The sequence below is a fragment of the Erpetoichthys calabaricus genome, chromosome 12 (assembly GCF_900747795.2).
Source record: "Erpetoichthys calabaricus chromosome 12, fErpCal1.3, whole genome shotgun sequence".
NCBI lineage: Eukaryota > Metazoa > Chordata > Cladistia > Polypteriformes > Polypteridae > Erpetoichthys > Erpetoichthys calabaricus.
This window is the reverse complement of record NC_041405.2, coordinates 31,648,260-31,720,348: the sequence shown is the minus strand read 5'-3', so window position 1 is coordinate 31,720,348 and position 72,089 is coordinate 31,648,260. Positions and strand designations below refer to the sequence as shown.

Genomic DNA, 72,089 nt, shown 5'->3' with positions numbered 1-72,089 from the left:
GGACTCTTTACTCCACACACTCTCTGGATTACATAATACTACTTAATACTGTATACGTTTTTTAGTTTTATATATATATATATATATATATATATATATATATATATATATAGTGTACTGCACCTTTTGACTCTGGAGGACGATATTTCGTCCCACTGTGTACTGTAAGTATATTGTTAGGATGACAATAAAGCTCTGCTTGACTTGACTGATTGATTTTCCCACAATTCTTACATTGGAACAGGAGTTTGAAGTTGTGATGCTTTATTTGAAATGATTATTCATTTTGAGAAGCGATGAGGTAAAATTTTTGCAGTGTTGACACTCGTAAATGTCTTGTGGGATGAGGATTGTAGTATGTTGCTTGCAAAGTTTATTTGGAGAATCCATTTTGTTCTGTACAGACGGCTTCATGTCACCCATAGCCGGTCCGATTTAATTTAGTGAACGTGCATGTGATTAGAGACAACTACTTCAAATTCTAAATGACAATTCAAGTACCTCCAAAAGAGACTTTCCTTATCTTGCAATGCAAGTATAAGAACGAAAATGTAATTTCATAATTTATATTTCCTACATTACCTCTAAAATGTACAATCAACAGCTGCAGCAGCAGCAGAAGGAGGTACTCAGCCATTGAAAAAACCCGCCCACGTGTTCCGATGACGACTTCCTCTTCCGGCTCAAACAACTGCGCAAAATGGCGGCCCCCGGCAAGAAACATGCGATTGGTCTGCAGGAGATTCCTGGAGGGTTTACAGGTATCAAGCGAGTCCTTGTGTAACTATATGGCAGGAATTATTTCTGTGTTATCTAGCCAGGGCTGGGTTTTGGTGGTCCCGTCCTTGTGTTGTCAGCCCCAGCTCGGTAGTGCGACCTCCGTTTAAGTTAAAGGAAGAGGGTGACGGCGTGCGGCGCATTAAAGTAATTAAACGATGTATGCGGTTGTCTGTAATCGCGAATACCACCCTTAACACATTTGAAAGTTTCCGTTATCCCCGGGATTTCGACTGTTGCTTTTGTCCTGTTTTGAAACGAACACGGCTGTTAGCTTTGCTTTTGAACTCTTAACGCAAGTTAGTGCCTTTCTGTAGTTCTTGTTTTAACTCGAGACGGTTTTGGTGTGATGGTCAAGGCTTTGAAACTTAAACCACCCGGTTACGTGTTCAGCCCCAACCTCCGACTCAGTGTGTGACCCTCAGTAAGTTACTTAGCCTGTGTGTGTGTGTGTGAATGCTGATGTTGTATATGGCATTCGATGAAGACAACAGTCAACTATTTAATAGTAATAATAATAATGGCTCCGCAGGGCGGTCTAGCAGATTGAATAACAGAGACATAGGGTCACAGCTGAATGTCTGTTTAATGGGCAGATTTTTTTTTTTTACTATTGATTTTTATTAAAATGCAATAACATTCCATACAAATAACTCAAGTTTTACAAAAAATGGGTTCGAAACAAATCAGATTGTTTCTAAAGTGTAACACAAATGTTGCATTGGATTGTGGAATGCAAAGCTCGGCGCACCAGTGTGACGTTTCCCTGTCAATCACCGATTCCGCCCCGCCTTACTTTTGCGGTAACACATTGGCTACCACAGTACCGTCCGCATGCGCGACCACCTGTGTGTTGATATTGTAATGTTGCTTGTGATTCACGTATGCATACTTCTCAGCACTTAGTGCACTGGTCTTTATGTATCTGTCGTCAATCACACCAGCTACTCCACAAAAACCAGTGATTTGTATCAATACCGTTTAACATAAACTCCTGTGGAGTCCTGGCGTGGGCCAATGTATTAATCCGCATATTACCTCACGTGTTGTAAGGGTGTTCAAAGTTTGGTGCTAAATTTGAGAAATGACTGATTGTGACCTACCAAATCAATGCTATTGTAAAGCTGCATTTTTCCTGTGGCCAAAAATCATAACGTTACCAGAACTTTCATTATGGCTGACAGCACTGGGCTTCTCTGCATAGATGGATCAATCGCATGATGTTCAAAAGTTGCTGTGAATATTATTCCGTCTATCAAGTAGATATCTTTTTACAAGTTCATTGTTTGTCCATCATTACCAAAATGTTCTGCCTTTCCCAGAATGCCTAATTTAGTTACTTGAAATTTATTTCATCCTAGAAAATGTATAGGTTTATGGTGTGCATGTTGCCACGTGTATGGAGTACAATGAAATTCTCATTTTTGCTAATCAACACGCAGCATGCCAGCATTCTCTTGTGCCATGATTAGTAAGTAGAATTAGTGTTTACCTCATAATTTCTGTTTTCCTTACCTTAAATAGCTCCTCTTGCCTTGAGAGATCAGTATGGTGGGTTAGTGGTCTTTTATGACCAGTAACATATTTAAGTTCATCTAGGGACCCAAATGCATTAGATAGATACTTTACTAATCCCAAGGGGAAATTCACATACTCCAGCAGCAGCATATTGATAAAAAAAACAATATTAAAGAGTGATAAAAATGCAGATATAACAGACAATAACGTTTACCCCCCGGGGTGGAATTGAAGAGTCGCATAGTGTGGTGGAGGAACGATCTCCTCAGTCTGTCAGTGGAGCAGGACGGTGACAGCAGTCTGTCGCTGAAGCTGTTTAGTGGATGCAGTGGATTCTCCATGATTGACAGGAGTCTGCTCAGCGCCCGTCGCTCTGCCACGGATGTCAAACTGTCCAGCTCCATGCCTACAACAGAGCTTGCCTTCCTCACCAGTTTGTCCAGGCGTGAGGCGTCCCTCTTCTTTATGCTGCCTCCCCAGCACGCCACCGTGTAGAAGAGGGCGCTTGCCACAACCGTCTGATAGAACATTCACTTGCTTCTAAGGATTTACTTTCTTGTCTTGTTGAAATTATTTTTTCCACCTAGTTGGAAGGTTCTGTTGTAGGGTTTGCAATATTTTGCACCACACAAGCTTCTCAAACCTCAAAGCAGTCATAAAGTAGCACCTTCAGAGTATAACATGGAAAATGGTGCCTGTTGCTTTGAATCAGTGTAATATTAGAGTGCCATGAAATTTATAGCCCCCGTCTGTTCTTCTGCTTATTTTCACAATGAGTGTAATCAAGATCAACAAGGAGGCACCACAGACGTTTTGAGCATGTCGGTATGTTGCTGCCGGACACTGACAGTTGGGTAGTAAGTGCGTTGGTGAAAGCAGACTTGGCAAATACCAGAGGGATTGTGTCTCTCTGGATACTCTCGGGGATAACTGCTGTACGGTGCTTTATTTATTGATCAGGTGAAGTCTGAATTGACAGAAATCTGCTTGTTTTAAATAACATTATTTGGTTGCTGATTTGATTTGTATTGCAAGTTCTAAGTACTGCAATTTTTTTTATGATTTTTTGGGCAATTTTTTTTTTTTTAGTTCTTCCTGGAAAAAAAGAGAAACTTGCTTAAAACTTAAAGATGCAGTGCATCTCCAGAGTTTTTTGACATGTTTTCTGCCGAGTAATGCAACAGTGATACAGACAAACATGTACTGTAAGTCCAAGATTCCATGTCTAAAAAGTTAAGTGCTTCATTAAATTTTCTTTAAGAAGAGAACTCTGCAGCACAAACCTTTTTGGGGTTAAAATACTAGAGGTTTATAGCATTTCTGCAAGTATTCCAGTTACTGTATAAACATGTAAAGTGTATGCTGTTAAGAGCCAGCACAGCATTTAAACATCTGAATTCACTTTAAACATGCTTTAGCACAAATGCATAACTTTGTAGTTAACATTGGCTGAATAACTTCTATTCTAAACACACTGCATGTGAGACTGGTACTTGAGAATGTTTACTGTAGGTTCTTCTGCACAAATAATAGTTGGCCAACATGGTCTGAAGCGAGTCTGCTTCTTTGGTCAGTTAAGTGCCCCCCATAGTGGAGAGCACATGCTCTGCAGACGCTTGTTGCTGGTACACACAAATATTTTTTTTTTTACCATTCTTTGGTTAAATGATGTGATGCCTCTACAACATAAGGCTGCATGAACCTTAAAGTCCACGCTTTGCATTTCAGAGAAGCTCTGTCAGTAGTGCTGAGTGACTGCCTTTTTTCTTACTCCTGCTTAATTGTAGACTTCAGGGACCACTGTATCAAAGACAAAATGGTGTAATGTACCTCATTTTCAATATACAGTATTTGTCTTGTTGCAGAAAACATCATTTTCTACAATACCGTGCAGACAAAGGTCCTTGCAAATACAACCGAAATATGCGGTGGTCTTCATTATCTGGTTTATCTTGTCACTATTGCCAAGATGTTTAGTGTTTTTTGGCTAGTCCGCTTTGCCAGAGCTTAACTCCAGGTTATGTCCAGTAAGATGTTTGTGTATATCTGTGGTGTTTCCACAGTAGCTTATGTTTCTGTGACCGATTTTTACATAGCCGTGTTCATGTCGTTATCTGTTGTCTTTATAAAATCTAAAGTGAGGCCATGCTTTAGATTTGAATCTAGAAGAGACTGCAACATAATTCCTTTGTCACTGTGACACAGGTAGCACCTTTATGGCACCCAGTAGCCAAAGCCAGCTAAGTGCACTGCGTCAGTAAAATCAAACCTTGTACAACAGAACATCAGTTATTCGTTAGAATAGCAGTGTAAGTGATAAATTGTGCAACTGTGTATTAATTTTTGCTGGTGTGGTAATAAATTAATAATGAAATTCATTACAACAATCAATCCATCCATCCATCCATCCATCCATTTTCCAACCCGCTGAATCCAAACACAGGGTCACGGGGGTCTGCTGGAGCCAATCCCAGCCAACACAGGGCACAAGGCAGGAACCAATCCCGGGCAGGGTGCCAACCCACCACAGGACACACACAAACACACACACCAAGCACACACTAGAGCCAGTGTAGAACCGCCAATCCACCTAACCTGCATGTCTTTGGACTGTGGGAGGAAACCGGAGCGCCCGGAGGAAACCCACGCGCAGACACGGGGAGAACATGCAAACTCCACGCAGGGAGGACCCGGGAAGCGAACCCAGGTCCCCAGGTCTCCCAACTGCGAGGCAGAAGCGCTACCCACTGCGCCACCGTGCCGCCCATTACAACAATATAATAAGTAATTCAGTTGGATCAATTGCATATGCTGCTCAATTAATACATGCTTTATCTGAATCAAATTCCATACTTAATTTGCAGAAAGTGTGGCGGACGGAGGGAGCCCTTACCCAACCGACAGAGGGCAGCCCCCTTGGTTTCCAGCGAGGACACAGGTCATGAGCATAAAAGATCATCCCTGTTGGGGCCCGTGGCCAGTGCCAGGGGGTGCCTGGACTTTTACAGGGCAGCACTTCTGCCACACTCGGAAATGCTGCAGGAAGAAGCTCGCTGGGAACCTGGAGTCCTTCCGGGTGCCCTATAAAAGGTGCCAGTTACCACCACTCAATGGCCAGAGTCGGGAGGAAGAGGACAAAGCCACACAACCCCAAAGCCGTCTGGATGATTGTATGATATGGCTTTAGAGTGAGTGTGTAGAAGAATGTTGTGGAAGTCAGATTTGTAGTCTTTGGTTTATACAGGAATTTTGTGGCAACATGTGTGTCTTTGGCTTTAGCACATTTGCATTGAGAGTAAATATTCTGGGTGTATATTTGTTGAGATGTTTTGTTACCTGCTGATTGCTTTACTTCTCTGTTTAACAATTTCTGTTACTGATTTTTCTTGGTGTTTGATGTTGTTCAACTCATGTGTTTTCCTTTGTAGCAATTCCTGTTTGCTTCCAGAAAACCAGTAGATCCCACCATTACTTGTATGTGAAGGAGCATAAGGTTAGAACAGAAGCTCACGCCACCAGACCACTCGACAGAACTCTATTTGTTCTCAATGTTCCTCCATATTGTGATGAGGTAATTAATAACTTTTGGGAAATTTGTTATACCAATAAAAAGGGGATAGCCTATCATACCAAAAGAATTTCATTAAATCATCTACTGAAGAATACACACAGGACAATATCGTTTACATTAGTGTCCTCATAAATTAGAAATAGTTGATCTTTTATGCTTGACATTCTACGGAAGCTCTGAACTGCACAGTGAAAAAAATTTATGGGATAGCCCTTATCTCGTACGTACGTGAAAATATCTCGTATGTACAAGATGTATTCACATACATGCAGGATAAAGTTAGATTAAAAAATTACAAAAGTGCACTTTGGTGCTACCTAATTACGCCTTTACCAAGTCTAAGGCGCTTCCATTTGACGTCACTTACATTTTTTGTCTGAACACGGTGGGAATTAAAGTGGCCCGATTTGAATTTAATTCTTTAGATGCATGTTAAATCCCACTCTCAGTATAGATAAACGGTGCCAGGTTTATTAGAGAATTAAATTAGTGTACCTGCATTGGACTGGGTAAACATGCATTCAATACGTGAAATATGAATTCCTTTCATAACTTGTGTGAATAAAAAGCTGCAGGCTAGTAAGTAGATGGCTAACTAATGTCATTTCCTTTAACTATTAATTAGTGCAGTGATCAGCGCTGCTGCTTTGTGGATCCAACGATCTGGACTTGAATGCATAGCCTGCTTTTATACACTTTCTGTGGAATGTAACTGTGTGAGGAAAACATCAGACTGTTTATTGATATCTCGTTTCCTGAAAATTGTGTATAGTAGCACGTGATGGAATTTGGTGCTCATCTGAAATGTATTTGGTACACACGCAGTATTAGCTGGTGTGACCTTAAAAGTACCTGGTGCGCAGGCTATGGTAAGTGGTGGGCACGAGATAGTAAGTTGTACGCACAAATTGTTTCCCAGGAAGAAAAAAATACACCCTATCCCCTCGGGGGCTCAGTACAAGTGTGCAGACGGATCCCTGTAAACATAAAGCACGTACCTAAACCCTTTGCGTCGGATAACTCTACTACAACCCTAATGTTAACCGTAGCGTAACGGGGCATGCCATGGGCATTACCTGACATACGTCATACGGTAGGCTGTAGTTAGACCCATCTCCCACCATCCCACACTTCTTTAATAAATAAAAACCCACCTGTCTGCTTTTTATATCGCCGCACTACAAGAGCTGGAAGTGATGTCAAACTGAAGCATCGTAAACTTGGTAAAGGCATATTTAGGTGGCCACGAAGAGCACTTTTGTAATTTTTTCATCTAACTATCTCTTACATACATAAAAGTATCCTGTATGTACAAGATAAGGGCTATCCCATCATTTTTTCCATTGTGCAGTTCAGTGCTTCCGTAAAATCCTATATGAGCAAAATGCTAATTTTTAGTACCTGGTAAAAGTTTAGGCAACTTTATTTAAGTAATCTAACATTTGTTTTTCGCAGACTATTTGCATATAAACCCTTTTCTGTGAATTACTTTGCACTCAGGCTTGCCTGAAGAGGATACTGTCTCCTTGTGGACATATTTGCTCAATAGAAATGAGGGATAAACCTGGACCCGAGGAGAAGGATGACAATGGACAGTCCAAATTCTTCAAAGCCCCACAGCCCCAGGTGTGTAGTTTTATATGCTTCTACTTATTAGGCACTGTGTCCTTGTGTCCAGTAACCATGTAATAAGCTACATATGGGGTATGAAATGTAAGATTGTTATCTTTCCAGTGGTTCCTGTATGGAGTTTAATCTTATACATATAGGAGTAGTCTTAGAGGAAATCCTGAACCTGGGCAGTTTGTCTGTGTGGCAGTTCTGGAACTTATCCCATCTATAAATTACCTAGTGACCTTGGTATAAGACCAAAAATGTCATTTCCTCAGAACACCATGCAGTATTTTTTCCTCCGTGCACAGTTACTGTATCCTTAGGCTATTTGGTATCCAATATCTATCTTCCTAGTTACGTATAACTGAATTAAGAGAAACTGTTTTCTTTTTTGCTTTCTCTGCAGGGTTTCAGTGTGGCCTATGTAGTGTTCAGAAAGGCATCTGGTGTAGCAGCAGCCAAAAAGCTGCGCCCTAAAAACCCCATAGTACTGTCAACCGATGATCATCCAATAAAAACTGGAATCAAGAGTGAGTACTTGCGAGATGGCTTTTTTCTTGCATGGTATCAGTTATGAGATTCCAGATCTTCATGACAACAACTGATGGCAAAAGTACCAATCCAGTAGTTCAGCTAATAACCACTTTGTGCTTGCATAACCATATGGAGGGTAGATTAATAAATAGAAAATATTCAAGCACTTAAAACACAAGTAAAAGTGACCAAATACTACATAAAACGCACCTTGTTCCATCCTGTATTTGTTTTTTAAAATCGCTTTTTTTTCCTTGAACATGCAAAGGACTAAATTCCTCCATTTTCAGCACATACCTTAAATTTGAATACTTTTGCGAGGCAGCATGTGCACATTCACACAAGTGTTTTGGAAACGCTGTGTGTTACTTCACAAAGAGAAAGGTTAGCTGACTCAGAATATTTGCTGAACAGTCAAGAATATGAAAAAGTCAGTGGATTTGTTTGAGATTCTCTATGCACATGGATGATACTGCAATTTAAGAGCTGTGGTGGCCTGACTGTCATTTAACACTTTACTGGTTTTTTTTTTTTTTTTAGAGTGGATTTCTGAATACAGAGACTCCCTGATTAACCCAGAAGAGCTGCAAGCTGAAGTTAATGCCTTCATGCAGGAGTACGATAAGAAAGAAGCTGAGGTAGAAATACACTTGTCTAAGAGTGAAAGCTTAGTTTTGGGAGTTTTAAGGTTAGAGAAGACACTTGCCTCCCTGGAGTGTCAAGATTGACCCATCAAGGCGAATACAATTTATTTTGATTGTTCAGAACGGGAAAGCCACAAGCAACCATTTCAGTTATAAATCCTATCTTGCATTTGAACCCTCCAATCAGCACATGCAATATTAGTCGTATAATTCTCGTTTTAAAATAAACCATTATGTGGAATATTTTACAGTACTAAAAGTTCTCAGATGATGCATGGGAAACTGCTAAAAGGTCATTGCCCATGAGATGAAGAGCAATGGTAATCAACAGAGCCCGTGAATTGAGTAAACTGGTTTTTTGTATTAGTGATTCCAAAGACTATACAGTGGAACCTCGGTTTGCGAGCATAATTCGTTCCAGAAACGTGCTCGTAGTGCAAAGCACTCGTATATCAAAGTGAATTTCCCCATAAGAAATAATGGAAACTCGGATGATTTGTTCCACAGCCCAAAACTATTCATATAAAAATGATTAATACAAAATATAAAGTAAAAATACATAAAACAAATTAACCTGCACTTTACCTTTGAAAAGAATCATGGCTGGTGTGAGTGAGTTTCTAAACTCTTGTGGGATTCCACCCAACGGGACGACACGCGGAAGAGCGTCCCAAAGCAATCGCAGTCTCCCAGCGCTGTAGAAGTTCGCTGTAAAAGCGAATCTGAAAAGATCGCGGACATGCTATAAGTGCCTGCCGTCGATGGGTCATACAAGGAACATTATAAATATGCAGGGCACTGCCTGACTGCTGTGTCTGTTTCAAGCTGAATAAAGCTGGTGTTGACTCAGTTTTGTGTCTTAGTGTGCAAGACGGGGACTCGCACGTCACAGCACACATGAGCGAATGAGCACACACACACATACATACACACACACATGCGCGCGCACACACAGTCACAATGCTAATGCTGTTGTAAACAGTATACGCTCGTATACTGATGTTTGTTATGAGTGAGGCACGTCGACTCAGACAGAGAATAGGAGATGATTGCCCACAATCCCGCAGCGAGAGAGAGAAGAACCATCAGTTCTGTTGTGTTCACATGACGCTCAGCAGACAAAGAGTATACATACTACTCGTACTGCAAGACCTTGCTCGTTTATCAAGTCAAAATTTATTACAAATTTTTGCTCGTCTTGCAAAACACTCGTAAACCAAGTTACTCGCAAACCGAGGTTCCACTGTATTGGATTATGATGTAGTCTTTAGTGATGCTTCTTACCAGATGTTCACTCTGTAATGTTCCCAGTATTACTGATGGGATTTTAATAGCAGGTTTTCACTACTCTGGTTTGATTGGAAAAAAAATACAACTCTTCACTGCACACTGCCTTCAACTCACTCAGATACTTCTATTCTTCTTTCTTGAAGACATTTTACATTCACTCACCAATAAAATTCATTCAAGTCTTGCATATCATGTTAAGAAATCACTTTAAAGGGTTAAGCTGTCTTATTCAGTGCTGATAGCCTAGACGTCTACATACAGAGATGTTACCTTTTAAGATGGAATTACACGGGGATTGGCGACATAGTAATGATGTACTGTTACACCCTGTCATGGTAGCTGATTATACCTTTTAATTACTTGGACCAATAATTTCACTTCTGTTTAGCAACACTAGGTATTTATTTGACCAACTACAGTCATGTGAAAAAGTAAATACACCGAAGAAATGTTTCTTCTTTTTTCCATCCATCCATTTTCCAACCCGCTGAATCCGAACACAGGGTCACGGGGGTCTGCTGGAGCCAATCCCAGCCAACACAGGGCACAAGGCAGGAACCAATCCCGGGCAGGGTGCCAACCCACCGCAGTTTCTTCTTTTTTAACATGCATATATTAAGATTTGATCTTCGTTTTAAACTGTATCTATAGATAAAGGTGATACAATAACATACATTATGCCACATTTGTATTTTGTAGTCCGTTCTATAAATTTAAATAAACATAAATGCAAATTTCACACGTGGAAAAAGCAAGTCCACCTCTACAATTATCACTACCCCAAACACCTAAAATTAGAATGCAGTGGAAATGATTAGAATGTTATTAGAGAGGAACTCCGTCTGAACCGGTCTTATTTGAAAAAGAAAGAAATGGAGGCTTCTGGAATGGCCAAGTCAAAGCCTAGTTCTGAATCCCATCGAGATGCTGTGGGGACGGGCTGTGTACGCCAGACACCCTATGGACATCACACAGCTGAATAAATTCAGTACGGAGGAGCTGATGTCGGGGACTGGTAGACAATTGGAGAAAATGCCTACTTAAGGTGGTCTCTATGTCTGCTAAAGGGGACATCCAGCTATTAAGAGTCAAGGGTGTACTTCCTTTCCCCACTGACTGAAATGGCATTTCTGTACATTTGTTGGTTCAATAAAATATAGCAAAGCCAATTTTTTTCATTTCAGTTACATAACCTTTATCTAATCCTGCTTTTTAAATGAAGAACAAATCTTGATATGTCCACTTTTTTTATTTTGTTAAACATATTTCATGGGGTAGGTGTACTTTTTCACATAACTAAAGTGTGTTGTGTACTGCATTGGCAATAGTACTTGAACTGTGGTCAGAGGCTTTCATGTCCTAGTCTGTCTGTTTTATAACTAAATGTTAACGAAGACTTGTGACTCTTAATTCAAGGAGAAACAGCGTGCAGAGGCTGAAGATGGTGTACCTGATGAAGAAGGCTGGATCAAAGTGACCAGGCATGGAAAGCGGCCAGTCATGCCACGAACACAGGCAGCAAGCCAGAAAATTTTGGCACGTGAGAAAAAGAAAAGAGCAAAGAAAGAGCTGCTGAACTTCTATGCCTGGCAGCACAGAGAGAGCAAGCGAGAACGTGAGTTTATTACTCTCTATGCTTTTTTGACTGAACTCCAGATATTTTTGACCTGCCAGTTGTGCTCTGAAACCTTTTTTTTTTGTTTCTGCTTAGATATTGCTGAGCTGCGGAAGAAATTTGAGGAAGACAAGCAGCGGATTGCATTAATGCGTGCCCAGAGGAAGTTTCGGCCATATTAGCAGCACTGATCACGTTAACATGTCAACACTCTTCAGCTGGTACTGAAGAACCCTTTCTGAGGATCATTTCCTTACTGCCTAAATAAGATTTTCAGTCCTTAAAGGCAAACTTCAGATGTCATTTTGAACCGTAAAAGCCATTTTTTTATTGACGTTGACAAGCTGCAAGGCTCTGAAAATCTTAAAAGCAGAAGTCTGTAGTTGGAGTCTGCTTAAGGCACAGTGAGCACATATGAACTGCTATGCCACAATTTTTATGTGGTTTTTAAAACATTGTAGTAGTTTAAAGCAGAACACATAACCTTACCTTTGCAATCGTTTTTTTTTTTTCTTTAACCGAATAAAAACAGAAAATCTTTTATAACAGTACTGATTTTTGTAAGTTTGCATTGAAATGAATGTGCTATGGATGGAAAACCATTGCTATTTTGAGCTTGTGATGAAGATGAGTTTTATAAATGAGAGAACGTTCCTTCATGGAGCTGGTTTGTTTATTTGATAGTTTAAGCTGACCGACGTGACATCTCATCCAGGTACTTTTTTGAAAGCTTTCTGCTTCATCTCCATGTCTGTCCTTGATATAAATAAGCACTGTGTGCTTCTTTATTAATTGGAAGAATTCAGCTGTGTCAATTCATGGATACCTTTCAAAATTTTGAAAACTGGATTGGGTCTCTTGTGCAGCTTCTGAGTTTCTCAGAGTAGGACACGATCATCTGTTAAGGTAACTTGGTTTCTTTTGTGTACAGCATTTAGTGTTGCTGGGTCCTTTGTAGAGATGTCAGTAAGACTACAGGAGCAATTCCAGATACAGTCTGAGCCAAACATCAATTCCTTTCCATTCAAAAATGTTTACAAAATAAACTACAGTAAAAATGCACACTGTACCCCCAAATTAATTTTAGAGGTTGCTTTCTCTTGGTCTCTCTTCAGTTGATGATTAGCATTCCCGTTCTTGGAGTGTAACACTTTGCACATGTCTACACTTGGGATTAGTAAAGTATCTAGCTATCTATCTACACTAAACTGCAGTTTCCAAGTGTCCACTCAGTTTTGAAGACTGACCAAGTATTCTTGTATTATTTTTGCTGTCTGATCAGTACTTAGTACCCCCTAATATAAATTAGAAAATTATTTTATTAATCCCAAGGGGAAATTCACATACTCCAGCAGCAGTAAGAAAGACTGAGTCCTAGCACAGACCAACGAGGCACTCAACTGATAATTTCAGAACCATGTGTAGCATTTTCTACTTACCTATAGTCTTTATCCTGGGCTTGTACACCAACTTGAAATCCATTTATTTAAGTTACCTTTGATGTCCGAGCCTCCTTATTGAAGGATTACTTATCAGTTTGGAACTATCAAAGGGTTTTCAGAAGTCAAAGTAAAGTTTGTAATTTGATATACTTGTTATTCCAGTTGCCTGTCTAACCCATGTCGTCAATAATCATATGTTCACGTCAGTAGGCTTCATAAGTTATTTCTCCTGCTAATTTTGATAATTCTGCATGGGACAGATGTAAGGCTTATTGGGCTGTAATTAACTGCTATATTTGGCCTCCCATCTTGTGGATTAGAGTCACACTGGAAACGTTCCAGTTATCTGGTACTTCTCACATCAGAAGTGATTGCCAGAATATGCCTCATAAAGTTTTAGGCATACATTGTTATATTATAATCACAGACGTTAAAGTGAGATTCTTCAGTTTTCCTTGTTGATAACCCTGCATATCATTTTCAGCAACCAACCTGTGGAGTCCCTTTTAAATGAGATTTTTCAGATTCTTTAAATTAAGAGAAATGATGCCCACTTGGATCAAGTTTTATTTGATCAAAATGTTCTGAGAGTTGGCAGCACAGTGCCTCAGTGTACTCTTCAACCAAATTCAAAAAGGTTTTCCATGAGTAGGTTCTTTGATTAGATGAACACGTAGTTCAACACTGACACATCCTAACAGAGGGTCTCCTTATGTCAAACGGCTGAGTTATACTGCAGTACTGGAAACCATTTTATTCTTTCACAATTACATCAAACCCAAGTCATTCTGTTGTTTGATTTACTGTCTTAAGTCCTTTTTTTGGTTTTATTGCACTTGTCTGGTAGAAGAAGAAGCAGGAATTCAATCTCACTGAAAGGACTTTCAGTGCTTAATTATAAATAGGTGTAATCAGCCTTGGGGACATTCTCTTAAATTCGAAATTCTACGAAACCCAACAATTGATTTTGAATGTTATTTAGCTTAGTTGTAGTGACAAGCAATATCGGTGATGCCAGACCATGCACAGCCAAGCGTAGTGCTGTGCATGATAAGAGTGGCACAGTCAAACTATGTTTATAAGGCAAACTGGTGTGGGTGAGTTTTGGATGGGGATGTTGTGGATAGCTGCAGACTCCTTCCTGAAAATTTGGATTAATTTTAATTAAGTTTGCACTAGTTAATATTACAGATTTTTACTTTAATGTTTGGATAACAGAACAGTAGTTATGTGCATTTTGAGTGCCACCTCTTAAGGCTCCCACAAAATGTAGGTGGAATATGTAGTCTGCACACCTTGAAGAAGCCGCTACACAGTTGGACATGCGTGTTTGGAGTGCTTCCACTAAAGCATGAGTGTTTGTCGGAGTGTGGGCACAGATGTGAGTGTGCTCAGCTGGATTGATGTAAAAATAATTTAGTTCTCTGTGTCAGGTGTGAGAAAAGCGTGCTCCATCCCTGTATGTATTTTGTGTGGTTTGTGCACCACATGCAATTTGGGACCACAGCAGAATGCATATGCTGATTTAAGCAGCACTTGAGACCGTTTCTTGTGGATACAATCTATATTACTAAACCCGCAGTTTAATTTATGCACGGTGGACGCACCGAAAACACATGCGCACTGCGCCCCAGAGTCAAACGCGCACCGGCTTCCCAGAGTCAGTAGGTGGCGCCCACACAACACCCACCTGTAAACTAAACTTATAACGGTCATTCAGTAACAGAGAAACAAAAACGAGACTGCATAGATAAAAACAATAAACGGAGGCTCCTAAACAAAACCGAGACCGCATGGATAAAAACATACACGGAGGCTCCTACAACCGCGCTTCACAAACACCAGAAGCAAAGAAGTCACGGCTTCAGCAACGAAACACCTCAAATAACGGAAATACAACCACGAGCCCGTATGGATAAACACAATGAACGAAGGCACTACAACTTTCGCCTCTGAAACAAGCAGACGCAAAGGAGTCACGGCTCCAAAAACACAGAGCTCAACGATTACAAATGCAAAACCGAGCCCGTAGGGATGTAAACAATAAACGAAGGTGCCTACAACGCGTTTCTGAAACACTACTACGCATGGATAAAAACAATACACCAGAGGCTCCTACAAGAAGCCCGTATGGAGAACAACACCACAAAACGAAACCACCTTCGTACAGATATGTTTATTTAATTTAAATGACATTTCCCCGGACGCTCCCACCCTCCAAGATATTCATCCCTCCACATATCGGAGGTAACAGACGGTGATTGCCATTCGTGGATTTGCGATTCTTTCGAGAATCGTGGGCTTACTGTTTAAGGAAGAAAAGCCTCATATATGTATGCTTTAAGATGTGGCCCATAATCCCTTATTGGAACTGTGCCAGACTCTCAAATTTTGAAACCCATCAGTTGATGGACTTGGGTGGAATCTCCATGGCAGCTGTTTATTTCTGATAGGGAATACTGCTCAACTCTTTTAGGGGCTGATGTTGACTTTTGCCGAAATTCAGTGGTAGAGGACGGGTAATCAGCTGTAAACCTCAAAAAAACTCGCCCTAATGTTTAGTTAGACTCTCTTTGCTTGAAGGAAAGTTACGTAGCTTTGATGAATTTGACCTTGATTCCCTGCACATGCATGAGTAGTGAAGAGGCAAACAGTGAGACTAAAGCAAATGTGCAAAGCAAAATACAACATGGACGTTTTATGTATTATCGCTGAATTCGGACTCTGAGTTTGATGGAAGTGATCTGGAGATGGATATCGAAAATGAAAATGTTCAGGATACCAGCATCAGCCTATCGTCCCAGATGATCATTTTTGCTGAACACATTGTGTGCTGATTACGCCTACAGCAGCGGTTCACTCTAGGAGGACCACCACTTATGATGACAAGAGGGTACAAACCATATTGTGTCACACTGCGACTGCCACCATCGGCCCACCCGCCATGCATTCCTGCTGGCCATTGAGATGCCCCTGTGCAGCCACTGCTGCCAGAGATGCCGAATTGGTGCCAACAGGCACGTAGCAACAGACATTTTATGTTGATTTATGTGTGAAACCAGTGCATTGTGTGCTTTACAGAAAAAATATTCAGCCCTTAAAGCTGTCAGCTTAAGCATCATACAGTTAATTAAAATAAATTGCACAACCGACCCCGGCTTATACTGGAAGACATTGGTTTTAACCTCAGTAAGGATAGGCTCTTACATCAATATAAAAATCGATAATCACAGAAAGTGTAACATTTTGAATGTTACTCTCTTTTATGTTTTAGAAATTAAAATTGGCCACTCATTTGCTATTTTTAAACAGAATATATACACACGCACGTCGCACACAGAGTTCCATGTCTTGTCTGGATTTAGGCAATTTAAAGAGAGACAGGATTTGAGATGACACTTTTCCTTGAAGGCCAACTTACAACTTGGCGGGCGTGGGGGTGTTGAGAAACAGGAGATGATTTTCTGCTACATTCTCTGGGCTGTTCAGATGGACGTGGTGATTTCCAGGGACCATTTTGAAATTAAACTGTGAATAAAGAATATTCAGCTATAAGGCTTTTACTCAAGAAGATGCCTTACTGTTCATGCATCTCAGTCCAACTTCTCCTCACATTTAATCCACTTTAAAGTTTTTTTTTTTTTTAATTCACGTACTTTGTTACTTTGAGTCCTTAACAACCTGATATGAGAAATATCTTTTTTTGGAAAAATTGAGGATTCTAGTGTGTCTTGTTTATTTTCAAGACTGCGTCTGTACTCGACTACACATTCATGCCCTTTCTGTCTGCTTCACTGAGTCACAAATCGTGTCAACAGAATGCATCACTTCCAATGTCAATCCCAAAATTAGATCAGTAGACATCAATGGATATTTACTATTTCCCTTCTTTGTTCATTCACATATTCAAAAATATCTAAGGCTGTCATGATAGCATCATAGCTCTAGCATCCTGGAGCCCTGCTTGTGTGGAGCGTGTATGTTCTCCCAGTGTCTGCCTTGTGCTGGGGACAGGGCAATGGTTCTTGTAGCCCCTAAAAATGGATAAACAGATGAGAAGCCAAATGGATGGATACAACATTTATCTCCTAAACTTAAGGTCTTCTGCAACAAATATGTGCAAACTACCTACATTTATATATTTTTGGCAATACAGTGCATCCGGAAAGTATTCACAGCGCATCACTTTTTCCACATTTTGTTATGTTTACAGCCTTATTCCAAAATGGATTAAATTCATTTTTTTCCTCAGAATTCTACACACAACACCCCATAATGACGATGTGAAAAAAGTTTACTTGAGATTTTTGCAAATTTTATTAAAAATAAAAAAATTGAGAAAGCACATGTACATAAGTATTCACAGCCTTTGCTCAATACTTTTTTCACGTTGTCATTATGGGGGTGTTGTGTGCAGAATTCTGAGGTAAAAATGAATTTAATCCATTTTGGAATAAGGCTGTAACATAACAAAAGGTGGAAAAAGTGATGCGCTGTGAATACTTTCCGGATGCACTGTAAATATAAAATGTGTACAAATTTACTGAATGTAGAATTAATACCTAATAAGGTGAGAGGGTTTGTTTATCATGTCAAATTGCAGTTATCATTTATTAGTACTCCCGCATCATATTGCAAACTCTGAGCAAGTGAACACAACTAGCACAAATCCAGGAAGATGACATCATAACTTCCACAGTTCGCTTTATGGTTCCATCATTTTAGGGCTGTGTCTTTGACCGCCAGTGGATTCCCATATATCAACTACTGCTTTCCAGTCCCCATCCTCCCTCTGATGGTAGTTTTTGTTACCACCATTTTTTACATGAGGGAAGTTGTTTTACCTGAAGGTGATTTCTTGTTTAGGGAAGATTTTTGTTGTGAGACAATGTGTATTTTTTCATCAGTGTTTGGGGAATAATTGCCCTTAGGGGCAAACAGAGTCAACAGAGTTGAAGAAATGCATTTGTGGAACTGGGCCTACAAAGATAAGAGAATGGGGCACTTGTGTACTAAACGGAAGGCATGACAAAGGAAAACAGAAGTGTTTTGACGAATTCATAACATTTATTGGGATAAAAAAAATATAGAAATTTACAGAATTTGGAATATTACAGAAATACATACGTACAATTGGAAATCATTATTACGTTTCAATTTTAAGGCAATGTGTAACTATTGCGTTGAACACCCTTTCAAAGATATTTTACTGCCATCCATTTAATTTAGTACACAAGTACCGAGAATGGGTAGAGTAATTAATGACAAATTATAAGTTTCTGTACAAAAGAACAGCAAACCATACTTTATTGTTGGAGAATGGGCTGCACACCTCCAAATTTGGGTTCAATATCTTCTCTGTATAAGATACAACGTGGTAGTTTCACAGGCAGCTTTCATAGCATATGAGGACAATCGGCACACTCCACTGCTTTAGTGACGTTTGAAGCTTTGGACACCATCAGTCATGTGTTGTAAAGCTCCAATAAACTGACACAAAGCTTTTAAACCTCAGTGTCAAATGTAGTAGTGTAAGATTATAGATTCATAAGAAATTCAGAATTACTCTCTCTCCTAGAGCTTTAAGTTCTTAACTTCTCATTTTCCTATTAATTCCACATCTTTTTGTGGAGTTTACTGCTTTAATTGGAAGCTAAGTGTGAAAGAAGTAGACACTGGATCAAACAATGCTGAATGATGAAAGGTTTGACACCAGCAATGTCTACGCTGGGTATGCTAAATTTTATTTGAACATTAGCAAGCATTTGTGTAGACCTACATGGAGGTCATTTAATGGTTTATTTATGTCGTCCTGTTAAATTTTCATTCCAGTGTTTTAGTTATTCAGTTTTTCTAGTGATCAAACTAGTAGATTTGACACTGACAGAACTGCATAATTCTGTGTCGTTTGCCTGAGTGTCTGCTGTGCTTGTCTTGGGTCATTATGAGGATACAAATACGTAAGTCAGTTAACCTCCACGTACAGGTAGATGAATAGGACATTGGAAAAAAGTTATTTAAAGCCACGGCAAAAATACTTTCATTATGACTGTAAATCTCACAGTACTGCTCTTCTCTAAAAGCAGACTTAAGTGAAGAAAATCAGACCAGCTAATTAAAGCATGAGGTCAATCGAGGCACAGTGAATCACTGAAAGAAAATCTGGTTGGAATAAAACACTGTGGGGGTCCCCGAGACTGAACAAGGAAACCACTGACCTTAGGAGGACTTTCAAAAATTATACTTTATGGTTAAATAAAGAAACAGAATCTGGGACAAAGAGGACAGCTGTACCCATGCATGCAATTGTAGTAAATACAGTACCTTGAAAAAGTATGTCAGCCTCAAAACTCTTTTCACTTTTTTAATCAGATTCTAAATTTACTTTAATGTAATGTAAGAATTTTTTTCTGGTTGATCTTCAAAAGAGTGTTCATCATGCTAAATCATACGAAAACAAACTGAAAAGTAATTTTCTATATGATGACGCGATCGAAAGAATCGTTGAGACAAACTGTTATGGTGACCAGTGTTGGGTAACATGACCGTACAACCTCAAGCTCGGGGTTTCCAGACGTCCCTATATACGGGACATGTCCCAAAATTTGGATCATTTGATGAAAATAACCCAAATGTAACGAGTGTTTGCTGCCTGTTTGAAACTTTGTACAGTTGCTGTGGTTGGCGGAGGCAGCAACACTTACTATTTTGCTCTCCAGCCGCGCTGCTGTGCAGTTCTGGATCAGCATTGCAACATACAGTGACTGTCAACAAAGTGTGTTGTTACTACTTGACATGGCCCACTTTTGGTCTAACTGCCTGTGTTAAATAATAATATTTCTCTGTTGTCTGTATTAAATAAACATTTTCAAATGATTTCACTTTACAGAATTGTTTTAGCTAATTTTCAAATGATTTTTACTTTTGTTTTTCTCATAACCCATTAAAATCCTTGCTTTATGTTTTTAACTTATGTCTCTACTTTTATACAATATATTGGTCTGGGTGTGTAGGAGCATGTATTAATTTATATATATATATATTAGTAATATAGAGACAAAATTTTAAGAGTGTCCCGTATTTCTAATTTTCTAATCTGGCAACCCTAGCCTAAGCAGTTTTCCCTGTTCAAATATACAGTGTACAACACAAAAGACATATTTTGACAGTACATATGGAATTCACATTCTTCTTCTTTCGTCTGTTCCCGTTAGGGATCACCACAGCGGATCATCTTCTTCCATATCTTTCAGTCCTCTCCATCTTGGTTCTGTTACCCCCATCACCTGCATGTCCTCTTCTCACCACATCCATAAACCTTCGCTTAGGCCTTCCTCTTTTCCTCTTACCTGGCAGCTCTATCCTTAGCATCCTTCTCCCAATATACTCAGGATAATAATTAATTATTTTCATATAATTATTTGTATCATTATTATACTTTTTACACTTCTGAAATTATACTTTTGGTGTTTTACACATTTTACATTAGAAAAATGAGATTTAATAAAAATGTCATTTCTCAAGCCAAGAAATGTCATGCTTTTTACATTTATTTGAGAAAAAACCATGCTAAGGAGGTTAAAAATCTAAGCTGTGCATGTGTATTTTGATATTTATGAATTGCCAATACTTAGTTTGCTTTAATGCTAGTAGGGGTAAGTTCTTGATGGATATACAACTGTGTCAAGGCTTTTGTTACTGTTAGCATTTATTTTTATATTCTATTACAGAAAAAGGCACACATATTGTTCACTGAGAAAACAAGGTAAGTTAAATAAAGCTTGAATGGGATGTTGAATGGATTTCCATTTTGCAATTGTATCGAGTATAATCTGACTGCTATTGGTATCAAAAACAGTACAAAAATTCTGCTATCATGACTTCCCTACCTGGCACAACTTAAGTAAATTCTGCATAGAGGAATGGGTAACTTTGTGCTCCATTACATCCTCAACAAAAGTACAGAATGGGGGGTGAGTACCTATAAATTATGAAATGTCACTTGTTAGAATATAATTTTTTAATGGCTTATAATTTATTTGTGCAAGCAACCACCCACCAAAAAATAAGATTGAAAAGAGTGATTACAAAAAAGAAAATTACCATCAAATCAATCAAAATTTCAGATTGTAACAATCATTTATGTGATGAAAAAGTTGGGGGCGGAATACTTTTTCAAGGCACCACATTAGTCCAGCCGTATCAACTGGCACATGCTGTAGCTGCCATTTTTTGTTCAATTCTATTCTAGTGACATGCACGGCCCTTTACATCTCAAATGTGGAAATTTGCTGAAAATGTGTAAGAGTGGATGATGGTGCTTCTGTTTCCAAAAAGGCCAAGACCTGGACTAGGTTTGGACATTAACACTGACATTTTTTTTTTTTTTGCAGTCACAAGCATTATTTTCTTTATGTATCAACTGTTCTTTGTTGTAAATGTTTTAACATTACTTACAGTACACTTGGTAGCTTTTATTTTCTTGTCATCTTCTCAAACTTACCTCTTTGACACTTCTCTGTAGCCCTTAAGCATCTTGTCCATATCTGATTTATCAAGCTGTTGAAACTCCTTCCTTTTGACTATCCCGTCATTGGCTCTGTAATAAACATGAGATGAATTAAAAGATAATCTGAGCTGTTTAATGCCAGCATGTGTTAATGGATGTTAACAAGCTTTAAAGCACTGGTGACATTTCTGTTCAATTTGCTGGTGTGAATACATGGGTGGGTAGAGCTTGGCGTCACCGCTCTTTAACTTATGGTTTATACACTTGTGAGGTGTTGACGTGGGCACAGACTTCAAAGTCGTGAATTCTTACTATTTCATTTGGGCTTCCAAATATCGCAGTCCTTGGATATTTGAGCCCTTCTAGTCTGCAACACCCCCCCCCCCCCCCCCCCCCCCCCCATCATCCTATTAGTATCAACAATTAAATATGATTTGTGAAAACAGAACTGTTACATTTTGCTGCTAAAACACTTTTAATATTGTGCAGCTACTGATTTACATGGCATACTTTCAATGTGAAAAACTGTTCAAATATTCAAAATGTTTAAGTTGGAGTAAAGCTCCTATGTTTTATAGTAAAATGTTTGCTTGTAGCTGTGTGGTGGCACATTGGGTTAACACCACTGCCCCTTTGCTCCGGAAGCTTTAGCTTGGAGTTCTGGCCTGGCACAATCTTTTAAGAATTTGCACTTCCTCCTTTTGTCTTAGCGGGCAACAGAGTTGAGCTGCAGACCTTCACACCTCTGTTGCGCCCATTTGATAATTACACGTCAGTCACGTTACGAGACGCACACAACTGAAGGCTTACCATGCACGCCACTCTCCTAAAGCACTATGCCTAAAGTTATGCTTGTGGGATGGCTGCCTTACTCAGGAGTAATGTTAACTATCGAACAGGTGTCATGTGGTAGGCTGTTTAGCAGACCTAAATTGCAGAATGTCAGAGGTCTGCAGCTAGACCTCTTCTCCTTAGGGGTCTCCTCACACATTCCAAATGTCCACTCTATATGGGCCTGATGCAGTGACTGGTTAGACAATGCTGGGATCCCCCATAATCCTACAATGGAGTTAGCAGAAAACGCAGGAGTAGATGGAAGATCTTTTTGCTCTCCATGCACTTCCACCTTTGGCAATTGTGTTCTGTTGTCCTTGGAACACTCAGCAATAAAGCAACTGGCAAGTGATTACTTTTTCCTTTTTAACTAGGATTTAATGTTGAAACCTCTTGCCATATTTTTGTTAAATTAGCTGAAGATGGTCAATTGTGCAATGCTGTAAAATTTGTATTTGGGTGCTTCATCAAATTCCATTCAATTACAGTAGTTAATAATTTGCTTAAAAATGTCAAAATTGTTTCTATCACAAGTAATGCTTCTGAAAATAAATGTTTCATATTCTAAATTAAAAGGAATATATTGGAAATGGTTAAATACCAATGAGTGAGGAAGGCCTAACCACTTAAGTAACAAGTTCAGTGTGACAGTTGTCTGTTTGTCTGAGGATTTGCCCTTCAGCTTCCTGAGTACATGAACGAAAAGGAAAAATCGTGCAGATATGTGGAGAATGTGCAAAAACCTCCCAGACAGTGACTGGGCCAGAATCCAAACCCAGTGATCTTATCAACTAAAATCTGCAACCTTGAAATAACAAACATTTGAAAATAAATATATAAAACATTTCAAACTAAAATGATTTTTTACAAGGCCAGTCCAGCGGTTAGTGCTAGCACTTCTAAGCTCCATGATCCCCAGTTTAATTTCCTACAAGGTCATATGCATATTGGGTTAACTGGGGGAACATAAGTTGGGCCAGTATGAGTAAGTGTTGGTATTACTGTAAACCCCCCCATCTCACAGCACCCTTCTGCCTCCACTGCACAATTGGGGTTCAGGAGGCGACTACGACAACACTGGTCTACGAAAAAATATTTTTTGTTTGCTACTGGGAACTTCAGAGCAGCTCTCTATTAAAAGTTTTTTACACTGGTTTCATATATGAAATTGGAATTAAGATAACACTTTGTGATACACATCACTGCCATTTTGACACTTTTGAATATCAATATATCAACACAATATCTAGAGTTTGAACTCTGTCCCACCAAAGTTGTTTTGATGTGTTTATTCTGAAACAAACCAGAAGATGATACCAGAAACACTTTAAAACAAGTTTATGTCAATTTATCTCAATATAAAAGTGAGGTCAGTGTGCTCAAAAAGTTTTGAGGCAATTGCTTTTGTGCTTGTACTGCACTGTCTCCTTGCAAGAACCAACAGCAGTCACCCATCATGCTCGGAGTAAATTTTCTCCGATATCAGTTTTCCATCACCTTTGTATCTTGATAAAATCTTTCCCCATGCTCATCTCTGACATCGCTTAGATTTGGTGGAAAAAAGTTGAGATGAGAATGTAAAAAATGCGTCTTCAGTGACATTCTGGCTCCCGTAAGTGAATATACTTCCAGCATATTCTCCACAAGCTCAGTATAATTCCCTGCTCTGTAACTGTCAAAAAAAGTCTGGACAACCAGCACGAATGAGGGTGCTGATTCAGTTGGCTTCAGTTTCCTTTTGAACTCATCGTCAAGCATCAGTTCTCGGATTTCAGGGCCAACAAAAACACCTTCCTTAATTTTGGCTTCAATTTTCTCAAGACCAAACTTATTTCTTAAATGCTGAAACGCATCGCCTCTACTGTCCAAGACCTGGAACATCATAACTGAAAAAACGAGACGTGCTGGACGAAAAGTGAAGCAAGTGAAATTTGTTAAAGTACAGGTGAAAGAATCCCAGTAGCAAAATGCTTGTTGACCAGTGTAATAAATGACCGAGGTCCTTGAAAACTACCGGGGTAGACCCTGTTTTCTGTGTAACTTGAAATAGTTTATGACTAGAATACTTGAAAGTATATAAAAAGCAGAGTAAATTAGAGTTTTCTAGGAAGTCTTTAAGAATGACTTTTTTATTTTTAGTAATTTATTCCAGAATTGACTATAACTCAGTGCTTTTACTACCATCATCATCCATCATAATTTGTTATCATTATCTAAATTCAAGAAACTTGCCATCAGTCAGATATAAAAGAGTGTGTATGTGCTTCTGCTTCTTTGCTTGTTTAATAACCTTCCAGGTTTGGCATCTTTGAGAGCTTCAAAGACACCAAAACCTCAGGGGAAAAAAACATGGGCTGTAGCTAGACTGGGAAGAACAGCCCAAACAAGTTTTGTGACTGCTTCCTTTGTTTTAAACTTGTGTGTGATTGGGTTCAATGATTTCAGCAACAATGTGGTCCAACTCTTTTTAAAGGCTCTTGCAACTTTTTAAAGAGTTTGAATTCACAGATCTGATGTAATAGTCTGTCTACATGACAATATCCACCAAAAAAAAAAAAACAGAAGTCATTTTGCAGCCTAAAAAAATGAGTTACTCTGCTGAAGAGAGCTCCTTGTGTTTTCTCTTCAAGAAGTGGAATGATGCCTTGCCATTAATTGGCTGTTGTTCTCCAGTTCAGAGGGTGAACAATAGGCTCATACAGGCTAATCACCCATTGGAGCCTTTGCAGTGTCCAGCGACAGTCCATACCACAATAGAGCCAAAAACCACTATCCACATACATGCAGGAGGGGTGCCGGAACCGGAAAAGGGACCAAGGATGGATTACAGGCCCATTCAGAATGCATTCACTTTTCATTCCAAGTGATGATCCACGGTAACAAGCCTTCTCCTTCAACCTCATAACTGGACAGCAAATCTGAACATACAGAACTCTTTTTATACAGTTTTGTTACCAATGGTTAAGCTTTGTAGATATTGTGATTATCCTATTCTAACACTCTTGTACCTTTGGATACTGACAGTTTCTGACAGTTCTATATGAATGCTTTTTTGGGAAAATGAGCTCAAATATTAGCCTTTCATTTTTTCGATTCTGTCATTGTATATTAACCATGAGACATCAGGCAGACAAACCTTTGTGCTCTGTTCGTGAGGTCTAAAACACTCGTATTCCTTAATCCTAGTAGCTGCAGGGTGACCGCACATAAGTTGTTGGCTCTCTCATACACACAAGCATTCCCCTAAGACATGTCTGATTTTGCCAGGGCGAGTCTCAGACAAGTTGGACTGAGTTGTCACAGATGTCAGACTATACAATTGGAGGTCACAGGACTGTGCAACAACTGCTCCCTACATGCTTACATTATGAAAATCAAATATGAGACTGAAAAATCACAGAAAAAATCATGTAGACAGAATTCATCAGTCATTTCAGATGAGTTCCTAAACAACTTTAAAGTAACTGCTGTTACTGAACAGCCAGAGTGAGGCGCATCAATGAGCTTGGCCTGGCTCTTTACAGAATCTACAATTCATGAAGCCCAACTACTAACAAGCACTTTTATCAACAGCACTGCCTCTGTATAGATTTTGTTTTAACCACCTGTGAAATTTCACTATTGACATCTTCTCTGGCAAAATAAACCAAACTGGAGCCTGCACATCAACATCATCATATTGTTGTCCAACTAAGTATGTGCTAGGGTTGTTTCACACTGCCACAGTAGCAAGCAGGACATTTCCACCCCAGAATAAATTGCAGACCCAATTCTTGAACAGTGTTCAGAGGGCAATACTGATGCTACCACATTATGGGCTGGTTTTTGCAAAATGATGCCGGGTTGTCTCCAGTGTCCTCCACCCTGCAATTTTAAACTCAAATATGTAGGTTCAGAAAATGGATGGTGTGAAAATGTGAGACTAATGTTGATGTTTTTCACAAGACACCATAAATGTTGCAGTAATCACAGCTATCAGATGTTATACTTCACTCTTCAGTTAATAAATGACCACCTCCATCATTATCGTCATCTGTAGACTTAACTATATTTCACATAAATAGAATAACTAGGCTACGAGGCAGTTGCTGCTTAATGCAGAGTTAGCAAATAATTTTAAATGTAAAGTCCTCACAAGATAATCAGTAGTTTGGCTGTTATTCTCTTCTGTAATTCCAGGGCCTGTTCCATAGTCATGCGTATAATTCCAGGCTGCAAAAAAAAAAAAAAAAAATGCATACACTGAACCTGGGTTGAAGATTTGTACATGCACATACACAGTCAGTTTACAATCAAATAATCAAACACATTTTTTTGGGATTTGCTAGTAAAACCAGAGTACCTGGGGACAAACCTATGTAGACACACTCCACAATTAAGGCATCGCCCAGGTACAAAATTCAAAAACAGGATGTTGGATCTGTGAAGGCACTGCATTATCATGCCACCTACAATGCCTATAAAAAGTAATTGCCCCCTTTGTAGTTTTCACATTTCATTGTTAAACAATATCGAATCATATTGGATTTAATTTTTTGTGTGTGTTTTTTTTTTGACTGTTCAAAAGTAAAAGACACTTTCATGTCAAACTGAAAACAAATCTCTGCAAACTGCTTATAGAGATAAAACACAAAATTGATCACATAAGTATTCACATGCACCTTTGTCAGGTATGACAGCCTTGTGTCTGTGTGCACAAGTCTTTCTCTATGAGCTTTGCACATCTGGACACAGCACTTTTTCCCATTAGATTTTGCAAAACTGCTGAGGCTCTGTCAGGTTGCATGGAGATATGATTGAACCGCCATTGACAAGTTCAGCCAGTAATCTCTGAAACTCTGAACTGGCAACTCAAGGACATAAACTTTGTTATTATTAAGCCATACCTGTGTGGCTTTGGCTTTATGCCTGGTGTTGTTGTCTTAATGGAAAACAAATCTTCTCCTAAGGTGTAGGTTTCTTGTGGGCTACACCAGGCTTTCCTGATGTGACTTTTAAAACCAATTGGCTGCACCAGTGCGTGCTAATAATAATGCCATCATTTATTTTGTGTTTTAGATGTGTAATTAATTTAGACCACTTTGCACAGATCTGTGTTCACCTTGACATTAAAGAGTCTTTTTCTGTTGTGTCAAATTAAATCTACTGAGATTCAATATTGCATAACAATAAAATGCAAAAACTTTCAAGATGTGAGTACTTTTTATAAGCAGAGTGTGTCACAAATGTATATCGTTTAAATACCTGAATGTGTTTTACTGAAACTTAGTTATATTTCTTTTCACTTGATTTTTGTTTTACAGTTGTTTAAAACTGAATGGAATAAGAAAGGACTCACCAGATTAATCCGAAAATCTCTGTTGAAATGGACACCTGAAACAAGTGTAAAAACTCCGTAAACACATGGAAATGACCGCACCTTTGCATAGTAAATGAAAACAGGATTGTCTGCTCAAATGAATGTGAATTCAGAAAAAAGGTGTCCACGCATTTCAAGTGTATTTCTACAGTACTTGCCTTTTATCATTATTTTATACACTGTTGCTCCATTCATAGCAATTACATCACAAGGCATTTTACAGAGCCAACAGAATAATACCTTTGATGGACTGTGCAGGGCGAAATTCTGCATTGTGTTCACTGCTTCCACAGACAAAGACTAGCCTGTTCAAAGGAGTACAATACATAGTAAAACTCTCCATTCATCATATGACCTGGTTAAACCAGTTCACAGATTCAGGTGCCAATAAACTTTAAGGCACACACCCACATATATCCACTCTCAATTCAGAACCCATCATGCAACATTGGCAGGTGCTAGAAGCAGCCTGAAAAGGACAACATGATTAACAGCAGAGGAAATCTAAATTGTAGAGACAGAAGGGCAGCTGAACACAGTCATGAGAGAGCATGGTTAAACACTTAATGGAAAATCCTGCATAGTAAAATTTCAGATGGACAGCTGAATAAAGTATAAGTAACAAATCAACACTTACTTTATGTCCTAACCTCAATATAACTATTGATGGAACCACACAGAAAAAGAGGAAAAACGAAAACCAGAAAGTTTCAGATAGCCAGCAGCATTTACAAAATGCAATTATCCACCCATTTTCTGATTTCACTTATTCCAATTTCAGGGTTGTGAGGAGTGGAGCCTATCCCAACAGAATCAAGATCAGGATCTAGGCAGGAACCAACCTTATATGGGGCACCAGACACATTCTTCTACCTGCATAATTCAATTCAGGGTTGCAGGAGCCCAAAGCCCATCCAGGCAGCACTGAGAAAAAGGCAGAGTGCCAGCCTAGCATGGGGCTCTCTCACACTCCAACTGGGACAATTCAGAATCATCAATTATCCCAGCCATCACGTTTTTGGGGAAGTGGGTGGAAAGCCCATGCATACACAGGGAAATATAAGAGCTCCACAAAAATTTGTTACTGGGCCCAGAATTAAAACTGAAATAAATATGAAAAAAGAAATAATTGCAGCTTTACCTCCGTGCACCTTAGTGGTGCCTCTTTCCAATAAGATATGGGCAGAGCCCTCAGACAGAGATGGGTTAGCAGTCATCAACCTAAAAAACAAAAGCATGATGGAATCCATACTATAAAATGAACACTCGAAAACTTGAGTTATTGGAAAGGTAAATTGCTGCTGCCTCCTTTAATATCCACATATTACCATAACTAAGCATAAAATAAATTAGAAACAGAAGTTTAGCTTAGTTACAAGTGAGCTAAAGTAAGAGTCATAAGGTCACAGTTCCTCCTATGGTTTACAATACCTTTTAAGAAGGATTGGATTAATTTCTAATTTTAAATTGGCCTGGTAGGAGTGTGGTTTTGTGTTTGAAAGGACCCTAATAAAGGCCTACTGCTCCATCACCCAAAATTTGAGAATCTTATAAAATATTTTCCACTTAATCAACACTGGTAATAGTTCTAGTCCCACTAACCTTTAGCCATTTTAAGATTAATGTTATATAGTGCTTCCATTCAAATTTAGGGGAATTGTCAGGGCCTGAATTTCATTTGGTGTGGGAGGTGTTGTCAGGTATAGCAAGAAATGTTGGGTTGGTATTTGGGGAGGGCAGATTTCAGCATAAGGCTTATAAAGAATTATATGATCATCATCGACTACCAGATTTATCTTGCCAAGCTCACATACTCAAATTTATTCACTGAAATTTTGTGTTCAGTAACTAAAAATACATCATATTTAAAATACATCCATCCATTCAAACCCTCTTATCCAGGGCAGGGCTGTGGGGCAGCTGGAGCCTACCCTAGTAAGCACTGGGCAAAAGCAGGAGCAACACATGGACAGGGCACCAGCGCATGACAGGTTGTGCTTAAAAGCAGTATTAAAAAAATGAAATTTTTCTTATTACATTATTGCCACATAAAGTAGTGAATAACAAAATTTTCCAGAATATTTTCATTCACACAAATCCTTTAATGCTGTTTTTATAAAAGACTTTTAAAATCAGTTTTGTCAGCAAGTCCCTTTATCAAGTTTGTGTTTGCAACAGTGTATGGAGGAACCCAGTGGTGGACCGTGCATTTCACATCTAGGCCTTCAGTAGTGCTCCGTCTGAATCAACCCGCCCCTCAAAAACTAATTTATGGTTATAAAAACCATCTTAATATGCAGAAATACAGTATAAAGAGCCGTTGCATTGCAGATAGATAACTCCTGTAGCCACAATAAATGCCTTTATTGAATAGACAAACCGGGGTGAACAAGTTCCTTTCTACTGCAGCTACAGCCGCAACACACATAAAAAACATCAATAACAACTCATAAACTTGCAATATTATTTAGGAAAATCGCAACATTTTACTCACCAACAATTCAGATTATTTGTAAACAAAATCCATCCTCCTCTCTTTCCTCAAAAACAGTTCAATTACTCTGTTGTACAGATTATCTGTGTGCTTCAGTTCCATCACGAAGTCCCTTTCTATCGCCATCGAAGCTAATGCTGAAAGTCGAACCTGCCCTGTTGTATTTCTGGCATAAGTTTTAATTCGGTTTAGGGCTGAAAATGTCCGCTCGACAGAAGCAGTGGACACGGGAATGCTCACCGCCAAACATACCAATGTGTACAGCTGCCCCATGCTCTCATTCAGATTTTTCTGATGAAGGAAGTCAAGGAGATCAGTGGGAGATTTTCCTGCAAAATCATCCATGGCATACATTACAGTCAGATCTGTTTTTAGCCGAGACAGATCAAAAAGTGCTCTGTGTTAAACTGGAGAAGGCTGCATGCGTGAAATTTTTCTTGTATTCCCGAAACTTCTGGGGGTCGAGGAGCGTGACAAACATCAGTTTTTCGTGGTCTTGAAATCTGGTCTGTGTCTGGCAAATAATATTGTCCAGAATCCTGCCATGGAGTTGGCGGTAGTGCGCTTGAGGATCTTGCGCTTGACCTCTTTGTGCGCTTGGAGCACCTGCGGTGCGTTCAGTGGCCTCGTAGAGTTCCTCATATCGGCTTCTATCTCGCTCAACAGTGTCACAGAACTCCTTTACCCTAGCCAGACAAAACTGCACATCCAGTTTTTTGTCCTGTAGTATTGAAAAGAGCACGTCTGAATACTCGAAAATGCCATTGAATGTGTGAAGCAAAAAACAAAACTCAAAATCACCCAGACGTGCTTTAAATCCATCAGCACAGCACACTGTGTCCTCATCATACTCGTCATGATGCTCCAGAATGTGATGAAACAGTTCCTTTAGAGCATCTCTCTTCTCTATCGGATAGAGATAATATCCTCTCTAGGGCCCTCTAGCAGGCGTATAACTCAAAATCTGATTGGTTGAAGCAACAGTTTAATCGACATTTATTTTGTGTTAGAGGGCCTGTAGAACGGATTGTGAAGGCCTCCGGGCAGACTTCTTTGACTTTGACCCTGCCTAGCAACAAATGATGGCTGAAATGTGATTGGTTAAATGCTTTAATACGAAAATACATGTCTGGAAGCAGCACAACCATTGGAAAAGCTATGAAAGGAAGCGGTCAGACTATTTGGAATTATTTAATAAGTATTCATGGACAAAATATAATTAACATCAGTTTGTGATTCAGATATTTTTTTAGGCCAGCAGAGAAGGCCTTGCAGGCCCTGACGGTCCGCCACTGGAGGAACCATTACCAGGTTATAAGCACTTACTGAAAAGTAATAATTAACAGACAAGTCAAATTTCAAATATCATAAATGAATGATGCTTTAATTCTCCCAATATTACAGCTACATACCGTATGTGAAATCAAACTGGTCAACTAAGAATTGATCCATTATTTCAGAATATCTATAAAATGACCTTTGTTGTGGTGTTTTTAAGGAGCCTCACATAAGTGCTCAGATTTTATTATTGCTTATGTCTATGTACTTATGATTCAGAATTAGCCAATGAATTGGTCTGACTGATCAAGCCGTTTAATTACTCCTAACTGGAGCCTTCATCCTGTTTACTCCTGTCCCACTAAAACATGTGTCATATAGTATGCGCTTTGACCATGTTTGTCAAATTTTAGTTGTTATACTAGTGATCATGACTTTGGCTTCAAATATCCAATGAACAGCACAAATTTAGCGTTTACTGATCTAATATCAGCAGTGAGCTGTTCTGTTTGAGCAGCCGTCGCAGCCTATGCATTTTTGCGATTCCTGTCTTCTGTTACATATCATTAGAAATTTGCTGTGTCCTTCAAAGCATTATGAGCTGAGCCACATGGATGGTCTACTAATGTGGAAGTTCTGAAATCCTAACTAAATACATTTTATTTTGGATTGAACACATAGCTGCTCATCTCATCACTATTGTAGACTATCCACAGGTACAGAGATAGCGACTTCATTTGAAACTTATCTTAATATTTAACTGCTAAAACTGTAGAAGTCGTGGCTTGTGTATATAGCCTCCTCTAGGTTACTCTAGTTTTCCTTCAGAACCTTAAAGTCATGGAGTGTAGATTTTCTGGTGACTGCTTCCTACTCGCACTAAGTACCCTGGATAAACTGGGCAAAAATGGATGGAAGGTTGAATGGACAACTATAAATATGCCTATTACACAACAGAATTAATGCAAAGCCTCCATTCATTTATTTGGCTATTGTATTAAAACGCCATTAATCTCCCTTGCCTATTTAATTCTATCATTTAAATTTCTGATACGACATGGTAAATGATTGCAACTCACAGGTGACTAGTCACATCATTATGCTCTCAAAGCAAGCACAAATCATGTAGTTTTGTTTCTGAACTAATTTCATCATATGATACAATGGCAATGATGAAATTATTTTTTTACCTGGAAAGAGCAGTGGGATTATCCCTCTTTATCAAGTGAAACCATGCATGGCTTTTAAATAGTAGGTGTGAGTCGCATATTTCCTTGCTGATATTCAAGCCCTGATTATGGCGACACAATGATTAGTGCTGCAACCTCATAGCTCCAACAGCATCCTTGCCCCATCACTGATTGTATGGAGTGTGCATGTTCTCTCTGTGGCCATATGGGGTTTTCCTCCATATCCTAAAAGACATACATGTTAGGTTAATTAGTATCTACCTAAAGGCCTAGTGTGAGTAAGTGTGCCCTGTGGAAGACTAACACTCAACAGGAAGCTTACACATTACACCAACTGCTGCTGGGATTGGCCCTGCTCCTGTGACCCTGAAATGGATTAAATGGGTTAAAAATAAACCAATTTTAATTCAGCAATTACACACATTACCTCCTTAAAAGTGAAAGGAGCACCCTACTTGTATGCACCACCATGAATCTTACATAGCTTAACATAACATTTTCAGACTTGATTGAATTCAGGGTTGCTGTCAACATCAGCAATTCATTGTTGTGGGGATGACAAGTCTATTCCATCAGTGGTGGAAGGCAGTGATCAAACACTAAAGAGAACAACAGGCTATCACAGGGCCCACTTCACACACATGCAAATTGGCATAAGGAGAACATGCATACTTCTCATCAATACAAGGTCCAAGGTATAAAAACCTAAGATGCCGAAACCATGTTTGTCCATGATTGTAACAATGCATGAAATGTGTATCCCATTTGTGTAATGAAATTTAGAACTTATGTTATGTTATCCAGGCATGCAGTTGCAGATCCCACTGTTCTGAGTGCATAAAAAAGTAAACTTTTTTTTTTTTACTCAGATTTTATGTATATAGTGGTGTGCTTTATACTATGATAGTTTTCCAAAAATTAGATTTAAAAAAAATTGCAATATATCACCTTGCTTACAATATATTGAATCGTAACCCCTGTATTATGATACGTATCATATCGCAAAATTCTTGCCAAGACACAGCCCTAATCGACACATTTAGAAAACAAAAGACGCTGATGGAGGGGTGCGAAGGGACTTGCGGTGGGCCGGGATTACGAGTTTTTTTGTAAGCTTCAGGAATTCTAGTGTTAAAAAAATCACTAAATGTAAAGGGGTTGACACTCTCAATTCCTGCCACTAGAGTTTTCTTATAAATTATTACAACTACTTGTATATTTAGCCCCAGGATTTTCCTGACTTCAAAGCATTGACAGTGAATGACATATAGTTGAAAGTTAAAGTGTTGGAAGAATGAGAAGAATATTTCTTGTAATGTTAAAAAGTGGACCTTTTTTGATAATTAGTTTGATAAGTGCTGCTATTTTGTGAATAAAACTGAAAAAGCTGTTTGAGTAATAAAAACATGCCATGTTGTAGGCCCAAATTTATTATGTCAAAAGACTGAGCTAAAGCTGCCCAGATTTTAGAAACATGATTTTACTTTTATGAAATTTGGATGCACACAAAGAGCGTTTCTTACAAGTTCTGTTTCTACTTAAACATGCATGCTACAATATATCCTCCTGACTCTAATGACAGAAGTGTGAGCTCTGAAAGCACTTTGGGAAGACATTTAATTGTAAAAAAGTTTGTCTTTGAGACAGGATGATCACATCATATCCACATTAGGTTTATAAGATCAGTAAAATTGCTGATCCGGGAAAAGACATGAGAGGGGAAAAGTCATGACAAGAATGCATACTTTCCACTGATATTTTAAACAAGGTAAGAAATGTGCCACCTGGAAAAGACTAAGCATTTGACAGTACAGGTTGTATGGTGTTCACTTTTTATTTTGCTTTTGGTTTTATGGCACTATCTATTTGATCTAAAACACATGAACAAATATATAACTTTTCTCCTGTCTGTTATGGTGCTCTGTCTAATTGATTGGGGTTACAATAAGGGAGGAGTGCTGAACCCATTAGTGTGTTAAAAGCTTGGGATTTGAGGCATTCTCTTAAGATCTGCATAATAAAGAGAATAAAGGGGAATAGGGTTACCCTACGACCCTCCCACTACAAAAAATTAAGTGCAAGTCTAGATAATTTTAACTGCTTTTTGGAATGCAATGAGCAAAATAAAGCAGAAATGAGGAGACCATATTGCATTTAACTGCTGTCACACTATGCACCATTATTATTTGAACAACAGCCACAAACTGTATTACTTCAGTAATGAGATCCATGAAACTGAAATACTGGGCTCCACTGACACTTAAAAGTAATTTCAGGGCTTGTCAGTCCTCCATTTCCATCAAGCAGGCAATCTCTGTTGGGTCAGACTGACCTCAGTCAATGGCAGTAGAGTGGGATAATTAAAGGGAACAATTTATTGAATTGAAGAACTTTTGGTTTAAGAGTTCAGTCTTGAAATTTACTTAAATTTCACTTAGTAATGACACTCATTAGTATGTACTCTATACACATTTAGCAAAGGAGTATGTTGTGGATAATTATTCCTCATTCCTGTGTTTAATAAATAGGCCACTACAATGAAAGTTACTTTAACCAACCACTCCCCATACCAACTACTGCATTTCTGAAGTTGTACATACCTTTCAATGGCTGCTTGCTCGCTGTACACTTTGTTTGGCCTTTTCTGTTTTTCATATTTCAGTAATTCTACAATTCCTTTCTGTACTATATCTGGTAGGCTTTCCTGAGAAAAGGAAAATGAAATCAACTAATAATAATTAAATAAATTAAATGCATAGTGCTAAAGTACAGAAAGATAACAGGTACCTTTGTGGGTAAAAATCCAGTGGTGTCTATGAGAATTACTTTGTCTACCATGTCAGGAAACAGAGCACTGAACTAGTGAGACAAAGATGTAAAGATTAAAATTCACATCAATATTTAACAATTAAGTTTAACATTTTTTAATTATAAATGAAGACATTGCCTCTTACTTCCTGTGCAATATGAGTCGTTCAAGCTTGACTGAGATATAACTTTAAAGAGACAAGGACGAGGTGGCAGTCATCCTAGAACTGGCTGTCTTAAACTCCAACTCTCAGTCTCAATACCAAGGTTGTGAAAACTGTGGCCTGTTAGGGCCTCTCTTCTGACCCTCAAATCATGTTTTGTAAATGAACAATGCAATAGAATTGTTAGGCCATGATCACAAGATATTTTTCTGCAGTATTCTTAAAATCCACTAGGGGTTAATATACATGACCTGCTCCTCAGAGTATTCACAAAGGGACTGAACCAGCAAAGGTCATAAATAAAATGGGGCAGGATGAAAGGAGCCTCGTGGACAATAAAAATAATTGGTTTAAAGAAAATAAGCACAGTAATTATGTAGCCTGTAGAATCTAAAATGCTGTGCATAGCTCCTTACAAGTTTTTTGGAATTATCATATGTGCAAGTAGAGCTAAGAATCGTGTAATATAAGGATGTATTTTCTATTAACAGCCATTAGAATGGCAGCAGAGAATTAGAAAATATGAGGGAAATTAAAATTACCCATATGCACTATATATATGCTAATGAAGTAAATGTGTTCTAACACATTTGCTTATTGTGAAGATATGTGAACACTGAAGATACGCCACAGCACACTGCAAAGCAGAAAAAGGACGACACTTGCATGACTGTGACGAGCAGATACTAAAATGACAATTGTCAATTTTTTGTCACTCTTCTAAGTTGAACTAATAAGTTACTCAATTTATTGGTGTATTTTACCAAAGAAATGAAATAACAATTTGTAAAATTTGCCCAATGCACCGTTTGATTGAACTTTAAAAATCTATTTTAATATGACCGTCAGAGGAGTACTTTGAACAAATAAAAAGACAGAACCATGTTAAAACAGACAACACACCTCAACCACTGTTTGACCATTGCAGATTTCATTTTAGCTAATAATGTCAGAAACACTGGGCAGTCTGGCTTTCAGCTCCATAGAAAGTCATTTGTTATTTACAAGTCACCAGAATTACAGTCAACCATTATTTTAATTCTCAGGTCAAGTCCATATTATTGTATACTTTAGTCATTGGGCATTTCAGAACACTGCTGAATCAAGGTATACTCTGATTGTTGTCCATTTAACAATTCTTGGATGGTTAGTGTATAATTAGTGTTGCACTGCGGCTTTTATGTTTATGTATTACATGGTTTCCCTTTACTTTTGTTTTGGAGTAATTCCACATTTAAGATAAACTTGGTGGGTCTGCCTTGAAATCATCACATCGTTCCACTTTGGCATGTCTTCTTACCTCAGAGACTGATCAATTGGATCATTTTCATAGTTTCACATAGTATATAAATCTGCACACCCAAACAAGGAATGCAGGTTACAAAAATGAGAGGACAGGACTGTAAGGAGAATAAACTGGAACAAAACTCACCATACAGCCAACATTGCCACCTATATAAAAACAAACCAAAAACTCATTTACTACTAATCCACTTACACACTGATAAAAAAGATCTAAAGGTGAAAAGCATAATTTACAACTGAGAGGGCATTAGTATTGTAAAGTAAACACAGAAAGCTGCAGCTTACCCATGCTATGACCAATCACAGAAAAGCGCTCCCAACCTAAAACTATAAAACCAAAAATTAAGAACAGAAATTTTATTTCAGTGGATATATCAGCATTTGATAAGTATAAACCATCTTAACTCAGTGGGGCTAATAAGACAACAATCTGCCACTTTGGGCCTTCCCAATGTAGCATTTTGCACCTCTCTTTCTATGGGGCAAGCTTGTTTACTTTCCCATTTTCTGTACTATTATCTGAAGTCTCAATCTGCCTAAAGTCTTCTTTATCCCCCTCTCTGGTCTTTTTCAATTCATTTGAGGGATTTTGTTCCACTCATCACACCTTCACAGTCAAATAGGTACTGGCCAAAAGACGTTTTAAGTTTGCCTCCTCCATTAAGGATCTCCATGACACAATAGGCCTTTCTACTTCTCTCTCTCAACATAAAAAAAAATTAAACAGAATAGTCTTTGCTACAAGGCATTTCTGCAATTATTTTCTTTTCAGAGACTAAATGTTTTGAAGATAGACACCCTCTGGAATACAGTATACCTGTGGTCTGAAAGTTCTATTATTTCTATTCTCACCTTTAAAGTTTTATACTTAAAAGCACATTCTCAGTTACAGACTGTTATTATGTCAGCAGTAAATCCACTTGCATGAAAAACTTACTTCGTGCTTGGAAGAATGGTGTACTTTCACCACAATCTCTTTAAACAGCATAATAATTACACAAATAATCACAGAGAACAACATGGCTTCTTGCCTTGACTCACCATTTGTCACTCTGCATATATCACTGATGTACTCTGGGAAGATATAAAAAGTGCCTGCTGGTCTGTGAGATGACAAGCCATGGCCTGGGAAATCAATGGCCACATAATGTCGATCTACCAAAAAAGGAAGCTGGTAAATTTTATAAATTGGCAGATTTAGCAGTGCAAGATAATGTATGATTAAGATAGTGGTTTGGGAACAAGGACTGCTACTGTTGTCATTTGTTTGTTTTTGTTTTTTATAAATGTGGTTCATCAAGCTCCAGATGAAGATACTGGAAAAAAACTATTTGCGAAGTTTACAATTTTTCATTCATGCAATTAATAAAAAAAAAATGAAATCACAACACAGAAGTATAGCAGTTAACCAATATTTATTTTATACTGGGTTGAATGGGTGAGATGATGAAACTGTTTCAGAATGGTGGATACGTTCTTCATCAAGAACACGGGGCACTTACAAAATCTGCGTAGTGGTAAAATATATATACACACAAGAAATGTTTTATGCACAGACAGAGAACCACAAGCACACAAAATAAGTTACCAAGCAGTGGTAGTTAATACTTTAGATGCCTTCAAATCTCTTTTTGACCTTTTTTATATATACTTCATTGTTTAAAATGAGGTAGGAGCATAGAGACTGACAAGCTAGGTTAGGCTGAGTCGTTATGTATAGTATATGAAGAATCATTAGTTTTTGATGGGTTGAATTAAGTAAGGCCATTAATTTATTTCAACTGATCTGCTTTCAAGTCCTGTAATTACTGGGCAACCTAAAATGCACTTATATGCTATTGTCAGCTTGGTTTGACATTTCAACTGGAACAGTTCCATTAAAAACAACAAATAAATCATAACACAAATAATAAAACATTTATATATAAAAAAAAAAATTGTCCAACAGCTCAGCCCAAAAACGTTCCAATTCTAAATATGTAAAAACAAAAAAAGAACTTTAGATCTTTTCTTTTTACATTTATTTAAAAAGAAAAAGAAACACAATTACAAAAGAATCTAAAGTATACATATAAAAGTAAATGTATGTGTGGGTTTAGCCAGTGAAGTTTTGGTTTGGGGCCCTAAGTATTTGCCTCAGGGAATTTATTTATTCACCACACCTGCACTTTACTCTACCCCGGGCAGCATGGGGTAAACCCTTCTAGCTTTAAAATAAATAATAACAAAACCAAAATAAACGTTTGCAGAAATAATCCTACTTACTTAGTGAAGAGCTTACTGTGTCATCGGGTCACAAGTTCAGAGACTGTTATGACTGGAACATGCAGTGAACATTTAAGACCCAGAAGCAGCAAGACCTCATATACCTTTGAGATCAGTAAGAGTGTAACATATAGCACATACATTTCATTTTAAAATTGAAACACATACATTTACAAATATATGAGGTTTTTATATTCACTTTCAACTCAAGAAATTATATTTTAGATCACATTATCAGCTGGCCCCTGCACTAATGCTTTCAGTGATTTGAATGGAAATGCAACATCAATTTAGTGTCACTATAAAGATGACGCTATCTTCTCAGTGCCTGATGTGGAATTTGGTCATGTTTTGCAAATATAGGGGGAGGGCAAAAGTAGGTTTACAGTTGTGAGTATGGGAGGACGGCAATTGGAGCACTTACCAGATTGTACCTAAGTGCACTGTACCACTGTCACATTATTTTCAGTTAATAAAGCTATTGAGTTAATAATCATAACCTGCATGTCCTTTTTTCCATTAAAACAACTGTAAACCTACTTTTGCCCACCCCTATATATTAATAAACACCAAAACAAAAAAAAAATACTGTTGGTTTATACATTAATTTGTGCCAAAGATATAATTATCCAAATAGTTTATATATACAGGTAAATTTAATATATACATAATATAAATAATGTATGTAACACCAGGTTGAGCTAGCAGTGTGAAATATAAAAAAAAAAAAGAAAGCATTTTTTAATGACTCTACCTTGAGGAAGCAATGGGATCAGTCTGCTGAAAGAGTTGGCATTATCTGACCAGCCATGAAGGCAAAGTACAGGTAGACCATCTTTACTACCCCAGGACTTGGCAGCGATGTGACCCCATGGGACAGGAAACTGGCACTCTTTTACTGTTGAGAAGGCAAACGGCACATAACACATCTGAAGAAGCAAAGTATCCCAGGAACTGATCACCCTAATTATGCAAAAAATAGCTTGCCAAAAGAGAAATAAGCTAATTTTAATTATTGATATTAGTCTTTAAATATGAAATGTTTAGGCTTATCTGATCAGTAGCAACAGTTGTTTTGATCACTGAAATGCAACCGTATACGTGGTTTACACTTTTTTCATAAAAGACAAGCTAGGAAAAAGTTTAACAGGGACAAAAAACACTAGTTGAGCTAAACACCAGTGAGTACCATATGGACTTTCAAAAGAAACAACAAAACCTGCTTTGATTGAATTACCCTAAGTACTCTAACAAAGCTCTGTGTGCCTAGCGAATTCCTCAGTCCTCTTCTGGCTGCACTACATTTTCAAATGCAACAATAATCAATGTTAAGAGATTTAAATGACAATATTTATATCTGTTTGTTAGGGTCAGAAAATGGATGGAAGGATATTATGACATTCCCTGACTGTTTTGGCCCAGTAATCAATTAACAACAAGACCAACCAAGCACAAATAAGACAATGTAAAAAGTGTTCAATGGCCTTTTAACAAAAGTCATATTATGTGTGTCAATATGATAATTCAGTTTTTTATCTACAGTACACTTGCTGGGATAGGATCCAGCTCTCCCAGGACCCTGCCCAGGATAAAGGAGGTTTAGAAAATGGATGTGTGAATTTTCAATACATTTGAAAAAAATTTTAACATCTTTTTCATTATGCCATTCTGGAGTGCTGCATTTGCTTGAGAAGGGAGAACAATACATTTAAATGATTTTAGCATAAGGTTACAACATAAAATGTGTAAAAAGTGGAAAGGGTCTGAATACTTGTGACAAGGGGATATTTCTGTTTTTTATTTAATTTAAAAAAAAAATCTAAAATACTGTTTTCACTTTGTCATTCCCAGATACTGAGTGTTGCTTGATGTGGGAAAAAAATACATTTCAACCACTTTAGCATAAGGCTGCAACTTAATAAAATGAGGAAAAAAGAAGGGGTCGGAATACTTTCTTTTCTGAATGCACTGAATATTTAGCAACATACTGTACACTTTTCACTTAAAATACTTTTACATATATTGGTTTGGGGTTGCTTCAAAAAAACCCTTACTCAAGAACTGAACTGGGAATCAAGTCTAACGCTTGATAAGTTCATTCCTATTGAGGACAAAGACTCTCTGAATCCCATCAGACAGTTTCAAACTGGACTGCTAACTACACAGAATTTTACTACCTGCACTTGTGTGATTAATAAAAACTACAATAACATTTATTTACAGGGCACATTTTCATATATGAAAGTAGCTCACAGTGCTTTATAAGCATAAAGTAAAAACTTTAAGAACATTTTTTGATAACAAGAATAAGAAATACATCTCAGTAAATATCCTACTGTCCACTTTCAAACCTGCTTGAGCCAATTCTGGGCTCCCAGGGTCAGAGCCTATTTGGGCATCATTGATCATTGGGCGCAATGCTGGAGGCAACCATTGCAGGGCATTCTCACTACATTCACCCACCCAGACAAATCATAACACATAATGGCAGAAATTATTTCAAACATGTCCCGTCCCCGATGTACAAACTAGGTGGGTGAATCAGGAAGGGTTGCTCCTTGTGATGCATCTCTTTTTGCTTTGTGGAAGATGCATGTTCATGTGGAAGTGTGGCTTTCCATCCAGTTTCAAAGATATAATGTAAGTGCATACAGGTATAAGTTTGACTATGTATATTTCAAGAAAGACATTTGGCTCAAGGGGAGTGCTTGTCTGTCCTTTGCCCATAACTGCAACAGCAGAGTTCAGTTCATACAAGACCCCCAGCAGCAAAAAATGCATGTGAAACGGATAGATATGTAATATAGAGTATACAGTTTTCCTTACAAAAAGCTGTGAAGCTTACTTCTAAGAGACTGAAAATGCAAGAAAGCCATAGTAAATTAAGTGAGAAATGTGAAAAATTGTATCAAAATGTAAGCATACAGTAAGAGCATAAAATTATTTAAATAGCACCTTTCAGCATTGCTGAACACACCACAGAAGCTGAAAAGCATTGGAATTGTAGCATCCCAGAAGCAAACTGATCTTCATTGAAACAAACAGAAAAAGGCTGAAGCATGGTGAAAAAATGTTAAGCTCTTGTCTTTTTGTAAGTCAAATGACATTGAAATCAGATTGCACCAATGAGCCTACAATAGTAGACTTCAGCTCATACAAGATGCCAGCTAGAAGAAACACAAGGAAAATGGATGGGGAAGTAATCAAGAGTATACAGTTTTTCTTACAAAAAGCTGTGAAGAAACTTCCAAGAGACCAAAAATACAAGAAAGCCATAGTAAATTAAAAGAGGAATACGATAACTGTATAAAAATGTGAGCATGGAGTAAGAGCATAAAATTATTTAAAATAGCACCTTTTATCATTGCTGAGCACATCACAGAAGTTGAAAAGCGCTGGAATTGCAGCATCACAGCAGTAAAGTGACCTTCATTGAAAGAAGCAGAAAAAGGCTGAAACATTTTGAAACAGTGTTAAGCTTCTGCATATTTGTAAGTAAAGGACATTAAGATCAGATTGTGTAATGCACTAATGAGCCCACATCAGGAGTACTGTATGCCCTTCTGGTCACCATGCCACCAAAAAAAAAATATGGAAGCTGTCCAGTGGAGAGTTACCAAGTTCATCTCAGGGATTAAGGGGTTTCTTTGCTCTGAAAGGCTTAGGGAATTAAACCTAAGGGAAGGTGGTGGAAGCCATGCTGGCTGTTTTGTCCTGATGGACGCTGAAGAATGGTGGTCGGGATGACAGCCAAAAGATGGCTATTGCCAGGGTCTTAACATTGTGAAGTAGATCTCAGAGTAAGTAGAGTAGACCAGTGAGAAACAGAGAAAGAGCACTGGAGTTCAGCAGCAGGTCCGATTCAGATTGGTTTTAGCCTTTATCTCTTTTAGAATTAACTTCTTTAAATTTAAGATCCTTCACTAGGGTTTTTCTTACTTATTTATTGAAGATTTTTGCTCCTGCACTTTGAACACTGTTTTGAACTATTTGTCAATAAATTCCACTAAGCTCGCTGCTTACTCACTGAACTAGTCACTCCCAGTCATGACTATCAGTGTCCCAGGTTCAAGAAGACTCCAAGGCTACGAGCAAACTGGGGCATAACACTGATCAACAGAAAAACATTAATGTCAAAATGAAAAACCTACAAATCACTGTTATTTAATTATATATATTTCTAAAACAAAAAACAGCTGGACACTGCAACTTTGCTTATTGTTATTTGAAAAACTGCCTAAGCTCACTGAAGGTTGATTGGTCTACTGGTGAATACCAATTGAGCTCTCCTTTCAAATATTCTTGGTTTCATTAAAAACAATTTCTCTTTTAAGTCACTGTACTGTAATTTTCGGTGCATATTTTGAATCCTTGCTCTGTCCCAAAACAAATGTCCTGCCAAGCCCTGGGTCTCTACTGCATTCCAGCTTTTTATTCTCCAAGATTTTGCTACATTGATATTTTCATCAACTATCATACATTCTTCAGCCCATGGCATATGGAGGCCTTTTAATACAATCATGGTTTTCATGAGTGAGAATCAATTGTTCCCGTGGTGTTCCACACTTTTAAATGTATACAAAATATGGAAGTCAAAGACATTATCATCAGACCACACAGTTGTCTTTCACATGGTATAGTTGCAGGGATATACAGCACTACTGTGGCTGCAGGTTTTCATTCTACCCCTTTCTCTTAATTAGTGACCAGTTTCTGCTGCTAATTAACTCTATGACTTACTTTTAATCTCTTGCTATTTAATTATTTCTTTTCTCCTTGTTTAGAAGCCTACAAAAATGAGCCAACACACAACCAGAAACTAGTGCCCATCATACAATATCTGAAAATAAAGAAAGGTGAAGGTCTCATTATTGTTGAACTGCTCAGGTCCACAAAACATTTTGATGGCATTCTTTGAAAAAAGAATCAATAGTTTTGTCTGCTGTGGTAGAACGAGAGCACCAACAAGCCATAGAATTAAATGATGGGTTTAGCAATGAGAATCGGCTTCTAATTAAGAGACTGGCTGGAGCCTGAGGTCCCAACTCAGTTGGTCATCTGTTGACTCGCCTCACGTCTCCTTTCTATTTGGGTGCCATTTAAGGAAAAAATGAAGCATTTTGGAGGACCGAATCTTAAAAAAAAAAAGGGAAATTAAAATGAATGGGTAGAGAAGTTAGTTAGCAGCAAAATATGATCACCAATTAAGAAAGGAGTTAGAATGAAAACCTGCAGCACAGTAACACTCCAGGAAAGGAGCTGAACACCCCTGGTATATGGTCTTGCAAGTTACTAAAGTTTAATGCGGCTGGTTATGCTTTTCCACAGTATCATGAAGTCTATTCTTCTAATGTGTCTGGGGTGCTGCTGTTTCACAGCAGTTTATCCCCCTCTGGAAGTGTGCAATATCTTAAAAATTAAAATAGGCTTTTTGGCCTGGCTAACTCCTTATCACAACTTTACACTTATCACCAAATGTTTTAAAGGACATGTTTCATTTTTCAAAATAGATTTTAAAGTACTTTTGCATATTTAAGTGGCCTTGAAAGTTACCGGAGTGGTGCATTTCAGTTACATCTTCACACTTTTGCTTTAAATTTTGTAAATTTTATAATACATAAATTATTAAAACCAGTATAACAACAAATCCCAGAAATAACATTGGTGTACTTAACATAAATTCATGTAAAACATATTTGTTGTGTTGGAGTCGATTCAACTAGTTATTCTACTTTTAAAAATCAAATGGCTACCTATGGGCCAGGGCTTACAAATGGTTACTGGACAACCATACCCCTAAAGAATTCCTAAATAGATGCTTTCCATCAATTTATTTTGTGACACAATTAAGTGTAGACAAATCTTCCTATCAAAAGGATACATAAGATCTACAAGATATTTCTGGATTCACCTCTATAGTATCTCTCTAAACATGTTTTTAAACAATTATTATATGATCCTTCCATTTTCAAAATATGCTTATTTCAATTCTGGATCATAACAAGACAGAGTCTTTCCTGCAACATCAGGTACAAAGAAAAAGGCAACCCTGAACAAGATGTACACAACCGCTCTACAGTATATGTAATTCTTAGTTCCAATTCAAGCTAACAAGTGCATTTTTGGGATGTGGGACGAAAAATATAAATGCCAAAAAAAGCAGCTGACAAGTTAATTACACACTGAACAACATGCAAATTTCATTGTAAAAGACCAAGCTTAACTCAATCACTAACAACTATAACCACTACACCATTTTGCTTTATGATGCAGATAATAGCAATGTCACTACTACTGCTGCTGCAACAACTAAAAATAAAAGGTGAGACACTAATCGGTTGGTTATTAGCCGTATGTTATTCGCTCTGTAATACGTAAATGCTCACCAACGAATCGAGAAAAGTAAATCTGGGATTCGGCCTTAACAAGCAATTAGACCAAAAAAGGGAGAGGGCGAAGAGTAAACAGGCTGACAGTACCAAAAAAATCAGTAACAAAACGCTGGGTTATTCCTAAAACTTCACAGAAGAGATAAAACGATAACTTTAAATTACGGAGATGTGACAGCTTAAATAATTAAGTTCAAATAAGAGCAAGGGCTGACTTCAGTTCACGAGACTCCAAGTGTTATAGCCCTTATTGTAGAACAGGAACAATGTATCGAATTTGCAATCTATCAACTAAACTAAAAAATACTGAATATATTAATAATCCACAACAGAAATATTACATGTCCAAGGTGCTAGCCTCTGTAACCTTTGCTGGTTTGATAGCATTAAAAGTGGTTAAGGTTGATGAAGGTCTAAAACTTATAAATTCCAGCTTAAATTTCTAACATTGTAAACATGTCGACTTTTTTCGTTCTTTAAAACTTGCTCAATTTAGACGTTCAATGTATTCAAACAGCGTGATATACAAACAATCTTTTTGGCTATTTTTACGCATTCTACATTATATTTAATAAAGGTAAACCTTCTCGTAGTTATGCACCGTTCACATATGCATGCCACTTTTAATCTATCTGTCATTTCGTGAACTACTTACGGTACATTAATTTAACTCCTAGGTCTCAACTATACTCGCGTTAGTTGTAACAACGAAGGAATGACGGAAGGAGTTAGCCATTTTCATTCACTTTTAATCTATCTGTCATTTCGAGAACTACTTACGGTACATTAATTTAACTCCTAGGTCTCAACTTTACCCGCGTTAGTTGTAACAGCGAAGGAATGACGGAAGGAGTTAGCCATTTCCGTTCGTTTCCAGCTCTAGACCAATCACAACGCCGCAATCGCGGGCATTGCTGCAAAGACCCGCCCTTTCATGACAGCCAATAAGCCCGTGCCCTGTCCGGCCAACAGTTACTTTTGAATGAAGATGATGGGAATGAAAGAAGAGGGTTAGCAGTGAGTTCAGTTTCAAGAAAATGGGGATAGCGACTGTTTACTATAGTTTTCCGTACTTAATCATTTTGAATTGGGCGAATAATTGTTACCTTAAAAATAGCAAAAACTTTGTATTCTGTCATTTAAAACTGAGATGAGGAATAAAGCAGACGCCACACGTATTACAGTTCAGATTTTTAAGTGCATACGCCAATTTGTTTGGATGAATACGGATACTGGCTTAATTCTAGTACACTTGGGGCTATGGGGGACGCCTCAGAAACAACAAATACAGTACGCACGTTCACACAAAAAGTAGGTCGCAGATCACCTCCCTGTTCTTCTTCACGTGAGCTCATGACGATTGCTAATCAGATATTCGTACACGTATAGGTATATTGCTGAGTGCTCGTCACAGCTTATCAAATCATTTCAGGCAGTTTAAACGTCTTAAGTCTCCCCCGTTTGAATCCCTGCTGAATTGTTCGACCTTCCTTGATAACAGCTTTTTAGAACTTGTAGAAATGAACTGTGTTTACCATAAAGTTATTGCCAAACAGCTGACCGTACTCGCCCAGTCTGCCTGACATGTCAGTTCTCTGAACCAACGTTAGAATTGATTATTTGGTCATTTATAGGGGCCTATATTTTTTGGTAACAAAAACAATGAAAATAAATCAGAACATTCACAATTTAGATTTTTATCATTCTGAAAATGATATGTGATTAATAGCAGTAAGGATAACAGTCAGAGATTGACATGAACTTCCTTCTGCCTGTGATATACAACAATAATGGCAGCAGTCCTGAAAAAGCTTTTCAAGCACATCTGCCAGTGACTTTAGGAACGTATGAACATACTATATATAAGAACATAATACATTTGGCTAATCAGAGAAAAACATTCAATCCTTTACGATTGTTTGTTTAGCTAATAGCTAAGCCATTCCAATATGTCAACCAGATACTTATTGAAGGTTGTCAAGGTTTCTGCTTCAGCTACATGTATCTGTAGTTTGTTCCAGATTCCCACAACACCTTAAGCAAAGCTGTGCTGTCTGGCTTCAATCCAAAATTTAGTCCCTCTTAAATCTCCACTGGTAACCTTGAGTATGTGGTTCACCATTAAGTTGAAAGAATTCCTCTGGATCTGCATTATCAGTACCCTTGAGGATTTTGAAAGCTTGGTTAAGGTCCCCATGCAGTCTCCTCTGCTTGAGATTAAACAGGTTTACCATATATACTCGCGTTTAAGTTCTCCCACAGATAAGTCGGGGCTTGATTTTACCGTATAATTTCCCATATTTTGTAATGTCGGTCGTATAAGTCGAATTTGGAAAACTCACGCTCTTGGTCCAAGAGATTATGATATGCTAACTCCCACCTGAGAGAGTAATCATGGAGCACACTGCCTTTTTTTTCAATGCATTGTGCCTACATGGCCACACGTTTGCACTGTTTAGTGTTTTTTGTATCTCACACCCTCATACACCTTTATCGTAAGAGCATCCCTTATCTACGATGGAGCGTTCGATCAGAAGAAAATATGAAGCTGGTTTTAAATTAAAAGTCGTTGAAGTGGCGAAAGACATTGGTAACTGTGCCGCTGCAACAAATTTTAATGTGTCTAATAAACTGGTGCGTGATTGGAGGACGCAAGATGATGTAAAAAAAAAAAATAAGTGTTGTATTTTTGAATGGGCATATATAGTCGGGGTCTGATTTTATGATTGATTTTTCGGGTTTCAAGACCTGACTTATACACGAGTATATACGGTAATTCTCTTTGTCTGTCAGAGTAAGACTTGTCCTTAAGTCAAGGGATGCACTTGGTTAGGGTTACTATATTTCCTGAGACAAAAAAAGAGGATACAAAAGTAAGAAAAGACAGCAGGGGGAGTTTTTCTCCATTTCAGATCAGGGAATTGGGCGTGGGTTTGGGAGAGGTGTTGCTTCCCCCCTTTGGAGTTTTTCCCCAATTTAAGACCATGGGGAGGGGCATTTGTAATTATTTTCATAATGGACTTGGTGCACCATTTGAGTACCATTCATCAGTGGTATCGCCATTGTGTGTTTATCTGATGTTTTTTAATTATAATTTGTAGGTCATACTTTTAAAAAAGAAGGTGAATTGAAAAAAGTAAACCTGGTTGAGAATGATGGACCACAGTGAGAGAAACCCACACAAACTGAAAGTTTTGTAAAATTCACCTCGATTGGCACCTAAAAAGAAGCACCAGGGACTCAAATGATTACATCGTTCCATGTAGATCATTCTCATTTTCTCTGTACTCTTTTTCTTCTGCTAGTTAACCAACTTGAGATCCAGTTTTACGGGGTACCTGTGACACCAGCAGCTTCTAGTTGCAGAATTAATCTTCAGTATGGGACTGTATCAAAAGCTTTTTTAAAGACTAAATAAATTATGTCAAATGCTTTGCTTTTGTCAACTATTGCAGTTGCCTGTTCAAAAAAAATCTAAAAGATGGGTTTGCAAGATCTTTCTCTCATAAACCCCATGCTGGCTGTTATTTAGTATGTTATTTTCATATAGGTACTTTGCTAATTTATTTCTTACTATAGTTTCCATAATTTTGCTTTGCACAGAAGTGAGATGTATTAGTCTGTAATTACCAAGATCCATTTTGTCTTCCTTCTTGATGATTTGAATCACATTTGCAACTTTTCAGTCCAGCTGTACTTTTCCTTTCTCAAGTGACTGCTCAAAAATGCCTACTAAGGGTTTACAGATGACATATGTCATTTCTTTCAGTACAAATAGTAAAATCTGATCAAGTCCAGAGGTTTTATTAGTTTTCAATGTATTGTGGGCCTGAAGCACATCTGGCTCATCTGTTTTAAAGTCTGTGACCTTAGAGCTTGTACCTGAGCAGCCCCATTTGTACCTCAATGCCAATGCTCTCCCCATGTTGGATGCTGGATGGTTTGTCAGTAGATAAGATCAGATGGAGTGGAAAAGGCAGGGTGAAGAATATACGTAAATGAAGACTGATTAATGATGACAAATTGTGCAAATTACAATTAAAATGTGTTATCCACTCATTGAAATACAAATTGGATGTTACCGCCCAATGCAGAACAGAAATGATTCACTCTGTACTAATATTCTAATGAATGAATCATTCTGACCCTGGAATGTGGTTGACTTAACCAAGGGGACATTGGAACAAACAAATTTCATTTACCACTTTTGATTCAATGACACCACATGCTGGACTTACACTATTTGAATGTCAGTGCCTTTAAATGTAAACCTGCAGTCCAACCAAGCAGATCTGCGTCTTACTGCCACACACAAGCCTGTGATTGACTGATGCAGCTCCCTCTGCCAAGCCAGAAGTTTTTATGTGTGTTTGGAAGGTCGTTTTGTTATAATATTTTAACCATATAATATTTATAAGACAAAATGTGATGTAAAAGTATATAAATAAATTGTTGGTAGAAATAAATAAATTCTTGCCATAAATAAAGTAAATTAAGTAGATTAAGTAAATAAATAATTAAGATTTCTTTGTTTATTTACACCAAAAATGTATTAATTTGTTAAAATCCAGATTTATTCATGCTTTTCTTCATCTCTGTGTTAGTTTGGTGGGCAATCCTAACCTTTTTCTAAAGCACTATTGGTCAGGGATGCAAACCAGGCAGAAGCAGCAGTAACCAATCGACTATTTCTCTTCACTTCTCCCTAGTCATGCAATGGTTTCCATAAGAAAACCTCTAGTGAAGGTGGTGGGCAAAATCTGGAAGTCTGTCCAATAGTGCCTAGTCTACATCTACAGGTATATCTACATATAGCTATGCCAAACTATCTGATTAATAAAGTATCTATCTATCTATCTATCTATCTATCTATCTATCTATCTATCTATCTATCTATCTATCTATCTATCTATCTATCTATCTATCTATCTATCTATCTATCTATCTATCTATCTGTGAATCATAATCATAATTGGTTGGTGCTCTGTTTTCAGCTTCATCAGCTAATAACCTAATGTCAGTAGTCAGAACTTGTAAAGCATTCGCCATTGGCTAAAAATTGTTTCAGTTCTTCTTGCTAGCTATTAGCCAACAAGAAAGCCAGCTGGCATTTCTTCTCATCCGAGCAGGTCCAAGATAATGTGCTTTAGGAAGAAATTAGGCCTTCCCAACTTCATTAACATAGAGATGAAGAAATCCATAAATAAATAAATCAATACATCTATGTCATGAATAAATGAATAAATAAATCTTGTTTATTTATTCATTTATTCTACAGATTTATTTATTGCAAGGATTTATTTATTTATACCAACATTTTCTTTATTTATACCAAAGATGGATTTCTTTATTTACTTTTGAGTCACATTTCGTCCTCCATACAGTACAACTAAGCAGATCTGACCATGTCTTACACCCACCTGCAAGCCTGTTACAGCAACAGCAGCTCTTTAAGTCAAGCCAGAAGTTCTTTTGTGTGTTGGGGGAAGTCATTTGTTATGTATATAATATTTCTTTTTTTTTTTTTCTTGAGCTTCTGTAAATTTTTAATTTCCCTTTGGGGACAAATAAAGTATCTCTATATCTTGTCCAAACCATTTTGTAGTTATACAGCTAATTTTTGGATTAGAAAGTGGTGTTGGTTAAACAAAAAATTACTAATAGACCTTACACTATGGACCTGTTTTTCCATTCAAATGTAGTGCTATTTGTGTTACTTTTCTTACACTATTAAATGTGAGTTTTTATTTACAGACCCCCTTTCATTAGTCTAACCTTGTATTATCTCTGCTGATCTGCCTCATGGAGTTGGACTGACCTTTCCACTGTTGGTGCATAGCTGGTCTCAAGCCAGGCTTTTGTTGTCACAAAAGCATTCCAATTCTCAAAACTGCTAAAATCAAATTATTTTCTTTTTCTGATATTTAATTCCCATCAGAATCAGTTTATTAATGTTGAGGAGTAAAAGCTACATTCTTTCTTTGACGCACTTGTTAAGAGTATACTTTCTGTCTAGCAAAATCTTTTGAAAAGCCAGTCGATTCTGATGAACAGAAGGAGGCAAGTAATACTGTGTTCCATAGAGGAGCAAATAATACACTGTAATTCAGACCTGAACCACAGCACCATTATTACAAATTGCCTGCTTCAAGAATGCCATTTAGATAGAAACGAGAGCAATTTACAGAATGGATGTGTCACAAAGCCCTTTGCCAGATTACAAAAAAAGGCCCCACACTGTGCAAGAAAGATGTGTAACTCATAGGTGTTTTAAGGAAAGCCTAATGTAAGATTCATGTGCAGAACAGCAAAAAGGAGCTCTTCTATGACTTGCGGGCTTCCTCTGGCTTCCCAAGGGCATCTGATTTGGTCCCTTTGAGACTCTGCACATCATTATGAAGGTCAAATTGATCACACAGAGGTCTGTTGCCCGGATGCATTAAGTTAAATTTACAAAGCATAGGTTGTACTGCACCTAGAAGCCTTCAAGAAGCAATGTCCCCTAAGGACAATGCAAGGTTGAGCATTTCTCAGAGCCTTTTCGCCATCAATGGGACAACCTTGGAGAAGATCAGCAGTCTGAAGTTCCTTGATGTGCATATCATTGAAGACCTCACATGGACTGTTCACACTAAAAAAGTAGTGAAGAAGGTGTAACAATGTCTTCTTTCATCTTTCTGCCTGGTATAGGAACTACACTGCCCTCAGTCGCAAAGCCTTGCAGAGGTTTGTGTGTTCTGCCCTACAAATCATTGGCAGTGATGTTCTTAACCAACAAGACATACTGTATGTGTTAGGCAGTGTCTAAGAAAAGCCAGTGAAATCATCAAAGACCTCAGTCATCCGAGTCATGAACTGTTCACATTATTACCTTCAAGCAGATGGTGCCATAGCATCAGATCCCAGACCAGCAGGCTCCAAAATGGTTTCTTATGTCAAGCGTTAAGATGCTGACCTGTGCATAATGGCTGCTGCCAGTCCTTATCACTCTCCCCTCAACACCCAATCAGTTCAGGTTGCTTTTCATTCATCATTACATTAGTTTTAGTATTACAGCTGTTTTGTGTCATTTGTTAGCGCATGAAATATCAGTATGTCTAAGTGTTTACTTAAGTCATGAGAATATTATGTACAAAATGTGACTGTTGACTTGATATGTAAATATGTTGTGATGAAATAAGATTCACAAACAATTATAAAGTGTTGGGGATTTGCCCCTGCGGTGGGTTGGCACCCTGCCCGGGATTGTTTCCTGCCTTGTGCCCTGTGTTGGCTGGGATTGGCTCCAGCAGACCCCCGTGACCCTGTGTTCGGATTCAGCGGGTTGGAAAATGGATGGATGGATGGATGGATTTGCCCCATATATTTCTAGGATGCAAAAATGGTCAAAAACGATTTCAGAAAAATCATACATTCGACAATTTGCATAGGTTTGCCGTTCGTTTTTATACAGTAGGTCATAAAATGGCCAAAGGAAATGATGTGGCAGGAAGTTTAAGCTGAAGTGACGTTATCCGAAAGTGATATCATCAGAGAGGGGCCGGAAGTGACGTCATTCCGGCTGGACGGAAGTGATGTCATCGCTGATGGACCAGAAGTGATGTCATTCAGGCTGGACGGAAGTAACGTCATTGGCGAGGGACCAGAAGTGACGTCATTCGGACTGGACGAAGGTGATGTCATCAAAACGGGACCAGAAGTGGATTTTGCTGGGAAGCCATATTTTATGGTAGAAGTTGTTGATGGTGTGTGTGAGTTATTTCTCTTCCCTGGTTCTAGAAAAGTAGGGAGAGAGGCATTAGTACCACAATACAACCCTTCGTCTGATAATAAATCGCTCACCTCTGGGCTTGTTGACTGCCTCCCAAGCGCATGTGTGTGACAGTGTTTATTATGTGTATACACTGTTGTGTAAATATGCACTCAAATTAACATTGCTCTTCTGCTGTGGACTTTGCACACATGTTTTTCAATCACCAGTACACTCATGTTAAGTGATGTAACAATGCAGTGACTTGACTTCACTTGACTTTTGCCACAGACCTACAAGATTTTACTTATTTTAGTTTGGTTTTAAAGAAATCCACAAACTGGGGGTGAACATTTTGTTAAATGTTAAATGTTTGTAATCTATCAGTTGAGATGGTGTTTATTACATGTTCCTCCAGTCTCAAGCGGGACCTTTACAGTACCCTGACTAATGGCTGAGATAAGTTACAAATTAAATCTACTTTTCAATGCCAATCATTTTTCCTTATTTATTTTCCTATATACACTACCAGTCAAGAGTTATAGAACACCTTCGTTTTTCCAGTTTTTCTTCAAATTTAATATGTTGAAATGTAGTGAATGACCCACAATGGTGAAAAAGTAAGCAGTAAACTGATAGAGGTTTAAATTTAAAGTTTAGTTTAGCAAAAACTGAAAAGAAATGAAATTTCAGATGTCACACACAGGCAATTAGGGAGTAGCTGATGAGCTCAGCGATGAGTGATACCACAAAGAAAGCGGGTTTGAAACAAGGCAATAATATCAGTCTCTCTTATCTCTCTATTATAAAAAAAAATCCTGTCCTGGAAAGCAAATGCGAGGCTACGATACGTGATCATCTCAGAAGACATTTTAAAGACCCGCAAGACCAAGGAGACTTGCCACGGTGCATCTCGCGGGGACTGTAAACATGAGACTTGGTGCCAAAAGACTGTCCCAGGGCCATAGCAAAAAGGACAGCGGCTGTACAGGCTTTAAAAATATCGAAGGGCAGCTAAACCCAATCTCGTTTCCACATGCACAACAACAATGGTATTCTTTCCAGCCCCACCTGATGACTTCACTTCCGGGTTCAAGTTTTCCACGTCATTTCTTCCTTTCTGTTGTTTCCCAGCATTCCATCTGTATTTCATTTCCTGCCAGTTCATTATAAAATTCCACTAATTTCCTGAAATTTTGTCCTCAGTTCAATTCATTTATTTGAATGGTAGTCTGGAAATACTACTTGGACCTTGCAGTATATGGGGCTACCACCCCAGACCTTTATGAGTCTGCTGTCTCTATTTGTATCTTCACATAGATTATTACAAATGGGCCTACTTCATGGAGCATCTAATAGGTTACAACCTACAGATGTTCTGCAGCAAATAAAATAAATTAAGCTGTGCAAATTGAAGCAAACAATTTGCACAGGTATCCAAACTTCTGTTGATTACTTAAAAACCCTCTGTCTGCCTTAAAGCAGAGTTGGAGCAGACTGTGTTACGTATTACACCCTCTGAAGTATTAGTTGGACAATATTCCAGTGATAATGGCAAGAAAATGACAACTAACAAATGAAATGAGACGAAGCATCATTAACCTTAGATGTGTAGGCCTTTCATTTAGAGAAATTGCAATAAAAATCAAAGTGTCAGTGAGTCCAGTGGTATCCTACAAAATCCAAAGGCAATTAGAAAACTGGAAGAAACTCTGATAGGAAGAGATCTGGTAGAGCCAAAGTCACAACCCAATCAGAAGACAAGTTTCGAAGGGATACCAGCTTGTGTGATGGGCACCTCACAGCACAACAGCTTCAAGTACAGCTTAACAGTGGTCAAAAAAAGCAAGTTACAGTTTTACTGTGAAGTGAGTAGAATTGAAACGCTCTGTTGACCTTCATGAATCATAGTTGATGACTAAGTGACCAGTAATGCTGCACCACTGCTATAAAGCACATCATTTGTTTATTTTGTATATTCTCCATGAGTACTCTGCATTTGTTTCAGTTAATGTTATTATGTTTTTTTCTCAATTCAACTATCTTGGCCCTGTCTTGACAAGAAAAAAAAAATGAAATAATAAGCATGTTAATCTTGAATTAATTGAGTCATTACAGAGGGAATTGGAGAGCATACAGGTTTGGACAGATTTGTGGCAGATGAAATTTAATGTAAGTAAATGTAAAGTGTTACACATACAAAGTAAAAAATCTAGGCTTGAATATATAACAGGAGGTGTGAAAATTGAAAGTACACCTTATAGTGAATGATTTAGGAGTTATAGTAGACTAGACAGTGTTCAGAAGCAATTAAAAAGGCTAATTGAGTGTTAGATTATATAGCACGGTGTGTAGAGTACAAGTCCAAGGAGGTTACGGTGGAGCTTTATAACATACTAGTAAGACCTCATCTGGAGTACTGTGTGCAGTTTTGGTCTCCAGGCTACAAAAAGGACATAGTGGTGCTAGAAAAGGTCCAGAGAAGAGCGACTAAGCTGATTCCAGAGCTAAAGGTGATGAATTATGAGTAAACATTAAAAGAGCTGAGCCTATACAGTTTAAGCAAAAGAAGATTAAGAGGTGACATGACTGAAGTGTTTAAAATTATGAAGGGAATTAGTCCAGTGGAACGAGATGGTGACTTTAAAATGAGTTCATCAAGAACACTGGGACACAGCTGGAAACTTGTTAAGGGTAAATTTCGCTCAAACATTAGGAAGTTTTTCTTTACACAAAGAACCACAGACACTTGGAATAAACTACCATTTTTTAAACTACTATTTTATTTCTGAGATTTGCTTAGAATTACATTTGCTCCATGTCATTGCAGATGGACGGAAGTTAATCCCATGCTGAAATGTTGCTCACCGATCTTTCAACAGGAGTGATCTGGAATTGGGAACTTAAAGAAGATCCAGAGGTGGAGGCACACTGGAGGATGTGATCGTTGTGAAGAGGGACGAGCAAGGAATCAAAGGTAGAGGTAAAGGTGAGAAATTCTGACAGTTTACAAAAGTAAGTGAAAGAATTAAAATGTTATATGATTGAGGAGAATATGAAAACTCCACAGAAGAACAGCTTGAGTTTCTATTATTTTCTTTTGTAGTGAAATAACACAAGCAATAAAATTGATTATGGTTATAATCCAGAAAGGGGAAATAAGCCATGAGGGTCTCTGATCTTAACACCTCCAAGATGAAATGGTTTGCAAGCATTCCACCATATTTGTGACACATCTAACACAAAATTATGTGCTTTTGATTACGGAAGAGACTAATTTTCTAGTTGCCCTCTTTGCTGTCCATGAACTATGGATTGCTGTAGGAAATCTAATCTAATAGAAAGTGAAAAAATGCAATGGAAAATGTCAGCTGTAGGTGGTTGCTGATAATTGTAAAGGCATATGTGGATGAGACAACTGTAGATTTTGCGACAATGCTTGATTTACATAGCACATTTTACACTGTCCAAAAGAATTCTCATTAGAACAGCCACATGGGGACAAAAGGAGGATTAATATTGCAACAAGACAGCCAAGCTGTGCAAGGACTTCATACCAGTGCCCATAGATGACATCATAGGGTAAATCAAACAGACAGCTGGGCATGCGGTGTAGTGTCTTGACCATGGCAGAAGGAGTGAGATTACAGCAGAAGGACCCAGAGAGAGAGGGAGAGGGAGAGGAAGAATGAAAGTGTCAGAAAAGCAAAGAGGCAACCAGTTTGATTAGAAAAACAGATTGCAGGGATCCTGTGGGGTTTTTGTATTGATAGTATTTCATTTTGCCCTAAAAGCAGGAGCAGATGGAATCTTAGCAGGTCAGGGCCTGGACGCTTACCTGAAGAAATGTGTTGTGTTGTATCCTTTATTCTTGTGTTTCTCACAATATCAAAGGCACTCACTCACCAAGCTGATTTCTTCTCCTCTTCAATATGCCATCTGCAAGCCTGACACAAAACCTATGATTTGTCAGTGATTAACTTTGGAAATAAACAGCAGCAGACTAATTTATTTTGAAAACAAAACAACTGTATTGTAATGAAGCTAATAATAAATCAGGTTAATATCTTGCACAAAAACTTGAACTTATTTACAGCATGCAATCATGGTAACTGACAAGCAAATACAAGATTCATTTTCTAACCCACTTATCTAGTTTAGGGTCAGGGAGAAGTTAAGTGGGGCATAAGAACCAACACTGGATGGGATGCCAGTCCATCACAAGACACAGAGATGAACACACTTATTCAGATCCACCAGTTAATGTTACTCACAAAATTTTAGAATTTCCGATGCTCAAGGCACTTTACAGAGTTTACGAAAGAACATCAGGGTATACAGTACATAGCATTATAATAAACCAGATAAATAAATAAAGAAGAGAAAGATAGTAATTCAGAGAAAAGCCTAGCAGACAACATAATTGATGGTCTAGCACACACACACACACACACACAGGTTACATGAGCATCTTGACAGAGAGGTAAACTGAGAGAAGGGTGATAAAGTCAAGTAGAGCTAAAGGCCTTCCTGAACAGATGAGTTTTGAGTTGTTTTTTAAAAGAATTCATGGAGTCAGCTGACCTGATTAATTTCGGTAGGTCATTCCAGAGTCTGGGCGCTATACAGCTGAAGGTCCTGTCACCCTTGGAGTGTAGATTAGTGTGGGGCACAACAAGATTGCCAGAATCAGAGGACCTTAGTGGGCGGACAGGCACAAGTGATGGAGAAGGTCACTGATGTAGTTTGATGCAATGTCGTTTAAGGCTTTGTATGTTATTAGTAGGATTTTAAATTCAATTCTGTAAGACACAGGGAGCCAGTGAAGTCGAAGCAGGATGGGTGTGATGGGCTTGCTGCTGCTGGTTTGAGTAAGGACTCTTGCAGCCGAGTTTTGAATCAGCTGGAGCTGTGATATAAGATTAGAAAGAGCACCTGCCAGCAGCGAGTTACAATAATCGAAGTGGGATGTGATAAAAGCATGGACAAGTTTCTCAGCATTAGAAAAGGAGAGGAAGGAGCGAACATGGGATATGTTCTGGAGGTGAAAGTAAGATTGTTTCTTAATGTGATTTATGTGGGCGGAATAAGAAAGGGAGGAATCAAAAATGACACCAAGATTCTTTGCAGTAGAGGCAGGTCTGATGAGATCACAGCCAAGATGGACTGGGAAGGAGCTCATTTTATTAAGTTACACTTTAGTCCCAATTTGCAGGAGTTCAGTTTTGTTGCAATTTAATTTTAAAGTGTTCTGCTCCATCCAGGTTTTAATTTCACTGAGGCAAGTTGTGAGCTGAGAAAGCTCTGATGAAGTTCCACTTTTAACATTGAAATAGAGTTGAGTATCGTCTGTATAAAAATGATAACCCAGTCCATAGTTACGAATAATATGGCCAAGGGGAAGCATATAAATACAGAAGAGAAGAGGGCTGAGGACAGAGCCCTGTGGAACTCCTTGTGTGACTAGCGCTAAGCTGGACCTGCTGTTTCCAAGACTAACAAACTCTTGCCTATCAGTCAGATAGGACTTGAACCACTGGAGGGCAGTGCCAGAGATACCCAGCATGTTCTCCATTCTGGACAGTAGAATGTAATGTCTGACCTGAGTGTCAAATGCTGCACTGAGGTCTAATAGAATTAATATTTTGGTCTGTCCAGAGTCTGAAGCCATAAGCAAATCATTGGTTACCCATAGCAGAGCAGTTTAACAGCTGTGCTGTGCTCTGAAACCAGACTGAAAGGGTTCCGTCAAATTATTAGAAGTTAAGTAGTTGGTTAGTTGGGTAGCTACAACACGTTCAAGAACTTTTGACAGAAAAGGTAAGTGGGAAATAGGCCGAAGATTGTTAAGATTGTCAGCATCAAGACCAGACTTTTTTAACATTGGGGTTACAGAAGCGGTTTTAAAAGTGAGCGGCACAGAGACAAGGGATGAGTTTATCATTGTTGTAATAGTCGGGATTATGGCATGAAGGCAGGATTTAAGTAGTGTGCTGGGGATGGGGTCCAGTACACAGTAGTCAGCCTTATCTTACAAAACAGGCCATTAACAAACACTGATGTGACTGGTGAGAACTTAGAGAAGGAGCTGGATGGAGTGGGAAAAGATGTAAACAGATGATGTATTTATGTTAGTTGAATTATTTAGCTCTTTAATTTTGTTACAGAAACAGTGGAGGAATTTCTCACAGACTTCAGAAGAAGAGGTAGTTGGGCCAGATGCGGATTGGAGTAGTTTATTACCTACAGAGAACAAAACCCTTGGGTTATCGTGGCCACTTTCTATTATTCTGCCATAATAGGTGTTCTTGGCAGCAGTTAGTGCTTCTCTGTAAGCTCTTTGGTGGTCAGAGAAAGCCTGGATGTGCACGGTGAGGCCAGTCTTACGTGATATTCTCTCGAGGCGTCGGCCAGCTGCTTTCATAGATCGCAATTCTGAATTATACCAAGGAGCTGAATGCTTAAAGGAAACCTCCTTATGTTTTAAAGGAGCTGTTTTATCTAATGCTGAATGAAGGGCTGAGTTATAGTGGTCAACAAGACTATCTAGTGTTGATAGAATAGGTGAAGACAGTAAAAGATCAGAAATGGATCCAGAAAGGATAGATGGACAGATATTTTTAAGGTTTCTGTAAGAAATTTGTCGTTTACAGGTAAAGGGAGAGAGAGGTAATGAGACAGTGAAAAGTACTGCTTTATGGTCAGAGAGTCCCAAATCAGAGCTGTAAATGTTGGCAACAGATAATCCAGAAGTACAGATCAGATCCAATATATGGCCACCAGAGTGGGTGGGAAAATAATTCAATGTTGTGTCAAGTCAAAACAGTCCAGTAATGATAGGAATTAATTTCTCAGTTTAGATGTGGGGATGTCAATATGGATATTGAAATCACCAAGAAGAATGACTCTCTGAGAAAACGAACTTAGGTGGGTTAATAGTTCAGTCAGATCAGATTAGAAGGATGCATTGTATTTTGGAGGACGATAAAGAACAATGAGTGAGACGGGACCTGATTCCTTTATTAGTTTAAGAGCCAGACACTGGAAAGACAATTGACAATCAATTGGGATTCTTTTGATGTTTAACTCCACTCTGACAATTTCTGCAAGTCCTCCGCCTTGTCTTGAGCTACGAGGCTTTGTGAGGAAAATGTAACCAGGTGGCGTCGCCTCCGTGAGAGACGTAAATTCATTCTGATTATAATTCATTCTTATTATAATTCATTCATATTATAATAACACTTTAAATAATGTCATGCAAGCATGTCAGAGGGTTACCTTTCAGGTTCATCAGAGGTAAGCACTGTCTCTTTTTCCACCCACAGCCCAGAGAAACTGCCCAGTGAGGGAAACTGACTCTGCCTCTTTCGGTCCAGCAACTATAATGCTGAGATGCTGGGTTTGACTCATTACAGAGTGTGCACAACTGTCAGGTGGAGCTCTGACTTAACCAGTGCGACCTACACTTTGCTTTATCATACAGTAGTTTACCAGGTGATTTACAGTGGGGGTGACGAGGATGGACAGGATTAGAAATGAGTACATCAGAGGGTCAGCTCAAATTGGACGGTTGGGAGACAACGTCAGAGAGGTGAGATTGATTGGTTTGGACATGTGCAGAGGAGAGATGCTGAGTATATTGGGAGAAGGATGCTAAGATTAGAGCTGCCAGGCAAGAGGAAAAGAGGAAGGCCTAAGAGAAGGTATATGGATGTGATGAGAGAGGACATGCAGGTGATGGGTGTAACAGAACAAGATGCAGAGGACAGAAAGATATGGAAGAAGATGATCCACCGTGGCAACCCCTAACGGGAGCAGCCAAAAGAAGAGGAAGTTTACCAGGTGATATTACCTTACCTTTTTGTTCAGCGCCATCGAGTGCCTGCTTATTTTGAACTTACTGCTTATTAAAAGTGGCAACCCGGTTGGTGCCCTAACATTTTTCTGATGGGCATGTGTATTTGTTAACGACAATACCTATTACCAGTAATGCATCTATTAGTAATAAACTTTTATGTAATAAGACATTAACAAAGACTTAATTTGGTCTTAATAACGCTTACAATGCATCGTTGAAATGGCTGTTCGTCTCTGACTTACTGAAATGACTTCACTTTGGTAGTTTAAGTAGGTGATAATATGTCTCAATATCAGATACTTCAGTATAAGAGTTGGTGTCACACATGCGTGCCACAGGGTCACCTTCCAGGCTCACCTTAAGGTATGTGGTACCACCCCAGAACGAGAGGGGGCAAGGGAAGTGCAGACTTTACAGTGTAATGTGAGACTCTTGCATACTTGAGTCGACATGAGGCAGGGAGGTCTACACGTACAGTACATGCAAGATGAGTGTGCACTTGCCACATGATTTCCACAGGCGTGCTTCTTCTGCTCTTCAAAAGCATCAATGTGTGTTCTTTGCAGCACGTGAGCAATCAATACAAACAAGTCTGCACAGTCACAAAACCTTGGAAGTGTATGGAAAGTTGTAAAAGAGCGCAGTTGTGCAGATCGATGTACTCATAATGTACAAGTGGATAAATCACGCCATTCTGTCCGCATTTAAATTTGCAGATTTGCATATACGGAGGGTGTGAATTGGCACAAAGGGGGTTTGGGGGTCCATTAAACGTACATGTGTATGTTGTAACCTGAAGATGGCAACACTGAGCCAAAAACCCTGAACCCAATAATGCCCGTCACAGTCATGGGTTCAAATAATGGATTTTTAATCCAAAAAGCACTTTTTTTTTACAATGAAGCCGAGCCAAAACCATACAAACAAAATTAAACTTCTTCCTCTTCTTCTGCCTCCAGTTGAGAGTCACCTTCTGATGCTGACTCCCTGTGGTAAGGCAGCTGGCTCCTTTTATGCAATACCCAGAACGGCTTCAGGTGACCCACCATGACTTGTGCGGAGCACTTCTCAATTGTTTGAGAACCAGGGCAGTCCTTCCCCGACAGTGCCGTCTTCTGGCTTTCAGGGACCCTGACAGGATTATACTTCTAGACTCCAGTTCCCATAAACACCAGGGAAGCCTCCAGCGGACCACTGCCACCTAATGTATGGGGGATGGAATTGCTCCTGGCCACTGGCTTCTTATCGTCCATCTCCTTGTCAAGAGGTCATGCCGTCATCCAGCTGAGATGCCTGTCTGTCCTCCATGGCACTCTCAATGTGTATGTACAAAGTTATTGAACATTCCTTCATTCTTTGAGCTCCCAAATGCAGTACCTTGAAAAAGTATCTTTCATTTTTGCTTTTTCATAACAGTTAATTTTTTCTGATGTCCAAACAAATTGAGTATAATACAAAAGACAACTTGAGTAAACACAATACACAGTGTTTAAATGATCTTTTGATTTATTGAAGTATTAATATTTACAAACACCTGTAACACTCATGTGAAAAAGTAATTGCCCCTTAAACTTACGTGATGGTTGTTAGCAGCAACAACTGCAATGAAACACTTCCAGTAGTAGGAGATCAGTTTTTCACCTCGTTGAGGAGAACCTTTGACCCACTCTTCTTTACAGAAGAATTTTTAACCATGAACTGTCCATTTAAGATCACATCCTAACATCTCAATGGTGTTCATGTCTGGACTTTGACTAGGCCCCTCCAAAAACCTTAACTTTATGTTTTTAATTTCAGCCATCAGAGGTGGACTTGCTCTTGTGTTTGAGATTGTTGTCCTGCTGCATAACCCAATTGCGGTTGAGCTTCAGGTCATGGACTTATAATCAGACATTCTCATTTAGCCCTTAATTATGGACAGTCACCCAGGCCCTGAAGCAGCAAAGCATCCCCACATCATCACATTACCATCACCATGTTTGACTGTGGGCATGATATTCTTAGTATGGAACACTGCCTTAACATAACACCAGATATAATGGGACCCATGTCTTCCAGAAGGTTCCATTTTTGACTCATCAGTCCACAGAACATTATCCAAAAAGTTTGGGTAGGAGTTTTATTTTGGCAAATTTTAGATGAGCCTTCATGTTCCTCTTATGAAGTAGAGGTTTTGTGTTTGCATCTCCTCCATGGATGCCATTTTTGCCCAGTGTCTTTCTAATGGTGGAATCAGGAACATTGGTATTAGCTAAGCTGTGAGAAACCTGCAGTTCCTGTGATGTTGATCAGGGTTCTTCTGTGACTTCAGGAGCGGTTTTACCACTGTGGGTTTACCATTGTTCCAAGTTTTCTCCATTTGGGAATGATGACTTTCACGGTGGATTGCTGGAGTCCCAGGGTTTCAGAGATTGCTTTGTATCTTTTTTCCCGGCTGATATATTTTAGTAACTTTCTCTTTTCAGGTTTTCTGGAATTCCTTTTAATCGAGGCATAGTGTGCTGTTTGTTAGCCAAATTCACATTGCTGGAAAGATTCTATTGAAGTGATGTTTAGATTCAATAGGGCTGGCAGCAATCAAGCTTGGGTGTGTCTAATCTACTTTAACCCGTCATTATTTAAATCTAGTTGACTGGTTGATTTTGTGACTTAGGGGGCAATTACTTTATTAAATAGATAAAAAGTTGTTGAACTTTACTCCTTCAATAAATCATTTAATTACTTACAAACTGTGTATTGAATTTACTCACGTTGTCTTTTGTATTTTGCTAACTTTTTTGGACATCGGGAACAATTAAGTGTTATGAATAAGCACAACAAGAAGGAAATCAAGAGGGAAGCAAATACTTTTTTATGACAGTCACTGCACTTCTGTGGTTTTGAAGTGTGCACTTCTAAACATATGTGTAGAAACTTCAGATTCAAGCAGATGTGCATTTCTGCTGCACTTCCATAGTGAAGGCGTGGGTTGTTTGCAACACGTTTGCAAAATATCTGAGATGCACAGACATCTCTTAGAACCAGCTCAGCTGTGTGCATTGACATCAAAATGACGTCTTTTTGTCTGTAGGCGCATATATATGAAGTATGAAGTGGCACTTAAGTAGCACTACCTGTCAAAGTGGTACAACAGTAAATTACATTTATCTGTGCTCAAGACTTCTCTTTGTTGAATAGCTCTTTAAGATGGGAATTTGTCTTTGAAAGAATGTGTTAATGACTTTAAAGAATCCAGACTTTCAGGTCACACAGTTAAAAACAGGCTTTGCCACAACCTCCGGGTACATTCCAATATGGCATACTTACATGAAAAGGTCTTAATTTCTACCCTGATTAGAGCACTTGAATTATCCTCTGCATGTAAAATACATTTGTATTTTACTTTTCCTAAATATTTCTTACTCATTGTCTTCCAACCTTTATATATCCATGCCTGTTAGTCCACGTTAAATAATAAAGTCAGGCAATGATTGTCATTTTTGCTTTTCACTGACCACTAAAAAGGAAACTACTGTTACAGACTCTTACTGTCTTCAAGAAGTAAGTGTCCCATTGACATAACTATGAACTCACATTTCTTTATTTATTTTAAGCCTTCAGGAATTTCTAATAAACTGATAATTGCTTTATGAATGTTAATCATGGTGGTCTTGGATAGGTTTATTTGCTTCTTCATTTTTGTCAGTATTCTCTTTAGTGCTTATTAATTGATTCCAGTACTGGATGCAGGGATAAGTAAAGGATGGGGAGATGAAATTTATGGATGCATTTCAGAGACCTGTGTATCAGATATCATTGGGTATTCTACTCTAGTTTCTTGTGTGTGGCACATACTGCATGTGTCTTATTTATAATTTTGAAAAGCTAGAACGGTTACAAAATGCTGTTTTTATACACTGCATGTCTGTTTTCATCCATCTATCCATTATTAAACCCATGTGAACTTATTCAGGGTTACAGTTTGTGGAAAGAAAGCTGCATTGTGTTGTTTTATTCTGATTGCCTTGTCTTAACTTTGCTATGTTTCTTAAGTGAGATAAATGCTGTCCTAGTGATCTGATTAATATGCAATTTAAAATTCAGATTACAGTCAACAGTTACCCCTAAGCTTTTTACCCCCATCTTGACTTTTAATTCTAATATATCCAGTTTATTTCTAGTAGTCTCATTGTATCCATTATTGCCAATCACTAAGATTTCAGTTTTCTCTTTATTTAGCTTGAGCAAGTTACTATTCATTCATCCATTCTGAAAAAGAAGTCAGACATTGTGTTAGTGAATCAATAGAATCGGGGTCATCAGGTGCTATTGATAAATACAGCTGTGTGTCATCAGTATAGCTGTGGTAGCTCACATTGTGCCCTGAGATAATCTGACCTAATGGAAGCATGTAGATTGAGAAGAGCAGTGGACCCAGGATAGAGCCTTGTGGAACACCATATAGGATATCATGTATCTTTGAGTTGTAATTACCACAACTAACAAAGAATTTTCTCCCTGCCAGGTAGGATTCAAACCAATTTAAGATGCTGCCAGAGAGGATCACCCATTGACTAAGGCAATTTCTAAGAATATTATGATCAATGGTGTCAAATGCGGCACTCAGATCTAAGAGGATGAGAACAGATAAATGGCCTCTGTCTACATTTACCCGATAGATAGATAGATGTGAAAGTCACTGTATAATAGATAGATAGATAGATAGATAGATAGATAGATAGATAGATAGATAGATAGATAGATAGATAGATAGATAGATAGATAGATAGATAGATAGATAGATAGATAGATAGATAGATAGATAGATAGATAGATAGAAAGAAAGAACATTAGGACTGATCCTTGTGGTGCTCCAGTGTTGCTCACATCTGTGTCAGAAACACAGCCCTTGAGTCTCACAGACTGGCTGACAGATAGTCCATCATCCAGGACACCATAGGCTCTTCCACCTGCATATCTCTGAGGTGATCCCCTTAAGAACAGGGATGGCTGGATGGCATTGAGGGCACTGAAGAAATCAAAAAAACATAATCCTCACAGTGATGCCAGCTTTGTCCAAATAGAATAAGCCTTGTGGAGCAGATGGATAATTGCATCCTCCACTCCAATCTTCATCCGATAAACAAGCTGCAGTGGGTCCAGGTGGTCTACCACAAGAGGATTCATATAGTCCAGGACCAGTGTCTTAAAGGCTTTCATGATGTGAGACGTTAGTGCCACAGGTCTGTAGTCATTAGGTGAAGAGGCGCCTGCCTTCTTTGGATCAGGAACAATGCAAAATGTTTTCCACAGCGGCAGCCTTAGGGACACACTGAACAGGTGACAGAGGACACCACAGAGCCAGCACAAGCCTTAAGAACTCTGCATCCAGAGACAAACTATGAAGACACAGAGTGAACATGAAAACTCAACAAAATAAGCAATAAGTCTTTGAACCCAGGACCCTGGAGATATTTAGCATTTACTGCACCATCCTTCATGTTATTTTAAAGTAACTAGGGGACTTTGCCCCCTGCTCGATTTGCTCACCCCCGGTGCTATGCGCCAACCACTTCGTGTCTCTGCAGCTTGCGTTGTGAAGAGGGGGGCTGAACGCACCCCAAGGAGATGCGATCGCTCCTCAGACTCCCCCTCTTAAACGGTGATACAATGGGAAACACATACAGTTTTTTTTACTTCCTCTTTGCTCGATCAGCTGCTGTGCTGCGTGATGTGCATTTTGCGTGGTACACTTCTGTCATATCACCTATGTCCATATATTCAATCTCTTTTTGCTTTTACCTTATCATCAATATCGCATTAAATTTTGTTTCCGTGTTTGGAATTACATTGTGACAACACAACGTATAATTGCCCGTTAGTGAATATTGTTTCTTTCTCTCAACAAGAAATGTGTCTGACATAACCATGCATGACTTTTCCAGATCTCTTTGCATAAGCTCTTGTCTCGCGGGGATTCTGGCCCCGGGTGTGGTTACATCGCTTGGCACGAAGACTCGTCTTGCAGGACGTGAAAGTGTCTCTGAGACAATCACGTCTCGTCTCCTTCTAAGATTTTTTTTATAATAGAAATTAACAGAAAATGAAGAGATGCATTTAGCTACAGTATCTCATGTATGGAGTTTCTACAGTCTGTGGCCACCTAGTTAATGGCTTATTGTGTTCATAAGAGTTACTAAGGAACGCTTTGAAATCACTTCAGGTTTTTTTTTTTTTGTTCAGCACCTTCTGACTCATCAGTACAAGAAAATCCCACATATGGCATACTGTTTGACTCATCTTGATGTCTAGTTATGCAAGACATGTTGAGCTTTTTGGAGTTCCCCCAATTTTTGGCTCTCTGGATCAGAGAAATGTTTAAGCCATTTTGGACCCAGTTTTGAGCAGGAAATTACACTATTAATAAGAGTATAAGAGTAAACCAGGGCGGCACGGTGGTGCAGTGGGTAGCGCTGCTGCCTCGCAGTTGGGAGATCTGGGGACCTGGGTTCGCTTCCTGGGTACTCCCTGCGTGGAGTTTGCATGTTCTCCCCGTGTCTGCGTGGGTTTCCTCCGGGCGCTCCGGTTTCCTCCCACAGTCCAAAGACATGCAGGTTAGGTGGATTGGCGATTCTAAATTGGCCCTGGTGTGTGCTTGGTGTGTGGATGTGTTTGTGTGTGTCCTGCGGTGGGTTGGCACCCTGCCCAGGATTGGTTCCTGCCCTGTGTTGGCTGGGATTGGCTCCAGCAGACCCCCGTGACCCTGTGTTCGGATTCAGTGGGTTGGAAAATGGATGGATGGATGGAGTAAACCAATAGGTGTCTGCAGCAGAAATGATCAGAAGGACTTGAAAGTTGTGCAGGCCACATCAGGTGACCCCAGGAGTTCACCCCCAAATAAAATACCATAATAGGTATCAATAAAATAAGCATGTGGAGTGTTGTTTTATGCTATTTCGAGGTTGCTGATCATGAATATGATATTTTTTGTATTTGATTCTTTACTGTGGCGCCCTGCCCGGGCTTGGTTCCCTGCCTTGCGCCCTGTGTTGGCTGGGATTGGCTCCAGCAGACCCCCGTGACCCTGTGTTCGGATTCAGCGGGTTGGAAAATGGATGGATTCTTTACTGGTGGCCCAAGTTCTCTAAGGTTAAAAATGACACCTTTCAAACATAAGCATGTGGGGTATCATTTTAGAATATTTCAATGTATTTATCATTATGAATATGATGTTATTTTTGATGTTTGATTCTTTACTAGGGATCTAGCCATTGTGACGGATGGCCAGGAGCCTTACCTGACTGGGACACGTTTTTAATGGAAGGACCGGGGGTGGAGATATGCACAGGGCACTGCTTACCCCGGAGTGCTAGATGGCAGCCCCACTGGGTTGCAGCAGTGCCTTGGATTCCCACAGGGCTCCATGGAAGTTAGAGTTTGGCATAGCCCTGTTGGGTTCCGTGGGTACCGCCAAGGGGAGTGCCAGAGCTCTAATTTGATGGGCTTGCAACCCACCTGGGAGTGCTTCCAGACCTCACTAACAAGCCACCTAGAGTACTCCCAGGTGCAGCATAAAAGGAGCCACCTGCCCTCATTCAGAGAGCCAGAGTCAGAAAGTGGAGTGGAGACAGAAGGAGACAGAGAGAGGAAGAGAAAGACAAGAAGTCAAAGTGTGGTGAGCTGCTTTAGCTGTGCTGTGCTTTTAGTATTGTGTGGTGGGAAACAAAAGAAAGGTGTTTCCCCCTTATAAATAAAATGAGTGTTGTGCTGGACTTGTGCCTTGTGTCTGTCTCTGTCGGATTTGGGGAGCTGCTGCGCCCCCTGGAAGCCACACCATTTATGGACCTCTACCAGAGGGTGAAAATGATAGATTTCTATTACAACTGAGAGTATTTAGACTTGAAGCATTTAAATAGAAGCACACTTTTAAATATTTTAAACTAGGGGCCTTCGCCCCCTGCTTGCTTTGCTCTCCAACCCCTCATCCTGTGCTGCGCGTGAGCCACTTCGCGTCTCTGCCGCTTGAATATGGGGATTTCACTTTCACCAAATAACAAATCTTTTAATTCTTGTGGATACACCTCTCATTGGGAAGACACACTACTTTTCCCTGATGGCAACATGAATCAGACGAGCTACAGCCTCTGACTTAAAGTTTAAATCAGAACAATATCTTCGATCTCTTTTTGCTGTTCAATTATTTCACTGAGTAATAATTTCCATTTGATTGTGCTAATGCAATCTTTACTATCAGTTTTTTGAGACCTTCTTATTTTAGTACTTTCATTATCTCTAACCTGCTCTGCATGTGTTGTCACGCACGCGCGTCTAGGGGGCTGCGGAAAGACCCGATGAGCAGCGTACAACAGTCTGCCAGGGGATGGAGACGGGGCACTAACCTTTCTTTTCTTATTCCCGCAGAAAGCCAGACGCAGCACCGCCTTAAATGCTCTCAAGATGCCGTTTAATCCACCCGTAACCACTTCCGCATTTCCATCCCTTCCTCTGACCTGACCTGATGACATCACCTACCCATAAAACACCTCGGATCCTCCCAGCATTCCAGTCACCAGTTTCCGGTCCCACCTTATTTAAGTTCCCCTCTGCGAAGGGATGATGTTCTTGGTTGGACGCATGTTTGCGAGAATAATTAATTTGATTTATAGTTTTGACAGTATACGGGGCCGGAAACCCCAACCCTTTATGCGTGTCTTGACTCTTATTTACAGTGTATTGCACCGTTTTTGAACCTCTTTACAACGTTCTACTTTGTCTTCTACTCTTTGTCTTTTATTTCCGGCCCCGGGCGCTGTTAAATCTCTTGAAAAAGTCACATCTTGTCCCAGGCTAAAAAGTCTTGTCTAGTCCCAGGATTTTTTTATATAATAGAGAGATATATGACACAACTATTCTTGTTTATTATGTACTGTACTTCACATGATGTAAGTCATTACAAGTCCTGTGAATTAGGGCGGCTTATGCTAATTCAGACTTTTTTCCTATTCATCCATCATAGCCATTGCACATACTGTTCTGCAGAATAAAAAAAATAACACTGCTAAATTTCTTTTTCTTATGACTAAGAAAGTAAATAAGATTTTTTTTAATGTAACACTTATTTCTTCTAATTTCACACGTATAAAAGTAGTCACAAAGTAGATGGACTGTCGAATATGTGTTTAATTAAAGCTGCACATCCTCACCTATGGTCATGAGCTCTGGGTAGTGATCGAAAGACTGAGATCACAGGTACAGAGTGCAAAAATGAGACTCCTGTGCGGGACTGCACACCTCACACTTTGTGACAGGATGAAAAGTTCAGAAATACAAGAAGAACTCCGAGTAGAACTGTTGCTTCTCCAGACGGGCTTGGGCCATCCGCTGAGGAAGTGTACCAGGCACAGTCAGCAGGGAGATGACCCAGAAGGCACATCCAGGACCTGCTGGAGGGATTGCTTCACTTGACAGGACTGCACCTGGGAATTCCTCAGAACAAGTTGCTTAAGGTAGGGTGGCCTGGTCTGGCATGACATGCTGTCACTGCCTCCCTCACCAGGATCAGTGGAGTGAAACTGAAGGGCAAATGTTTTGCATTATACCCCATTAGAAAAAAATACTGTAGAAATGATCAGTAACATAAAGCAATGCTTCTGCCACTAGAGGGTGATACAGTCATTAGTATTTCATTGTGATTTAGTACTAGGGTGTTGTACTATGTTAGCCATTATGAATGTAGTGAAAAGTCAAGCAAAATGAGGCAGCTCAGGCCCCTTCTTCAGGCAAGATGTAATGATTACAGTTGCCTCGAAAGCTTGCATATTGTAATCTTTTTAGTTAGCCAATTAAAGGTGTCATTTTGCTTGACTTTTCACTACATTGTGATTTAGAAAAGACCAGCAAAACTGCACAGCTGGAGCTCTAACAAATGCTCCAGTCTTCTTGCACTGCTGTCACATGCTGTCTTATACCCTAAACTTGGGCCCTGCCATAAATGTGTACATCTAGTCTGAGGAGAAGACACATACTGATCAAGCACATCTTTATGTACACACAAATTAGGACAATTGAGAAATGTGTTTTGCCCTTGATTGTTGCTCTATTATTCTCTCAAGATGGTGAGAAAAACATATTAGGAAGAACTGGATTAAAAATAAAAACTCGCATGTTTGTGTGATGCAGTAAATAGAAGGTTAGGCACCGCTAAATCTGGCAAGCCCTGCTCCCACCCGCAGGATTAGGTTGGGGTGCCTCCATTAGACTCTCCTTCCATGAGGGGATGTCTTCTGGCCCTGCTTTTTAAATCTGTTGCCTGGTGACGGCAGTTGTACTGCAATTACATATTCGGAGATATAACAGAGGAAAAGAGGGAGTGAATCCTTCCTTCCTTTCTCGCTCTAGCACTGCACCTTATTGTTTTTGCATTGCTGTTTCCTAATGTTTCTGCTTTAATGATTTTTGAAGACATCTGCTTTAGTGTTTTTTTTTTTTGTTCAGGAACTTGTAGAGAACCTTAGCACAGAGTCCTAAAAACACCTTAAAATACCCATTAGTAACGAAAGGGCAACACAAGATCTTAATAAATAAAAGATTTATTTCACAAAAAGCTCAACTGCACCAATAAAGGGATAGCAGGAGTTGTCGGAAATAGGCAATCCTAAAGCAAGCTGTAACAGATTGAGGCGTGGTCCACCCGGTGAAAGTATAACAACTATTTATTTTGTTATTAAACTGTGCACAAAGCACACTCCACTCCACACTCATATAAATCACAATTCTCTCAATACAAATACCAATCCTCCTCGCCCAGACACTTCACCCTCCTACCTCCCAGCTCAGCTCAGTGTCTGGGCTTTCCCACAGTCCTTTTATATCCCCTGACCCGGAAGTGGTTTCCATCCAAAC

The 72,089-nt window shown here is 38.8% G+C and overlaps 2 protein-coding genes across 2 annotated transcripts; one reads left to right on the top strand and one right to left on the bottom strand.

Annotated features, from left to right (window-relative positions):
- The first annotated feature begins 645 nt into the window (after positions 1 to 645).
- On the top strand, positions 646 to 12,074 carry rrp7a (ribosomal RNA processing 7 homolog A). Its single transcript, XM_028815343.2, has 7 exons — positions 646 to 761; positions 5,724 to 5,866; positions 7,367 to 7,492; positions 7,887 to 8,010; positions 8,555 to 8,652; positions 11,365 to 11,563; positions 11,660 to 12,074. Exons 1-7 carry the CDS (start codon positions 701 to 703, stop codon positions 11,743 to 11,745), a joined length of 837 nt encoding a protein of 278 aa, XP_028671176.1. The 5' UTR covers positions 646 to 700; the 3' UTR covers positions 11,746 to 12,074.
- Positions 12,075 to 16,930: 4,856 nt separating this feature from the next.
- Positions 16,931 to 46,477, bottom strand: serhl (serine hydrolase like). The gene is made up of 13 exons (XM_051934928.1): positions 46,416 to 46,477; positions 42,567 to 42,638; positions 39,966 to 40,109; positions 37,988 to 38,101; positions 37,232 to 37,273; positions 37,074 to 37,093; positions 35,457 to 35,528; positions 35,270 to 35,373; positions 28,849 to 28,928; positions 27,687 to 27,721; positions 26,484 to 26,560; positions 21,509 to 21,604; positions 16,931 to 17,039 (listed from the first exon to the last, which is right to left on the bottom strand). Exons 1-13 carry the CDS (start codon positions 46,459 to 46,461, stop codon positions 16,931 to 16,933), a joined length of 1,011 nt encoding a protein of 336 aa, XP_051790888.1. The 5' UTR covers positions 46,462 to 46,477.
- Between the last annotated feature and the right edge of the window lie 25,612 nt (positions 46,478 to 72,089).

Excerpts from the sequence above, each read along its gene's own strand:
- rrp7a (XM_028815343.2), top strand. The coding sequence starts at position 701 with ATGGCGGCCCCCGGCAAGAAACATGCGATTGGTCTGCAGGAGATTCCT. Across the intron at positions 762-5,723 it reads GATTCCTGGAGGGTTTACAG|CAATTCCTGTTTGCTTCCAG; the intron begins GTATCAAGCGAG and ends TTTCCTTTGTAG. Across the intron at positions 7,493-7,886 it reads TCAAAGCCCCACAGCCCCAG|GGTTTCAGTGTGGCCTATGT; the intron begins GTGTGTAGTTTT and ends CTTTCTCTGCAG.
- serhl (XM_051934928.1), bottom strand. The coding sequence starts at position 46,461 with ATGGCTAACTCCTTCCGTCATTCCTTCGCTGTTACAACTAACGCGG. Across the intron at positions 40,110-42,566 it reads GTGCTCAGCAATGATAAAAG|TAAAAGAGTGCCAGTTTCCT; the intron begins GTGCTATTTTAA and ends CCTTCTCAACAG. Across the intron at positions 35,529-37,073 it reads GTGGCAATGTTGGCTGTATG|TTCAGTGCTCTGTTTCCTGA; the intron begins GTGAGTTTTGTT and ends TTGTCTCACTAG.